The sequence below is a fragment of the Mixophyes fleayi genome, chromosome 10, assembly GCF_038048845.1.
Source record: "Mixophyes fleayi isolate aMixFle1 chromosome 10, aMixFle1.hap1, whole genome shotgun sequence".
NCBI lineage: Eukaryota > Metazoa > Chordata > Amphibia > Anura > Limnodynastidae > Mixophyes > Mixophyes fleayi.
The window spans coordinates 35,668,895-35,729,842 of NC_134411.1; the positions used below are offsets into that span (position 1 = coordinate 35,668,895).

General features: G+C 43.5%; 2 protein-coding genes across 3 annotated transcripts; one reads left to right on the plus strand and one right to left on the minus strand.

Annotated features, from left to right (window-relative positions):
• Positions 1 to 25,873: 25,873 nt before the first annotated feature.
• Positions 25,874 to 52,495, minus strand: LOC142103983 (uncharacterized). Of its 2 annotated transcripts, XM_075188404.1 has the most exons (8): positions 52,290 to 52,495; positions 50,103 to 50,462; positions 46,346 to 46,678; positions 43,156 to 43,260; positions 41,543 to 41,971; positions 38,796 to 39,152; positions 31,155 to 31,458; positions 26,099 to 26,190 (listed from the first exon to the last, which is right to left on the minus strand). In XM_075188404.1, the coding sequence occupies exons 1-8, from the start codon at positions 52,375 to 52,377 to the stop codon at positions 26,184 to 26,186; spliced, it is 1,983 nt and encodes a 660-aa protein (XP_075044505.1). In that variant the 5' UTR covers positions 52,378 to 52,495; the 3' UTR covers positions 26,099 to 26,183. The 2 variants fall into 2 exon arrangements, with proteins under 2 accessions (XP_075044506.1, XP_075044505.1); XM_075188405.1 differs by lacking the exon at positions 31,155 to 31,458 and having other exon boundaries at positions 25,874 to 26,190.
• A 6,070-nt stretch (positions 52,496 to 58,565) lies between these two features.
• NDUFB7 (NADH:ubiquinone oxidoreductase subunit B7) lies at positions 58,566 to 60,633 on the plus strand. Its single transcript, XM_075187499.1, has 3 exons — positions 58,566 to 58,710; positions 60,059 to 60,227; positions 60,397 to 60,633. Exons 1-3 carry the CDS (start codon positions 58,614 to 58,616, stop codon positions 60,479 to 60,481), a joined length of 351 nt encoding a protein of 116 aa, XP_075043600.1. The 5' UTR covers positions 58,566 to 58,613; the 3' UTR covers positions 60,482 to 60,633.
• Positions 60,634 to 60,948: the final 315 nt, after the last annotated feature.

A 60,948-nucleotide genomic window follows, 5' to 3' on the forward strand; every position in this document is an offset into this window, starting at 1 on the left:
TGAACTGAGAACATAAATCACAGGAAGCAATAAACTCTTTGACGTCTCTCCTCATTGAAGGCCACCAGTAACTACGAGAGAGAATCTCAAAGGTCTTGTGTTCACCGGCGTGTCCAGAAAAACGAGAGGCATGGAACCACGAAAGGATTTTCCTCCTCAGAGTAGGAGGCACAAGGGTCTTCCCAAATGGTAGCATTTTGGTGGATGAAGCAGCCAGAGAAATACATTTGGGGTCTAGAATAGCATGGTTGGGAACCTCTTCTACATCAGAGGACGTCACAAAAGCTCGAGATAGAGCGTCAGCTTTCTTGTTCTTAGCGGCTGGTTTGAAGGTTATAATTAATTCAAAACGGGAAAAGAAAAGAGACCATCTTGCTTGACGAGGGTTCAAGCATTGAGCAGATTGCAAATATGACAAGTTCTTATGATCCGTGAAGATCGTCACCGGATGGCGAGCTCCTTCCAACAAGTATCTCCATTCCTCTAATGCAGCTTTGATGGCCAGCAACTCCTTGTCCCCGATAGTATAATTTTTCTCTGCGGGCAGAAGACCCCGAGAGTAGAAGGCACAAGGATGTAATTTTTGTTGCTCCGAGCGTTGGGAGAGAATAGCTCCTAAGCCCACATTAGAGGCATCTACTTCTAGGAAGAAGGGGAGTGTCACATCAGGCTGTCGCAGAATGGGAGCAGACGAGAAGGCCTCTTTGAGGATTTGAAAGCCTTGGAGAGCCTCAGATGACCATTGCTTAGTATTAGCCCCTTTCCGAGTTAGGGCCACAATGGGAGATGCAATGGATGAAAAGTCTTGAATGAAGCGTCTATAGTAATTGGCAAAACCTAAGAAACGCTGGATGGCACGAAGAGTAGTTGGCTGAGGCCAATGTAGTACAGCATTTACTTTGTCTGGATCCATCTTCAGGCCAACTCCGGAAACTATATACCCCAAGAATGGAATCTGGGGTAACTCGAATGAACATTTCTCCAATTTACAGAACAACGAGTTTTTCCGTAGTCTGGAGAGGACCTCTGCCACATGTTGGTGATGAGAAGGCAGGTCCTGTGAGAAGATCAATATGTCGTCTAGGTAGACAACGACACATACATATAATAAGTCCCGAAAGATCTCATTGATGAAACCCTGGAAAACAGCGGGGGCATTACACAGCCCGAAGGGCATTACTAAATATTCGTAATGCCCATCTCTGGTGTTAAACGCGGTCTTCCATTCGTCACCGGAACGGATTCTAATTAAATTGTAAGCACCACGAAGATCCAACTTAGTAAATATCCGAGCTCCCTTGATGCGATCAAATAGCTCAGTGATCAGCGGAATGGGATACCGATTCTTGATAGTAATGGCGTTGAGTCCACGAAAATCTATACAAGGGCGTAATGATCCATCCTTCTTTTTGACGAAGAAGAACCCAGCTCCAGCGGGAGAGGTGGAAGGTCGAATGAACCCACGCTGGAGATTCTCCTGTATGTACTCAGATGTGGCTTGAGTTTCAGGTAACGAGAGAGGATAGACCCGACCCCTGGGAGGAGTCTTGCCAGGTAGAAGGTCGATCGGACAATCCCAAGAACGATGAGGAGGAAGACGTTCAGACTGAGCTTTATCAAACACATCGGCAAATGAAGCATACTGAGGAGGGAGTCCCGGGGAGGAAGATGAGATGGAAGATCGCTGTACTTTAAGAGGAATAACTTGAGAGAGACAACGATGGTGACATTCAGACCCCCAAGACGTAACTTGAGGGGTGCGCCAGTCAATCTGGGGAGAGTGACACTGAAGCCATGGAAGGCCTAAGACAATCGGACTTGTCGTAACTGGAAGAATTAAAAACGAAATTTCTTCATGGTGTAGTACACCAATCTGAAGGGTTACTGGAGACGTACTCTGGGTGATGAGACCATTGATGAGGCGTGATCCATCTATAGCCGTCACAGTAATGGGTGTTTTTAAAGTGATCACTGGTAGGGACCATTGATTCACTAGTGATTTAGAAATGAAATTTCCTGCTGCTCCGGAATCAATCAATGCCTGTGACTCAAAGGATTTGGTAGCAAAGGAAATCGTAACATCAAAAGCGCAGACTTTAGATTTCATAGACAATGGAGAGGACTCCAGGGACCCTAACTTCACCTCTCCAGAACTAGTTAGGGCCTGGCATTTCCCGATCTCTTAGGGCAAGAGCTGAGCATATGCGTGGAATCAGCACAATAGATACAGAGTCTATTCTTTACTCTTCGTTTCCTTTCCTCTGAAGATAATTTGGAACGTCCTATCTCCATGGGAATCACAGAGGATGGAGCTGGACGAAATTGAGGGTTTAAACGAAGAGGTGCTTTGACAGCTGTTGTTTTCTCAGACTCTCTTTCACGAAATCTCATATCTACACGATGGCAAAGAGAGATCAAATCTTCTAGTGACGAAGGAAGCTCTTGGGTAGTCAGTGCATCTTTAATTTTATCGGAGAGCCCCTGCCAGAAGGCGGCAACTAATGCTTCAGTGTTCCACTGAAGTTCAGAGGCTAAGATCCTAAATTGAATGACATACTGTCCTACTGTATGGGAGCCTTGTCGCAAACGAAGAATGCTGGAAGCAGCGGAGGTCACACGACCTGGTTCATCGAACACACTTCGGAACGTGGAAATGAATTTGGCACTATCTTGTAGAATTGGATCGTTTCTTTCCCACAGGGGGGAGGCCCAAGCCAGGGCTTGTCCCGAAAACAATGAGATAAGATAGGCCACTCTGGAACGATGGGTAGAAAAATTTTGAGGTTGGAGTTCAAAATGGACTGAACATTGGTTAAGGAAACCTCTACAAGTTTTGGGGTCCCCGTCATATTTTGACGGAGTAGGCAGGTGAAGCGTAGGAGCTGTAGACACCTGGGATGGCACTGGGGAAACGAAGGAAAGCACAGGAGCTTCAATATTAGCTGTAACAGTCTGTCCAGATGTTCCTTGGGAGGTTAATGATTGGTAACATTGAAGTAACAGCTGTTGGCGAGCATCCTGTTGCTCCACACGGCTGACCAGATGCTGCAGCATCTCTTTAGCGGTAGGTTCCGTATCTGGGTCTGTCATGGCCTGATCTTACTGTCACGGGCACTAGGAGTCTTTACCCAGGGATCACCAGGTGATAGGCTTACCAGAGCAGTATAGGTGGTAATATGGTACTCTGGTAGCAGGGTGATCACGGAACAGGAAATAGCAGATGATGAGATGCTCAGGAAAGTCTATGACTAGCAGCACTGGCAATATGGAGGTAGTAATACACGAGGAACTGTATGGACAAAGGACACGTGAAGGTAGTCAGTGGTCTGCGGTAGCAAGTTGTACCACTGCTATAGTGAGGAGGAATGTCCAACAGAAACGAGGAGGTGATGAGAGTCAGCGGTCTGCGGATAGCAAGTTGTACCGCTGTCTGAGTGAAGGAATGGAATCCAAGTGGAGGTATCCGGGGAGTCAGTGGTCTGCGTTAGCAAGTTGTACCACTGCTATGTGAGAGGATACTGGAGCAGGTGAAACTGGAAACAGGGGTCAGTGGTCTGCCACTAGCAAGTTGTACCACTGAATATATATGTGAGGAGGTGCACGGGGAGAGACTGCAACACAATATATACACGGGCACCTTGACTTTGATCCACAGTAATATGCACAATATAAATGTATAAATGACTGAACAACACTGCCAATATAGAAAGTCTCTTGAAGTAATCCAGCATGAGATAACACAGTCAATGATGGCAATAGACTCAGCGGATAGTACACTCCAGAGGAGAACCAACACAGTCCAGCAAGGTATGCAATACACAGCACAGTCAATGGGAAGTATGCATACCGTGGTTCAGGAGAAGGCAGTCAGACAGAAGTGCAGAGATACCTGAACGGCAGGAGGCCGGCAGGATGCAAAGTCCCTGGATGGGTGAAGCGGTGGTCTAGCAGGTGCAGCGCACAGGTAGGTAGACCAGCAGGGAACCCAGGAAGGCGTGGAGAGCGGATCAGCAGTAGATGGATGCGTAGCGCTGAGAAGTAACAGCAGCGGGTCTCTGCGGGAACACGGAGGTAGCCAATAGCAACCAGCAGGTGCAGTAACGATGGGACACCAGAGCAGAGTTGAACTGGAACAGTTGATCACGGAGAGTAGCGGGTAGCAATAGTGGCAGCAGACTCAAGGAAACACGGGAGAGTTGACAAGGGCTGAAGACTGAAGCGCACAGAGGCGGCGGATAGGAATCAGCTAAACAGTCACGATGAAACACAGACGGGTTGCAGGTTGAAGACTGTAGTGCACGGAGGCAGCGGATAGGAATCAGCTAGCAGTCACGATGATGAAACACAGACGAGTTGCAGGTTGAAGCCTGTAGTGCACGGAGGCAGCGGATAGGAATCAGCTGGCAGTCACAATCATGAACAGGTGAGTGGATGTGAATGAAAGACTGTAGTGCACGGAGGCAGCGGATAGGCATCAGCTAACAGTCCCAATGATACAAGGTAGAGTTGAAGTGGTTAGAAGACTGTAGTGCACGGAGGCAGCGGATAGGAATCAGCTCACAGTCACGATGATACAGTAGATGGTAGAAGTGGTATGGGAACCACAGTAGTAGAAGTGGTTTGGAAACCACAGAGGTAGAAGTGGTTTGGAAACCACAGGAATCAGCTGGGCTGAATAAACGAGGAAACACAGGAACACCTTCAGAGACTCATGGGGAATGAGACTCCAAGATCAGGCAATGTGGTGATGACCACAGGTGCTTAATATAGGGAGGTTGCCTGATCTGCCAATTAAGTTAAAGGAACATACACTGGAGGTATAGAAAGGGCTGCGCATGCGCAGTCCCTCAGGATGGAGGACGGCCACGGTTCCTAAATGTCCGGGAAGAAGCACTCACAGTCCGGTGAGTGACAACCACATCGAGCAAGGCCTACAGGGACCACATCTAGCACGGCCTACAGGGACCACATCGAGCAAGGCCTACAGGGACCACATCGAGAAAGACACACAGGGTGGACCCTGGAACTGGAATTGACCTACAGTTGAGGCCTATTAACTTGAAAAAAGTTCCTACAAGGTAAAATATCTATTACATCTTGAACACATCACTCAGCTAAGCTGAGATACCACAAGGTTTAGCCCCATTACATGTTGTAAGCTCTTAGAGAGCATCTCCATCTATATTAAGTATGTTTCATGTATACTTCTGGCTAGAATTATTCTCTGAAAGTTGTGGAAGAAAACCTGTTATACACAATAATTGAGAGCTGCCCTGTATTAATTTTTTATGATATATGATATTCTTTCCTTGTTAGGGGTAACATGCAATGCATCTTTCCACAATCAGAAAGAAACAACGTTATACCTCTATCTAACATTCAATAAAAATTCCGAAAGGGAAGGAGGAGACTCCTCCAGAATTAACTCAGATTTTTCATAGAAAAAAATTTATGATTCCAAGACCCACAAATTCTCCAGAACGTAGAATTGACTTCTAAGGAGCACTCGTCACATCTTGCCACAAAGTGACATAGTTTGTTAACTACCAGAGGTAATAGTTCTCAACTCATCCTTCCAAATACTCAAAACAAGGATTTATGAACATATGAGGAACGTACGATTAGGAATTCCAACGCACAGAGTTTCCGCACATTTTGAGTCCACAATAGGGATTTTAATGCCTTAAATTTTATGGGAATTCACAAAGTTATACAGTCATGGAGGGGAGGGATTTTGAGAAATTAATGTCACAGGAGGAAATGAAATAGATATTTAATCTACAGACCCTCATGTCCGATTGTATGGAACATTGATTTTGCAATGACTTCTTTTTTAGAGTAGTATCTTTTAGAATTTATTTATTGTAAGAAAGTGTTTATTATATTGTATGTATAAAATGTTTTTGGAGGTGAAATTAATCCCAACTTATGTTAGTTTTAAATATGCTGTTATATGGACTCCAAGGACATGCTTTTAAAACCATCCATTGTTTGATTAATGCTAGAGATGGTACTTATTACTCTTCAATACATGATATTTATACAAAGATCGGAGCCTACAAAATTACTGATACTCGTGTTTTTCCAATTGCTTGATCAGATAATGCCCCTATAAGGGTTGATTGATGAGTTATCTCTAATTTCACCCTTACCTCTCCGTCAAAATGAATCCCTTTTGCATGTTGCAGAGGTCAAACTGCATCTCACTCAGCTCATTGTGAGTCAGATACAGGGCAGAGCTAGCATGATTATTTGGGATGCCGGTAAGCCTGTAATAAGGGGATGTATTATCCAAGTAGCCTCCTATATTAAGCTACAAGTCCTGAACAAACAACTCCAGCAATTAGATAATCTACGTAAAACCAGCTCCCTCTACAGGACTTCGGCAGGTTCAGGAAGGTGAGAAGAGACCTTGCCCAAAGGAATATACTACTATCTTCATCATCTAACAATTTATATAGCGCCACTAATTCCACAGCGCTGAAAAGAGGACTCACTCACATCAGTCCCTGCCCCATTGGAGCTTACAATCTAAATCTCCTAACCTACACACACAGACTGCGAGAGAGACTAAGGGCAATTTAATAGCAGTCAATTAACCTACTGGTATGTTTTTTGAGTGTGGGAGGAAACCGGAGCACCCGGAGGAAACCCACGCAAACACTATTATATATAAAAGTGGTACAATCATACATGATCCTGCAAACTTGTCAAGGAGAAGTTTGATCAAAATTTGTACAACTCAAACCCCTCCCCAACATTCAGTAAGGAAACTAATTTCTTCCTGTCGGAATGTCTGGACTAAGTCAATCCAGTACTGAATATCTATTGGGAGAGGGATCCCCAGAAAATGTAGCCCAGGCAATAGGAAAACAATAGTCAGAGAAACCCATAGACTGGGATGGTTTACCGGCTGTCCCCCTTATTTATGCTACTTATTTAACAATAAAACGAAGGCAAGCCCTTGTCATCTCAACCACTAGGAGCTAAAATCACCTTAATCCATAAAACTGGTACAGATACTAACCTACCCACCAGTTATAGCCCTACACCGATCAGCCACAACATTAAAACCACTGACAAGTGAAGTGAATAACACTGATTACCTTGTTACAATGGCAACTGTCAAGGGGTGGGATATATTAGGGAGCAAGTGAACAGTCAGTTTTTATAGTTGATGTGTTGGAAGCAGGAAAAATGGGCAGTGTAAGGATCTGAGCGACTTTGACAAAGGTAAAATTGTGATGTCTAGATGACTAGGTCAGAGCATCTCCAACATGACAGGTCTTGTGGGGTGTTCCCAGTATGCAGTGGTTAGTACCTACCAAAAGTGGTCCAAGGAAGATCAACCGGTTCACCAGTGACAGGATCATGGGCACCCAAGGCTCATTAATGCGCGTGGGGAGCAAAGGCTACCTTGTCTGGTCCAATCCCACAGAAGAGCTGCTGTAGAACAAATTGTTGATAAAGTTAATGCCGGCTATGGTAGAAAGGTGTCAGAACACACAGAGTATCGCAGTTTGCTGTGTATGGGGCTGCGCAGCCGCAGACCAGTCAGAGTGCCCATGCTGACCTCTGTCCACCACCAAAAGCACCTACAATGGGCACATGGGCGCCAGAAATGGACCATGGAGCAATAGAAGAAGGTGGTCTGCTCTCATGAATCACGTTTTCTTTTACATGGTCATCATATGGTTTGCAGGGCTTTGATGCCCAAAGTCTCCGGATTATTAGAATTAGAGGTATTATACACCTATAACAATATACAAATGTAGATACACAACCGGAGAGGAAACAGTGATGCCAATATCAAGTTCTTACGTTGTAATAATAAATAGTACAGTAAATGTGCTATTATCTTAATCTGTTGCTCAGTGGTCATTTATCATGTAAAAGAGAGTAGCACCAAATCCTCCTTATGACATCACCCACCTAGATTTGGGCAAGTGCATCTAGTTTTCTGCCAAATGGCATGGCTTTGGGGGGCAGCAGAAGTTTTAACTGTCCAATGGGAGGAGTGAGGCGGAGCTGTCAACGTTCCTTACTAGACGCAGAGGATGATTGCGGAGATCTCTCCAAAGTCCAGAAAGTAGGCTTACACCTTAAAATACGCTGGACGCGTAAATAGACGCACATAATGTCACAAAAGAGCATTTGCGCTGCAGGTTTACTCATTTGGTAAATGAGCCTTTTTGGATCTAATATTTTTTTCTGACTTTAAATCTAATATACATTTTCACTGACATTGGCGCCCTCTGCAGGTCATCTTTAAGATTTTCAGGACAACTGAGGCTTCATAAATTTACTGATATCCCACACATCGAATTTAAGTTGTGATGACTACCGATAATTATGTGTCATGTTGCGGTGCAAGCAGACCCCCAGGGACTGTGGGGATAGTCAGTAAAAAAAATAATAATAAGTAATAACAAGTAACTCAAATAATAAACAAAAACAAACTGCAGGAAAAAAAAAACTGTCTGCCCCCACCCAGCCTAGTAGCACAGTCTTGCACTAAATAAGTTTATGAGACTCTGGAATAACCCATCACACACATGGGGAATAGTCCAAAACATTAGCAACCATTTCCCATATACCTGTTTTGATTGGTGGCACAGGCAAACCGAGGGGGAGTTTCCTAGTGCCTGGAAACCCCCCTTCAAGCCTGGGGCACTGTATAATTGAGGAGCCTGGAGCCTGCTCCCGCTTCACACGGCTCTGCTTGAAAAGGGGGAGCTGCGTGCACCTAACAGTAGTGCAGGCAGCATTGCCCATGTATATTATGGGGATGGGAAGAGTTGGAGAGCAGCCAAGCACTGTCTAATATTATAGCCACGCCCCCATGCATGCTGGTCACACCCACTGGTGGCGTGGTGTGGAAACCCGCCTCTACAAATCCTGCGTTTGCCCCTGGGTGGAGAGTTCTAACCAATCAGATACTGTACAGTACATGAGAGACACCTGATCACCTGGCTACTTCTGCCTCGATTTATTTAGCCCTAGTAGACAGGAAGGAGATCCTTCTTAGTTTTTTAAGTAGTGGCTGTGGATAAAGCACTGTTGGTACTATGGATTATATTACAGGGATTTTTTTTGTTTATTGAAATGTAAAACCAAGGCGTTTGGGATGTAGGTTAGGTGCACTTCTTAAATTACCCCAAAAGTGTTTCCTGGATAGAGACCATTTATAATAAAGAACGACCCAACTGACTTTTCTATTGGTTAGATACGCTCTCCATTAGAATGTATCTCCTGTCCAGAGGAAACCATTTGAACTGCTTAGAGAATATCTTCTGTTCCTGACACCTCTGGCGCCAATAGCTTTCCAGTACCCAGTGATACCAGGCAAGTGGTGCATAGGGGGCGGAATCTCATCATCATCATCATTTATTTATATAGCGCCACTAATTCCGCAGCGCTGTACAGAGAACTCACTCACATCAGTCCCTGCCCCATTGGGGCTTACAGTCTAAATTCCCTAACACACACACACACACACACACACACACAGACTAGGGTCATTTTGTTAGCGGTCAATTAACCTAACAGTATGTTTTTGGAGTGTGGGAGGAAACCGGAGCACCCGGAGGAAACCCACGCACACACGGGGAGAGCATACAAACTCTCTATCTTTACTCATTATCTTGCATCTGAAGACTCAGGCAGGAGTAAGGCTGCTAGCCCATTAAAAAATATTTTTTACTGCCATTTTCTATACATTTACTGACAGACTACAGTTTTTACCATTTATTAAAGTTCTGAAGTGTATTAAAAAGTTAAACTAGTAGCATTGAGATGAAAGGGTGTACAGGGACTGAATACAAGGTCAGACCCCACACCATTTGTAACGCGCAGGCTATGGGCTATATTTACTAAACTGCGGATTTGAAAAAAGTGGAGATGTTGCCAATAGCAACCAATCAGATTCTAGCTATCATTTTTGTAGAATGTACTAAATAAATGAAAGCTAGAATGTGATTGGTTGCTATAGGCAACATCCCCACTTTTTCACACCTGCAGTTTAGTAAATATACCCCTATGTGTCAGAAGCTGTCATAATCTTTAAAATGTTCCTCTGACAATCAAAACTCTGGACAAGTTTATACACAGCCGTCAGTAAGAAAGAAGTCAAAAGTAAGTTCGAGAAATGTAGGTATCACTAAAAATCAAACCCCTTTCTGACACATCAGTGATTTCCAGGTCACTTAGGACGTTCATCCAATTACTTCTGTTCTGGACAAATTTTGATACAGCCTAGCAAAGTGTCAGTAATAAATGTTTGGCTTTATTGAATAGGCCTTGTGGGTTCTACATCCAATCCTGTGCATATTACAGATGAATCCTCCTAGCTTATAAAATCTCCATAAAATGACTTATTGTCACATAGTTTTTCTTTCTGAATACTTTTATTTTGAAGTTAATAATTAATGCAGGTTCCAGTGTTCTCTCCGATTATTTATTCAATGTTCGCCGTAGCGTTACAGGATTTCAAATGTGTTATTGTTATTATTGTAAACATGCAACTTGTTTTTCTCGTGTTTTCCGCCACTTCTTCTTTTTTGAAGCTATTATGAGACTCACATGAGATGAGCAGCTCTGTCTCCGATGGGTAAACGTCGTCACGATCTACGGAGAATCCATTATCTATAGCGGTAATTTTATGCATTTCAGGAGGATTTGTATTTTGCATTTGAATTCAGCTCCCTCCGTTCCACTTACCCTTTGAATGATGGCAAATAATCAGATACTGTGGTTACTATAGTGATATATGCATCCTGTTTTGCAGTCTATTCTCCTGAGGACTAGATATTACCAGCAACTTCCCCACTCTTCACATCTCATCCCACCATCTCTGCGCTCAGAACAACATGGCAAATCATTTTTTTTTTTTGCAATTTGAAGCCACTTTTCTTGCAGTTTATCCTGTTGCTATGGTTGTATAAATGCTGCTTGTCTTTCCAGCAGTCCTGTCCTCAACGAGGAAGGTTGACGAAAAGCTTAAGACGTGACGGAATCACGGCCTTCTGCTTCTGAAACTTTCAAGTAGACCTGTCACCAATAAAGGTTGGGGGCATAACTATTATTTATTGAATATATAGGACCTTGGGCATTAAAAAGTGTCCTCTTGGATGTTTTCTATTATGTGCACAGTGAAATAAAGGATATCTTCAGCCAAAACTGAAAACGCAGCGCAGTTCGATAAGTTATACACTTACTAGAAGTGGATAGGAAGGGGTTAGAGAGCAGCCAAGCATTGGCTAAAAGGATAGGATGAATGTTATGCCCACTTTGACAGCGTGGTAATCCCCTCTAGATCTTGGATTTGCCTTATAAGTAGTATAATTAGGGAAGGATATTACAACAGGATTTCACGCTCTCTTGGCACTTTCACTTGGCTGCTGCCGCCTATGTAAAACTGTTGTTTGCCAGGTATTGGATCAGCGAAGAATATGAGCAGAATAAAGGTTGTCCAATCAGGTCAATGCAATATTCACTTAGTCCTCAACACATTAACAAATGTATGGTCTGGTACCTACAGAAAAGGCTTATCTAGAGGTCCTGGAAGATTCTCTTGTTCCGACCATCTCTGATAACACTTCTAGAAAGGGATCCAAGCAGCCATAATATAGGGTGCAAATTTGGGTAGGAGACCCAGATGTCAAACTCTCATCATTCAGAGATATGTCAGGGAGAGGGGCCTGGACCTCCATAAAACACAAAATATATTGCAGCTCACCACATACAGTCAGCTTTACCATTCCAATGACCATACTAGACTTTGGGTAGATTCTGAAGCTGGTCTACTGGCCATGTACACTGGTCTAGATTTACACCAAGGAAAGACCCACACCTTCACAATTGCCCCCAACAACTCCTTTTTGGGGCAGCACGGTGGCTCAGTGGTTAGCACTTCTGCCTCACAGTGCTGGGGGTCATGAGTTCAATTCCCGACCATGGCCTTATCTGTGTGGAGTTTGTATGATCTCCTCGTGTTTGCGTGGGTTTCCTCCGGGTGCTCCGGTTTCCTCCCACACTCCAAAAACACCATCCTCTGCCAGTTCTAAGAAGAAGCTGAGGGTGGTTATGAAACAGTTTGGGAGCCTGATGATGAGTCAGTCAACCACTTTAAACCAAGAGGAGAAGAAGAGGAATTTAAGGCAGGAAGGTTCGAATGTACTGCTGGACCAGATCTACAGCTTGGCCAAGACCTTAGTCAAACACACACAGTCCTGTACGAGTCCAGCACTTGCTGAAGATTAATCACACATTAATCATAGCCATCCAAATACAGTCAGTGCTTAATAAACGAAGATTTATGAAAATCAATGAATAAATAAAACCGCTTTTCTGGAAGGATTATCCAGCTTTTCTAGACCTGAACACCCTGTATCTCTGTGCAAAAGACTGACAAAAATCTAGAAATTCATCATCATGACTTGTGGACCAGAAAAGTTCAGACGATGTGTTGTCTCTTTCCTAACATGATACGTCCAGTAAACTGGGACATTGTAATCCTGACGGAGATTATTTTAGTGAAGATCTTTACATCGTTGTTTTACAACGAGATGGGTCGATATCAACCGCAAGAATTTTGGTCCTTACGTTCTTTATGAATTACCACTGTTCTAGGTCTTGTGGTTGGCGCAGCAAATGAGGCACCTTCAAGTACAGAAATAAATGGTGTTGTAAGTCTAGGAGATAAAATATTAATACTTTTCTTGAAGAAAACTCATCTGGACCTGGGGAGGAGAATAACTTCATTGCACGAATGACAAGTACCGAGGGAGATTGATTAATTAGGAACAGATTGGAGTGAAAGTAGCAAACAAACATAATATAAAGCAGGTTAATGCAATAAATACCAAATATCGTCATAATGTAGGTGTGAATTGTAGGGTCTCACTACTGTCTTTTAGGGGTGAACTTTAAGAAAGGACACATCTAGTGTCAGAGACCATCATAAAGTTTATGTTACATCGTATTATCCCACTCGAGAGAGGGTTAGTTCTTTGGCTGTGAGTTTGGGGCCATTGATCGAAGTGGTGAAGAGATTGGTATGTTCTCGGGGTCAAACTTATTGATCATGATGGTGCCTTTTTCAGTAGTTTTAGCAAAGGGGTCTTGTTTCCATGAAAAACACTTGTACGTGTATCTATATCATTGGAGATTCTTAGTAACACCTCGGTGTTCCCTCCGTTTTTGAACTGTAACTGGTGTCGAAGTCAAATAATTGGATATGGTCATTTCAAATTAATATCTATCAATCTGATTGTCTATGTCTGAAATTATGCAAATAGCACACTACGGCGTGGAGGAGCCGTAATTAGCCACAACACGTGCGTACACTTATACACACATTTACACTTTCACATACACTTGTAATTAGTTCATGTTAAAAATAGTTGCAACACATAGTATTTATAATGAAATGTAGCAGAGTTTATAGTTAAATGTTATAATGTTATATACACTTTATTGAGATCTAAGGTTCAGGTTACAGGAAACACATATTGTTTGGTATCATTCTAATTCCCTATTTATTCGCAGACGTCCGGTTCTATTGGCTAAGATATCGCACCTTGCGTATGCGAGTTATGGATTATAGGGAATAAATGATCAGAATGGTATTGTGTGTGTAATGTAAATAGACCAGTTTGAACTAGCTTTCGGCGGGAAGATTAGTATGCATCTGTTGGAGAGCTGACCCCCACCCTTGGAGGGAATTGTTTGAACTGGCCAATGACCTGCATTACACTGGACCGTCCTGAAGTCTGAACCTATAGAAACATGCCAAATCATCTGTATTGTTTTCACTGTATCACTGACTGTATATAAGTAGGAGCTCTGGGCCCAGCAGACACTCTTCTCAACCACAGACTTCAGAACTGAATGACTGTATGCTGGATCCAGGGCGCCTGCGTATGTAATCGGCTGTACTTATATTATTGAAATGTTACTCTGCTGCTTTTTGCTATTAAATCGCATTGTGCTTTGGAGCCACATAACTGGAAGTGGACAATCGTCATTGGATAGCGACTAGACGTATATAAAACACTAGACAGAGATCATTAGAGCTGACTTCCATGTTTGCATATTTTGCTGAATAAGACTTCTTTGTAGTCAGCATTACAGAGCTTCTTCACAACAGTTGTTCAGGTGATGCGGATTATCAATGAAAGGCCATCAACAATTTGAGGCATAGTCAGTGGTTAAGCAGAGTAATGAAGGCAGAGAACCTGAGCGGAACCAGGTGTGACCAGGGCCGGATTAAGGGGATGGAGGCCCCTGGGCTAAGGGGGCCTCCATTCCCCCATGAGGGCCCCCCCTCCCCCTGCGATCTGAGCCGCTCCCCCGGTGATCCGAGCCGCCCCAAGCGACTTACTTACTTCCCCAGCATGCTGTACGCTCTTTACTGAGGAGATCTCGTGAGAGTGAGACTCATGAGATTTCCTCAGTAAGGAGACTACAGCGCGTCAGGGAAGGACCGTAGTGAAAGTGCTCAGCAGCATTGATCGTGCCGGGGGCGCCCCCGACCGATTAATAATGCTGCTGAGCACTTTCAAGGGCCCCCTGGATGCCCGAGGCCCCTGGGCTGTAGCCCAGTTAGCCCTATGGTTAATCCGGCCCTGGGTGTGAGACACGTTCCTTCTATAACCCCCTCAAGTTGTTTAAACTCAGAGGTCCTGAGTCACTAAGGAACGTATCTGACGGTTTTGACGATGTGTAACAGAACGCAGCCGCGTCCCAGTCAGCTTCAAGCGCAAATGACACTTAGTACAGCCTGCGATTCAGTGAAGTGAGCAAGGTGAGGAATGGGCGGACGCCCATAGGAAATGTACAGTAAGTGCGTTCACATCCAGCCACGCCCAAACCAGACGCAGGCGCACACAGAAGGACGCTGGTTTTCTGCTGTATCCCTCGCTCCAACTAGAGGGCTGGTTTAAGTTCCGATTACTAGTGATGACGGCTGTGTATACAGCTATAACATGTCTTTGTATCAGGAGCAACTGTAACAATGTATTTTATGTACAGTAGACATTAAGATCATCCTAATAAATATATTTCATGGGGAGGAAAAAAACCACAAAATGTTATTTATTTTTTTAATTAGAATTGACTATATTATTGACAGGTGAAATTAATTGCTTAAGATATATTTTTTTCTGTGCGTTCTTTTGTTATTTCATATTCCACATAGTATTGTACGTATCCTGCAGTGTCTGGTCTAGTACAGCAGAGTGACCCTACACCCGTAGTCATCACCACACGTATATTTAGATCCGTTGCTTGTTGACTTCGGGAGTGTGCAGAGCAGATTTCCTTTGTAGTTTATAACAAACGCACGATGTGCTTAGTATGTGTGCCTTAATGACTCCGGACCAGAGAGTCAAAATTGTCTTTAATGAGGGGCAATCATAATAACACAGGCAGCCGATGCTTAGATATAGCTTTGATGCTGGCACCTAGCACTATATCATACCTGTTATAAGATCAGGAACCTTTATCCACATGATCATACCAGACAACAGTGCCCAATAGGAGTTCAGTATAATATAGACCACACCCAAACACATTGATATATACGCAGACCACGCCCACTCCCCTGCTGGCAGTTGGGCACTGTAGCTGTACACATAGGAATCTGTATTGTACATAACTAGACCATACTTGCCAACTCTCCCGGAATGCTCGGGAGACTCCCGAACTCCCAGGAGAGCTGACAACTCTCCCGCACCTGCCCACTTCCCAGTGAAGTGGGCGGATTTGAAGCTTCCATGATGCGATTCTCAGGGAATTGCATCATTTTGGCTCGCCCCCCCGTGCTAAAATGATGCATTTGCGTCATTACATCACAGGTGGCGGGGCTCCGCGAATTGCGTCATTTTGGCCCCGCCCCCTCTTGCCCACCTCTACACCGAGACTCCTAGAGGCCAATTGTTAAAGGTTGGCAACTATGAACTAGACACCGAAGCAGACAAATGACACATTGTTACATTCTGCTTACACGCAGTACGTGACCTGTTCACTCTCACATAGCACACGTGACACGTATGAAAGGAAACTGCATGCAAGGAATTCCATAGGTCAAGTTGGTAACATATCCCATGTTCTCCATCTATTACACAGGAGGATTATATATTATATATTATATATATATATATATGGAATACAGGAGTGGGGACAATGACAATATCATCCAGAGCTCCGTTTCACATTCCCACCACCAGGTAAGACTGATAATAGGTAAATTCTTATATAGAGGTATATAATAGTAACAAAGTGGTGTTAGTAGACTATAATATGAGGTTGTCATTCAGGATAACATCTATACATACATATATGTAACATACAATCAGGGCCGGACTGGCCATCTGGCACTTCTGGCAAAAGCCAGAAGTACCCATTTTTTATAATAGGGCATCCAATATTCCAGGATCAAGACAGGAATGAACTGAGCTAAAGAAACCAGCTGCTACAAGTGGTCAAAGTGACCAAGACAGGTAGGAGAGAGCAGGACAGTCTGCCAACTGTGCTGAATCTGGTGGGGCAGTCCTGAATTTGGGTGAATGTCTCCCTTAGTCAGGATTTGGTCCGACTGCAAGGACAGTTGGGAGGTACGTCCCGCTTCACAACGTACTGCTTGTGAAGGCAAAGCTGTGTGCTTCTAACAGTAGTGCCTGTGTATTTGTCTAAAATGATAAATGTAATGTATTATTATAATGTATGTATCAATGCCCCATGTTGGCCACACCCACAACACAATGAGGCCACGCCCTGTTCACGGCGCGGTGGCACATGTTTTCTTTCTTGCTGGAACTAAGGTGGGCCTGTGTACCTTAAATGCCAGGGCTGATTTTTAGTACCAGTCTGACCCTGCATACAATATACACTTATTTATATTTCATTGTCCTATATTAATCTTTGCTTCTGGTCAATGTAAATCATAAGTACACTGAGAGTGGGGAATCCAGAACACTGTATATCTCTGGACACTTATATTTCTCTTATATAAACTCAATTAAACAGTGACCCGGCCTGATAATAGGACTGCTGAACAAATCCTAATATTACAGCATAGCCGACGTCAAGGTGTCACATAGATGGTTATGTCCCTTTAATTTCCCAGCTGGGATTTACTATTTCATTTTTAGTTACTTAGTTCAGTGTTTAACATGTTCATAAATCCCCGTTTATCTCTCCGATCAGATTTTCTGCAGCGGGAATGTCATGTGAGCCGCATTATTTACATGTAAAGGGGCTCATTCACAGGTCCTGAATTCATACTGTTCTTAAATAAACTTATTTAATGATGATATATAGCCGCTCCCTGTTTAGAGTTACAATTAGTCTGCTGATAGATGTCATTACGGTAGACACACATTGATATATAATATTATGCCTGCGCCTATCACTGTCATTGCTTTGTATTAGGAGAGATAACGAGGTATTTGCTGCCACACAGTGGTGATGCATTGTATTGCAGCTTACTAACAGGTCAGCTTTGAATCACAAATGGCAGAAAGTACTTTTCCTTGTGGTTTACATAACTCTGACTTTAAAGTCTGAACCTCTCTACAAATTATAACAAACAAACATAATATTTCTCTGTGCACCTTTCTCCACAACAAACCAAGTTACATAACTAGTAGTTTTCTGAATGTGCAAAAGTGTGTTGAGGTGTATCTGTGGGTGTTGAGATATTTTACTTTCCTCAGTCAGCAGAAATTACCTCCCGCAGCCTAAAGTCATTGGTTAAATGGCTGGGGAGATGGGTCAAAAAGCTGAAATAGCAAAACAGATCATGTCTGTGCAACCCTGTAGAGACTCCTTCTGTCCCTGCCATGTTCACTGGGGTTATATGTCCTTAAAGGTTCAGTCATTACATACCCACAGTGCTGTAAACAGAATATTTTTCCCAGGGACCCCTACCTCATACATTATTCAGTAAGTTGTCGGCACTGAAATATACGCAGGATCTCTGCCAATCACCTTCGGCGCTGTCCATAGCAGGAAAGATTCCGCAGCTGTAACTGAAAGCCATAGAGTGACGTAAGACTTGCTGTATACAACAATCTTTCTGTGGCTTGATAAAGACCAAGTAGCAATAAAATAAACACACTAATTATTTCTATGCTGCCCTAGTCATCTGCCTTGTTCTCCTATGTGGTAAATACAGCGCTGTCGGGATGCCCAGCATGAAAACCATAGACAGTAATTTAAAATGAAGCAAAGTGGTTTATTAGGCATGGAACATACACAAGTACTAGATGTTGGATGACAGGATTGCCAGATAGAGTTGAGGATTTCGGTAATCAGGCAGGTGAGATGAGCAGCAGGCAGAGAAGACTGAGGGCCTGATTCATTAAGGAAAGTAAAGCATAAAGAAAGAAGTAACTTTGCACCTTGGCAAAACCATGTTGCATCAGAGGGAGGAGGTAAATTTAAAATGTGGAGACAGATTTATAGTTTGGGATAGGACATGTCCTAGATCATCTTTAAATTTCAGTGTAAAAATAAAGCTATCAAGTATTTGTGTGCTACATGAAAAAACAGACAGTACTTAGATGGAAAATAAACTAATTTGCACCCCTTGTATTGTAACATGGTTTATCCGGGAGCAAATGTACTCCTTTTTTTTGCCTTACGTTCCTTTATGAATCAGGCCCTGAATCTCCTGGTTAAGCAGGGAGCCTTGGAGCAGGGACACAGGTGGTGTAACAGTCTGCAGGCAGGAGTACATGAAGCACTAGGTAAGCTGACAGCTAGGAGACTGGAACAGAGATGGTGTAGCAGTCTGCAGGCACAACAAAGGAGAGTCAGACAAGCCAAGGGTCAGAAGTCAGGTCCACAACAATGCCAAGAAGAAAGCAGGAGCAAAATCAAAGCAAAGCCAGGGACTGGGTTATAAGATTAGATGCAAACAGAAGGACAAGCAGGAGTCAGTCAGGCTCAATAAAGAGGAGTACACAGAACAACCAGCAGCAGCTAAGACAATAGATAAATTGACCAAGACTGCTAGGAGAGGCAGTCTTTTAAAGGCCAGAGACAGGTTAATAGCATCCAGGAGTAATGAGCTTAACTCCTGCAGGTAGAAGAACAGTCAGAGTACAACAGTGGCCCCTTTGGTGGTACAGAGGTACTGCAGGTGACAGGTTCATGTAATGGCAGAGTCCTAACATAGTCCCTTGCAGGCAGGAGCTGCGGAAGGCAAAGCAGCATCCCCATAGAGGGTAGATCGTGACAGGCACTTCCCATCACTAATTCTCTGCTTCTCCTGCCAGGCTGGACAAAGTACTTACTCTTCCTTTCACCCTTTTCATAGGTCATTCATCAAGTAAAATGTGAAGCAGTGATGGATTGGTCTTCTTTTGGTATCATATGTTTTGAAATGGCCACTGGGAGCTACACATTCTACACCCGAAAAAACATATAAAAGCTGTGGCTTTCCTTGGTCAATGACGAACCTTGTTACTCACCAGACTTCAATCCTGACCCAAACGATGTCCTAATAAGTGTGAAAAAATATAGACTTATAGCAGGTGAACAGAAAGGACAAGATAATAAAATTTCAGATGACAACGGCCAGTAAACTGCAGGAAAGAGACTGCCCCAACTTACATATAAATGTGTTGTATCCAAATATATACAAGTCTTGTGTTCAGTTCTGGAAACACCATTTGTAGAAGAACATCCACAGAGCAGAGGATGCCAAAATGATGCACAAAATCTACAGTACAAGAGTGATTGAGCGGTTTAGGGAGGGCAAAGAGAAAGAAACTGAAACATTTCAGCAAGACTTCCAGCCACAATCTATAAAACGCAGGACGCTCTACAATTGGCGGTGCTGGGAGAATAATAATAGGAAATGTTATTCTAATAGACCCTAATCTTCCAGCAGAAGTCAGAAGGATAAAGGAAGGTCAACGGACTTTGCACGTCTGACCTGAGAATAAATAAATCACCTATAGACTATATAGGAAGAATACATAGATCTGTTGGGGCTTATCTGCCATTAATGTCTGTGAATCCTTGTTTTTATAATCATGGGCATATCTGCTTTAAAACGGACAGCATTTGGCAGTGTGAGAATGCGAGAACAGCCATTCTTTCCTCCTATTGTTTGGTTGGAATTAGAAGCCGGTAACATACATCCCCCACTTGAAATGGAGCCAGTAAAGTGTATGAAGAAGACCGGATTACAAGCAGTGTTATTCACATCATCCCCCCCCTCCCAGACTGCAGTTCACATTCTGTTTAGCCTGCCCCCTACTGGCTGCAAGAGGAATTACAGTACTATTACAGGCTGAGACCCTTTACCATCCAACAGGATTTCAGAGCACCTTTCAGTTATTTAAAGATGAATGTAAAATTAATTATAAGGCCAATATCTCGCTCTCCTCTTTTATATATTGTCACGTGAGGATAGCATGTGATTATAGCATATAAAGCGTTAATGGTAAGAGTTGGATTTTCTCAAAGGTTTCCACCATTGTCTTTTACCAAAATATTCCTTTTCGCTACACATGTGCTCTGTATAGTTATATAATTAGAGTGTCAGCGTTACTCTGCATGTGTGCCAGTCGTCCGTTTCAAACAGGCACCTGTGTAATCCAAGCCATTCCCTTGCGTACTTGCGAGTATCTGTAACGCCACCGCCTGTCTGAGACAGCAGAGCGGCGCTAGAGGGCGGAGGGCTTCAGGAACCTCAATGGATCAGACGAACGCTGTACCGCAGATAGCTAAAACTCTGCATAATATCTGTATTTAATCTTAAAATATTGAACTCCACCCAATACTACATTTTAAGTTCTGGGTGGGTTTGAGAAACAATCTGAAGGTGAGGACAAGCTTGCGTGTGATCCTCTGCCACGTTCCGCTTTGTTCACGGAGGTGGGTGCTCGGATAACAAAGCATCAACGGAGGGTAACAAAGGGCTGATAGATCCCTAAATACCAAATTCTTACTGTTTTGATCCATCACCTCTTTTAAATAAACAAATATTCTGCAGTTTTCTACCTTCAGTTTGCATCTAAATTGCATAGTGCAAATATCGAGCTTTATAATAAAATCACTCGGCCAACAAAAACTTCCAAAAGCATTTAGTTATTATAACCCTCTGTACTGTGTAATGTTGCAGCATGAAGTATCACAGAGTATCTAGCGACTCTGATTAATTTATTGGGCTAATCATTAGCATACAGATATATAGCTTAGTGTGGTGATGCAGGATGTAGTTATTACTCTCTGTTATGACACATCCTGCGGTGGGTGAGTCATCTCATATCAGCTATACATATATTCTTGTGCATTAAATAATAACGCCGGTTTGTTTGTCTTCTCTTCATAGGAACCAGAATTGGACTTGAGTCACGACACCGCAATGGAAGAGCTGCTCTATGGAGACAAAGAAGACACCGCTCAATGGTGAATTTGATTTATATACTAATGCCTTAGAATCTGTCAATAGTGGCATTTAGGGGTTGATGTCAGTAGCATTGGGCATTTATCACTGTTCATTATTGGTCAGTAATTAGTCCAGTTGCAGGAGAGACGTAATCTACAGTCATACCACCCTGGCTATGCCCAAACCCGCCCGGTCTTGGTTATTCCGATGAGAATGAGACCCTCCAATATACTGAGTAACTAGGGATCCTCACTCAAAGGAGGGTAGTTACCAGGATCATCAGTCATATATATAAACAAGTTATGGACTCTTTTTGTGTCATTGATATTGTCAGGATGTTATATAAGTGACAGTTCCTTACATATCTAGATGTTTTTTATTTACAGCAATGTAAATATAGACTGCATGTATTTAGTAATGGCTAATATGTATGTCAAACTAAAATCATCAAACTTGTATACTATCCATATTAGTTATAATATGTGTTGAATCCTATAGAAGGTGTAAACTCTACAACTTCATATCTCAATTATCAGATTAATTTGAGTAAGGATCCCTATGAGTGTTAGACTTAATATTCACATAAATTGCTAGATAATTATATCATTCATTTGTGCCGAATTCCGATAACAGAGGATATGTAATGAATTATATGCATTAGCCTTTGCTATCAGCGTAAGAGCTGTACCACATGTAGTGAATTGTAATAGCCAATTAGGTAGTAGAATGGCAAATGGGATCGCTATATATAGGTACATACGATCTGCTAATTCATCTTCCCTTGAGAAAGTTCATCGGACGAAACGCGTTGGGTAACACTTACTATCCATCTAGTGGTCAAGAATGGAAACCGGAAGTGACGGATGCGCTCCACAGTGGAACGCCGTCCTCCTAGCACCAGTCAGCATGGTCCACAAAAAAAATCTCCAGAGTTAATATACTGGGCACCTGTTACCTTCTTTAAGTGGACATCAAAACTGCAAGTAACACGAGGGGGTAAATGTATCAAGCTGAGAGTTCGCCGGCGGGTTTGAAAAGTGGAGATGTTGCCTATAGCAACCAATCAGATTCTAGCTATCATTTTGTAGAATGTACTAAATAAATGATATCTAGAATCTGATTGGTTTTTCAAACCCGTTGTAAAACTCTCAGCTTGATACATTTACCCCCAGGTTTCTTTTAAACATTGCACAAATAAGGCGACATATATGTTTAGTGACCCTTACAACTAAATCGCATGAGCAACTTTAAGAAACATCCTTCTACATCCACTGGATCTGTAAGCTATGAATATTATCCATTCAATTATCAGTGACTTTGCTGTGATTGGACTTCTGCAGCTATCACACTATCAGCTACATACCATCTGCATAATATGAACATTATTCCTGAGCTGTGAATGTGGTCACAGGATTTATACAGGGTCTACACCGTTTGCCATTATCCGTAGCAGCTAGATCTATTTCAGAGTTGTATATGTAGGGTTGTGTTGTTGTTTTTCCAAATCATTTGGATATATATGGTGACCTTGAGTTGGAATAGATTATTTATTGTTTTATAAGAATGTATTTATGTATTTATGTATTTTAATTGGCCCAAATAAATTGTGCTTAATTAACATCAGATATTATTTCGACTGAGTCCACAAATCACAGTACAATCAGGGCCGGATTAACCCGAGGTTTAACTGGGCTATAGCCCAGGGGCCTCGGGCATCCAGGGGGCCCTTCAAAGTCCTCAGCAGCATTATTGATCGGTCCGGGGGCGGGGGCGCCCCCAGCCCAATCAATGCTGCTGAGCACTGTCAGTGCAGTCATCCGTCCCCGGCGCTGCTCAGTAATCTGCTTACTGAGGAGATCTCGCGAGAATTTGTGAACTCTTGCGAGATCACCTCAGTAAGAAGCTTACAGCGCGCCGCGGAAGGAGGACTGTAGTGACAGGTAAGTGCTTGTGGGGGGGCCTCACAGGGGGCGGCAGGTGGCTCACATTGGGGGCCTCACGGGGGAATGGAGGCCCCCTTAGCCCAGGGGCCTCCATTCCCTTAATCCGGCAATGAGTACAATACATATGTGAGACACAGGAATAGCAATTAAGGTACAAAAGCACAAATTGGAATAAATCAATAATTTTCATTTAGATCTAGATTAACACACAAGTCAACGAGCGCTTAACTTTTTAGCATCAAGACGACACCACTAAATTCTAAGGAGATCGGGCTCAGAGACCAACGTAGGATAAAACTTTCCAGCCAATATCACAGAACCACTTCAACATTTGTTTACATAATCATCGCTTCAGTATGTCAATGCCTATCTTCATCTGCTGTATCTACAATACCATCAGTTCTTCTGCTTTAGTGAGAGCAATACTACCATCTCCGTATGAGCAATACCATTGTCTCCTCCTACCCCTGTGTGAGCAATACTGCACTGAGGTGAGTGGTTACATCTATATAACCCTGTCCTTGGTGCTCCACCATATAATGTCCCATCGCCTTCACATATGTGTAACTGGTTTATATTTGTGGGCAGATGATTAAATGGGAGGTCGGCCACAGAGCTGACCTAACGTGCTGCCACCTCCAACTGCCGCCCGCATGCCAACAAATGATGATGTAAACGTTTCCATTTCCATGGCAGCAAGAGACTCAGCCAATAGAGAGGCCCATGGGGGCTGGAGGTGTATATATAACATAAGCAATCCATACATACATAGAGGATGCCGGACAATTATAAACCAGTTGGGCATACATCGTACCAGGTATTACGCCCATAAAAAGCATTCGGTGCTCAGATTTTTTGGGTTGGCAGATAAACTGTAAATTACAACCTCTCATTGGATGGTAGAATTTGGCTCTAAGTCCCCCCACCACCACCACCACACAGCAGAATGATTTGATCTTCGTCATCCCAGCTCCATTCAAAGACTTTGCAAAAAAAATAAAAATGCAAATTTACAAATACAGTGCAAATTAGAATTCAATAGATTGGGTATCAAATTGCTTCTATAAAACTATTAAACCGAATTATAATAGAAATATAAAACTATCCTGGCATTCAACAGCACTGGACTCTGTACCACAGAGAAAGCTCTATCCTACCCACTCTATGCTCATAGACACCCTCTGATAACAGGATAATCATCCACGTACATATTTCAACAAGATCTTTGCAGTTTATGTCTACTAACAGAGACAATTCTTTGAGATATGTTTTTGATCTTAGTTTTATTCAAATAAAGGAAACAAGGGATTCCTACGCAGCCCCCTAAATGCACAGTCCAAGCTATGGGCCTTATGGTCTATATGATAAATCTTGTCTGCTCTGCATACAGCGCCTGCAGCTAATTGGTGTATGTCACCTGCGCTTCCTCTTGCACTTATCTAATGCAGCGTTGGTGGATCCTGAGAGGCGTTATGCAGGCGGTAGGTTCCTGACTGAGTGCAGGATAGGCGCAAGAAGCCATCTCATAACGCGCCACCTGGAGAACTAGCACAGGGTACTGAAATCAACTTCCAAGCACTGCTTTCTATACACCCTACAACCTCCGGTATCAGTAATATGCCTATACTCCATAGCAAAACATGTCCATTATTCTGGTACACTTTATATAAGAAAGAACATTTTTATGCCCACAAAAATCAATATAATACCAACATTAAAATAACTGAAGACGGCCTCCATGCCTGGTTACTGTCATGACTTATTTTAGACATAAGGGAAGCTTGGCTGGACCGTATGTTCCGAGGAACATGAGAAAGTTGTAATTAATAATGGGGGTGGTCCAAACAGATTTGGCGCTACCACTAGTTGAACCTAGGCATTCACCTAGAGCGCCAAGGGTTAAGGGGCATCTAGAACCCTGGATGGGTGACGTAATTCATTTACTCATTCTGTGTTTTTATTTTCCCTGTGACGCCCCCCACACTGAGCTCCGACCACGCTCACGGACGGGCAGCAGCTTCTTACCTGTGAAGTTGGTACAGCTCCTCTATGTCAGTGATTAGCTGCCGATGGGCTATGATGTTGGCACACTACCAATCTGGTGAGGAAAATGCTGCCCCACTCCACTCAAGGTAAGAAAGGGTCACTGTAGGAGGGCGGGTGCCTAAGGGCACTTGTCCCAACCCTGGTCCAAACATCACAGAAAGTAGGTCTTGGAAAGGACACTTATCCACCTTTGGTGTTCCCATCTTGGCACACAATGGGCAGTGCAGAGTGTTTGCAGTGTCAGCTGCCAACTACAGTTACAGTAATTCCCACATGAATCTTAACTAAAAACTCAGCTATTCTACAATGACAGTACAGCATCTCCCCATAAAATAATACCAGTCAAGCATCGTTCCCACAGATAAATACAGACACTGCATTGTGCGGTATGTGGATAAACTGAACCTGTTTAAATAAAGAAGCAGAATAATAATATATAAATGTGAAGACAAATGACACAAGTACTTATTGTATGTTTATTACAAAAAATATTAAACTGTGGTAGAAAATAATTGAATCAAGAGGCTTCCGTGTATTCTGTATAAATGTCATCAACGTATCGGCACTGTCCAGTGTCCAAGTGGGTCTGTATCAGTAAGAGGTTCCTTGTTTGGATATCAGACTGATCATCAATGGCCGGAATGTATTTCTACAGGGATCACCAAAGCAGAGTGACTCTTTATGCCAAGACAGTTTGCCATCTCTGCTGTCATCTCATGAAGATACGTGTGGACTTCACCGTGGGAAAGATTTTCCAGAACTGACTCCATTGGCAATTTCCTTTTTTCTTAATCCCTTTAAAAATAATTATAGTCATTAAAATAACTAAAATGATAAAAAAAATATTTTCACATTACTGTAACATGTAATATACAATAACCATCAACAGACATAGATCACCATTGCACAGTGTGGCATGTCTATGGGTTATTCCTAGAAAGTCCTCATATCACCAATGGAAACTTTTTATTCTTTATTTTTGTGGTATATTTCTAGAAATCACAGTTGTTGTCAGCGCTTATCCTTATCACTGTATATCTGTGTGTATCTAGCAAAATGAAAACATAAGACATTGGTTCATATTTTGAGCCAAACATTTATGCCTGCATCCCAGTGTCAAGGTTACCTTATTGTATGCAGAAATAGTTCTAGAAATAACAAAAGTAAGCAAGGCAGGAGCACAAATACCAATTGTCACATTAACACATCCAGGATGTATTTATTGTTACTGTATCTCAAGAGGTAAAAGTAATGACCTTAGGCAAGTCTCCGGAACTGTCTGAACTATGTGGAATTTTACCAGGAGCACCAAGACTTTAGGAATGTATCTAGACGTCCTCTGGAAGCACAAATTAACCTGCGCAATAATTAATCTCATTATTTATATTACCCAATTCCAATATTCTATTGATTTTCCATAACAACAATATAAGTTTCATACAATTGATGTTGTGTCTGAGTTCCAGACAGCATTATGCAAATATGTGATATTTACATACTACTTATACATGATAGGTTAAGTTTAGATGTTATAGTACAAAAAAATAAATTATATACATTTGCTAGAGTATGACAACATTAGGAAAGAGCTGAACAGTGCATCTAACTTCCTAGCAGTGTTTAAGGTGGATATAAAACAACGGAGAGACCAGGGGAAAAATATCAAGATTTGCCCATACATTTCCCGGTATAGATAAATATCATGTTGGAAACAAACCAGACGTGTTTCAGAACTTGTTGTGGAGGACAGTTAGCTTGTTTCCAGTTCCAATCAAATGTTTAACTGTACTAGTTATGTGGGATATAAGTTTATCCGTCAGTTTATTCACGTGTTCTATAAGGTTGCCAAGAAGAAATACATAGAAGAGTCACATATTTAAATTATTTTAACTCCAAAGTTAGTAATTTAAATGGTAAACCATTATTCCTCACTTGGGATATGTTGAAATGTGTGTAAAAAAAAATAGACAATTCACAAGTTTATTTTAGAGATTTTAAAAAGACGATTCTTATTTTTTTTCCTTTATTTAGTTATATTATTTACTTTTTTTCTCAATGATGTTAAAACGACTCATAAAACACATTAATCGCAGCTCTGTTTCCACAAGCCACAAAGTAGATTGTTAATAATTATTATCTGTGAGGGGATCGGGGTAAAGTTCCGCAATATAACCCACTCTACAGTGGGCAAGACAGTAACTCAACTTCCATTGGTCTCCATGAGACAAAATGGCGGCCACTGGATGTGGCAGTTTAACGGCTGCAGTACATGTGACACACAGTGCGCAGGAATCAGTACAAATACACCCACCTCTTTATCGCTGATATATTCAGTACAGGAATACTGTATATAGCCAAGCTTATATTATAACTCGTGTCTGTTATTTTATTTGAAGGTGGATTTTGTCATTTAATATACCTGCAATAATATTGCTGCCCCTCAACTTAGTAACAAGGGTAGCAGTTAATCAGTCCTAATTATTGCTCTTTTAACTTTAAATATGATTCCCGATGTCATAGGGGACTTGGAATACTGAAATGTTCGGAAAATAATCCAAAATTAGCTTTTAAAAATATTATGTTGACGGAGCTGAGGTAAAATGCGATCTCACGGTTCAGATGTTTGGCCACGCCCCCTAATTAGCTTAATCCTAAGAGACAGTAAAGCTGGTCATACATTAGCCGCTCCCGCCGCTCGACTCAACTGTGGGGCGGCCGGGCCTCCGTCATTTTTGGCTATACACATACACCTCTAGGGTACCGTTAGTGTGATTGGACAACGATCACAGCAAATATAATCACCTGTTCATAAATCACAGTAGGCCTGATTCAGAGTGAGACGGATGCCCGTTTGCGCAGCATATCTTCGCGGACACAACTGCGGCTATTTAGATCTGCGACTTTTTGCCACTAACGATGCCTTAAACCTGAAGATACATGATGGGGATAGAAGGGGCGTTCTAGGGAAGGTAATGTACAGTAAGTGTTCGAGTGTTTGTGTACGGATTAATACTGGGGCGTAGTCGCAGATAGGGCTGAAGAAGGTTTTATTAGGCGTGTTAATGGGCAGGTGTAAGCAGGGCCGTTTTTCCCATTGGGCACGCTGGGCAGGTGCCCGGGGGCCCTGCAGCCCAGAGGGGACCTCCGGAGGCAGAAAAAAAAAAAAACCTGCAAAAAAAGAAGAAAATACTTACCCTGCTGTCAGCTGACGATCCGGCTCCCTCCCTGGTCTCCTCCTCCGTCGCGCTGGCAGTGCATGTCGGACGTGACGTCATCACGCCCGCCCGACATCCATTGCGGAGCGCGACAGAGGAGGAGACCAGGGAGGGAGCCGGATCGCCAGCTGACAGCACGGTAAGTGTTTTCTTCTTTTTTTGCAGGGTTTTTTTTTCTTCTGCCTCCGGAGGGCCCCCCTGGTCTGCAGGGCCCATATATATAATCATTTATTTTTATTTTTGTATATATAAGGGCCCCGGTGCACTGCTGTGCCCGGGGGCCCAAGAGCTTCTTAAGAGGGCCCTGGGTGTAAGTAGCGGATGATGGTGACGGACACCCGAACTAGCAAACCGCTTGTAATTAGAGGATTGCGAATGATTCGCAGACGCTTATTGAGACTTTAGTAGTCATTCGGTTATAGTTTGAGGATTTGCGAGCTTGATGTAGCAAAGATAAAAACATTATTTTTTGTACACAAGTCGGGAAGTTGTTCCTGCTGTATTAGGTTATTCAAGTTTAAATGATGCTTCACTGAAATTGCGTTTGTTACCTAAAAAAAAAGGTTTTTGTACATGTTCAAAAGTTAAACATAAGTGTCTGAGGGTGCGTCTGTTGTCCATCAGACGCATCTACTGCTCATCAGACCTGGACGTACCTTCCACTCTGTTTACGGCGTACGTACAGATACACCTACGTGGACCTTCTCAATCTCAAGCTATGCTTATACTCTGAATCAGCCGCAGTATGTCATCAAAATACCCAGATTTATTATTATTATGAACTACCCAGTACCACATGAGACAATGAACCAATAACCACATGATATCACTCTATCAGTAGGTATGAGTCCCATAACATTACATCTGGCTGGGTTGTCATTGATCCTGTTAACTGAAAGAGTCAAGAGTCCCGACATCTCTTTGCAATAATTCTTAATGCCCAAAAGACATATTTTATATGTAATTATGTATGAAAAGACCTACTGCAAGTTCATCTGAGAAATAGACTAATGTGAGCTGATCTCAAGAGCCGGTGATTGTGGACAATCTGGTGGAAGACACCATATGTCCTCATCCTTATTAGGTATATTGTCGTCATTTCCTCTTTGGATATAGACCAAGTATTAAGATTAGAGCGAGATAGGCTGAAAGGAATCGAAAACCCTTACACATTAAATAAAATACAGTAAAAGCCTTGTTGAAGCAGAAGGTATATCTACTATAACATAGAATTACACACCCCATAGAGACAGGTTAATTGCCCCCCCCCCTTTCCCATAGAGGCAGCTGGAGCAATACTCTGTAGCCAGGAAGAGAGTCTGGGTTCCGACACATTACCTCACCCACTCTATTGTGTTACAATGGTTGGTGATGTGGTTAGAGGTGGGTGGTCAGTTCAGAGAACCGACAGGCGGCCGTCCCAACGCATCATCCATCTGAATTAATTCTGTTTGTAGAACACTCGGAAATCATTAACTCAAAATGATAATATTCCTTGACCTGAAACTACTGCTACAACTGGATTAACGGGACTATTGTGAATAAGTAGACCTTGCCTCGGGATCGTACTTTCTATGGCACAGAATGTGGACTTATAGACTGGCCCAGTTTTGAGCTTCTTTTTGTATTTTTCTTTGTGAATAATATATATCACCCATCTATTCCCCATTATTGTCATCTCTTAACAGCGGAGGACGATCAATCTACTGTTGGCGCTATAAGTCATGCCTTGCCTTGGTGTATGGCTCTATGGTCCATATCTGATGTGTATCCCATGTGAACTGTTTTATTTCACAGCTCCACCTGCTGGTGCCTCAGTCTGGGGCCTGTTCCAGTGAGTTTCCAAAAAGAGTGAGCTGTGGAACAGCCAATCTGAGCTCTTGAACTTGCATTGCCACGGTCACCTTGTGGTGAGTTAATAACCATGGAGAGGAAGGGCTGGTGGGTGATATTACAATGAAGTCCTCTTTATCCTCTTGGCCTCTGTACAAGTGTACTACCTGCGCTCTGTGTAGTTCCGACACTGCTGAGAATGGTATTATCTATGAATTGGAGCATGGCCACACGTGGGGGGCATGACTAGTGCTTCTGAAGTGCTAGACTGCCCCTTACCCCCTCCCCTCAAAACACCAATTCATAGCCGCCCTCACCAGTGAACGGAATATACTTTCTGACTTTCCGATTTGCAGGTCAAGGTGCTCTCAATCAGCATGGCGGGACAGAGCCTCCAAATCAAGACTGTGTCACCTAAATCAGGCCAGTTAGGAGGTATTATATATGTCTAATATTATAATCTATGTGCACTGAGCAGCTGCTGAATGACTGAATTGTGCGGATCGAACGTATGGTTAACACAGATTGGGTCAGCAGTCTGAATGTAAGAATTGATTCAAGGCTGACTAACTAGATGTTCAGTACCAAAAAATGTTTGTATACTTAGGACTCCATAATGTCTTTATCCGGCTATGGACAGTGGACGAGCCGCTCTCCCGGTAATACATTTACACTCTACGGTATTACAATTATTTACTCTCAACTACTTACACGGGTTCTTTCAGTGTCCATTCAACACTTTGAGGTGTTGAACTCTGGTGATCAACTTCACACCTGAATGTTTTCCCAAAATCCTCCATTGTAATAGTGTGCACCACCCTGCTGATAACATAAAAGAGTCCATCTTCAGCTCTAAGGGCTTCTTCATTTGGTGACGACAAAACTTCATTCCCCTTGTACCACTTAACTTGTAAGTGTTGTGGATGGAATGAATGAATTCTACAGGTCAGCTCCATCTGGTCCCCAACAGCGTAGTATTTCTGTGTGCTCTGTATCCGATCCAACACGGGTTCAGCTATCCAAATCACAAGACACAAAAAATAATAATGATAAGAGAAAATTATAGTTATTGATAACATTATTACATTTTCAGTATCAACTGACCTATAACCTTATCATCTCTCCTGGAATATCCAGTGGTCTTCCGAATTATTGGGAACCCCCCTGGGGAAGCAGGCAATTCTGTCGGAAGCCCACTCCCCGGACTACAAAGTGGGCATGAATTTGTAATATTGATATTATTATTCTTTATAGGGCGCTACATGAAGTCTGCAGTGTCGTACAGAGGGCAAACAACAAGACAGGACTGTCACAGAGGTGGCTTTAGTACCTGCAAGTATTGGCACAACTACACAAGGAGGCGCGGAGTCTAACACGCCGCCGGTATTCACCAGGGACCCCCGCAAAGAAGTTTGGACTTCGCGGCGAGCGACGTGCAGGTCGCGGCCCTCCCAGGTAGCTACTTGCAAGGTAAAGGGCAAATCCGTAGTCGTACAGGCAGAGTCAGGAACCAAGCGGACAGATAAGGTACAGAATCAGGAGGCAGAGGATAGTCAGCAGGCCAAGGTCAAACCGAAGTAACAAGACAGGACACAGGGAGAATCCAAAGGCGAGGTCAGGAAGCCGGGTCAGTAACAGGAATCAACAGGCAGGATATAATAAAGATATCACAGGAACGCTGGAGGCTAGATAACTAGTTGCTCTGGCATCCTAGTGGTGTCAGAGCAGGATATATATAGGAAGTCCTTATCCCTCATTGGTGGGCAGAGATTCGGCGGTCCGACAGGCTGACCGCCGTCAGGAAGCTCAGCAGCGCGTCCCGTTGTTATGGCGATGGGCGCGCATGCGCACCGCGCTGCCGGAAGACGCGTCTCCGTTGCCTAGCAACGGGTTGCTCAGAGAGAGACAGACGTCCGTCCCGGCTTAGCGTGGAGGCGCGGGGACGGCGTCTGACAGTACCCCCCTCCTCACAATCGGAAAACACATCAGGTAAAGAGCGCCGTTTAAGGAAGGCGGATAATAATCCTGGGGCATGCAAATCTTCTTTAAAAACCCAAGACCTCTCTTCAGGTCCAAAGCCTTTCCAATGTACTAGGTACTGTAGACATCCTCGAAATTTACGTTCCTCCAGGACTTGACTAACCTCACATTCGTCCCCCATAGCGGTGGGAATAGCATGAGGAACCGGAGTGACATGGGAAAACTTGTTGAGTACCAGAGGTTTAAGGAGGGAGATATGAAAGGTGTTATGGATCTTCAACGCTGGAGGAAGTTGGAGTCTAACCGTAACTGGATTAATGATTTGCGTAACTGAGAAAGGTCCAATGAAGCGGGGTGCCAGTTTCATGGAGTGAACCCGTAGTCTCAGATTCCTAGTGGACAACCAGACCTTGTCCCCTACCTGGAGGACTGGTACGACTCTTCTATGATTATCAGCGGAAAATTTATAATGACGTCCTGATTTGAGAGGGTTCTGCTTAGTGGAAACCCATAGTTTAGCCATATCTTGAGTCATAGCGTGGGCGGCAGGAACTGTGGGAGGTGGGGAAGAAAATGAGGGAAGAATGGGATGGGTCCCATATACAGTGAAGAATGGAGAATATCCAGAAGAAGAATGATTATGGTTGTTGTGGGCAAATTCGGCCCAAGGCAGCAGAAGACTCCAATTGGATTGGTTGTGTGAAGAAAAGCAACGAAGAAACAATTCTAAATCTTGATTTACTCGCTCCGTCTGGCCGTTGGTCTGTGGGTGATACCCAGAGGAGAATTTAAGACTGATACCTAAATCCTTGCAGAAGGCTCTCCAGAAGCGAGAAATAAACTGAACGCCACGGTCAGAGATTATTTCCAGAGGACAACCGTGGAGGCGGAAGATCTCTTTAATAAAGATTTGTGCTAGTTTAGATGCAGTTGGAAGACCCTTTAGTGGAACGAAATGGGCCATCTTAGAAAATCTGTCCACAGTGACCCAGATGGTGTTGCAGCCGTTGCTCGGTGGTAAATCGGTGATGAAATCCATTGAGATGCTAGACCAAGGGTGATCAGGAATTGGAAGAGGTTGTAACAGTCCTGCAGGAGGTTGCCTAGGTACTTAATTCTGAGCACAAGTAGTGCATGAGGCTACAAACTCCCGGACGTCAGTACGGATAGTGGGCCACCAGTAATGTCGAGAGAGCAGCGAAAGAGTTTTCTCTGATCCGGCATGCCCAGGAAACTTAGAGGTATGTGCCCAACGGTGCGCCTTCAGGCGTAGGTGTGGTTCCAGGAAGGAGCAACCGACAGGAGGTGTCTGAGTGATCGCCACAATACAAGAAGGTTCTAAGACCGGTGGGGGTTCTACTGAGAGTGGAGTATCAGAGATATCGAAGGAACGGGACAGAGCATCAGCCTTGGAATTTAGAGAACCAGCACGGTAGGTGAGTCTTAGATTAAACCGGGCAAAAAATGCGGACCATCTGGCTTGACGGGGATTCAGGCATCGAGCCTCCCGAAGGTAGATGAGATTTTTGTGATCGGTAAGTACCGTGACCGGGTAGAGAGCACCCTCCAGAAGATGACGCCATTCTTCGAGTGCAGTCTTCACTGCTAATAACTCTTTATCTCCGATGCCGTAATTAGACTCAGAAGGGGTAAACTTCCTAGATAAGAAACCGCAGGGTAATAGCTTCCCAGAAATAGATTGTTGCGACAAAACTGCCCCGACACCAACAGAGGAAGCATCTACTTCGACTAGAAATGCTTTGTTCTGATCAGGTTGGGCAAGCACAGAAGCAGAAGAGAAAGCTTTCTTGAGGAGTTCAAAGGCGGTGATAGCTTCCGGAGACCAAACTTGAGGATTAGCTGTTTTTCTGGTCAAATAGGTAATGGGTGCAATGATGGAAGAAAAGTGAGGTATGAACTGCCGATAGTAATTGGCGAAGCCAATAAATCTCTGAATTGCCTTTAGTCCCAAAGGTCTAGGCCACTCGAGGATAGCAGATAACTTCACAGGATCCATCTGCAGACCGACCCCAGATACAATGTAACCCAGGAAAGGAATCTGTGATACCTCAAAAACACACTTCTCGAGTTTGCAATATAACTTATTTGTTCGTAAACGGGATAGGACCTCTCTTACATGACCACGATGGGTGACCAAATCTGAGGAGAAGATTAAAATGTCGTCTAGATAAGCTACTACAGAGACGTAGAGAAGGTCTTGAAAAATCTCGTTAATGAAAGACTGAAACACAGCAGGGGCGTTGCACAATCCAAAGGGCATCACTAGATATTCAAAGTGACCCTCTTTAGTGCAGAAGGCAGTCTTCCACTCGTCTCCAGAGCGTATACGAATGAGGTTATATGCTCCTCGCAGATCTAGTTTAGTAAAGATCTTTGATCCAGTGATCCTATCAAACAGTTCAGAGATGAGTGGCAACGGGTATCTGTTTTTAACAGTGATGGCATTCAATCGCCGGTAATCGATACAAGGCCGTAATGACCCGTCTTTTTTTTTAACAAAGAAGAATCCCGCGCCTGCAGGAGAGGTAGACTTCCTGATAAATCCACGCTGGAGATTCTCAGATATATAGCATAGCATATATACATAGCAGCATTCTCGGGAAGAGATAATGGATATATTCTGCCTTTGGGAAGCGGTTTATCAGGAAATAATTCAATGGAGCAATCCCAGGCCCGATGAGGAGGTAGAGTCTCGGCTGCGGCTTTGCAGAACACATCTCGGTAGGAGATATATGAAGATAGTAATTCAGTCTGAGGAGATGTCAAACGACAAGGAAGAGTGGACTGGCCAGGTTTTAGGCCGAACAGGCAGGACTTGAAACATTGTGGGCCCCAAGAGGTAACCATAGCACGATTCCAATCAAATTGGGGTGAGTGAAGCTTGAGCCAAGGTAATCCTAGAATGACAGTGTTGACAGAACGAGGAAGAACCAAAAACTCGATGAGTTCAGAATGTAGCACCCCTACCGTCAGCCGAATAGGAGAACAGATGTGGGAAACCGACCCGTTGGAGATGCGATTCCCATCCACCGCGGTGAGAAATAACGGCTGAAGCAATTTTAGTGTATTTAATTGGAGTTGCGATGCCAGAGTGGCAGAGATGAAGTTTCCGGCAGAGCCGAAATCCACAAAGGCTAAGGTCTCGAAGGGGTCGACAGATGTATCCAAGGAGATGGGCATGAGGCAATCTGTGCTAGCAGTAGTGTAGGGAGTAGTAAGTAGTAACTCCAACTCCTAAGTCGGCCTCCCTGCCACCGACTAGGAGGGGGCGTTTCCCGGTCTTTTAGTACAAGAGGATATGGTATGACCAGGATCCCCGCAATATAGGCACAGATTTTGTTTGAAACTTCGCTGACGTTCCTCAGCAGAAAGCCGAGATCGGCCAATCTGCATCGGTTCCTCCTGATGTACCGGATTTTGAAACATGGGAGCAAGGCGAGTAGTGGTCCGTCTGGAGGCGGAACGTTCCTGAGTACGTTCTCGGAAGCGTAGATCAATGCGGTTGCATAGGGTGATTAATGAATCCAGATCAGTAGGAAGCTCCCGAGATGTTAACTCATCCTTAACTCGATCTGACAGCCCTTGCCAGAATGCTGCTACTAAGGCTTCATTGTTCCAACTGAGTTCAGAGGACAAGGTGCGGAACTGTATGGCGTACTGACCGACTGTCAGGGATCCTTGGCGGAGGTTAAGGAGACTGGAGGCAGCTGAAGATATGCGACCGGGCTCATCGAAGACCTTACGGAAGGCCTCAATAAAGGTAGAGGCGTTAGAAAGCATTGAGTCATTTCGCTCCCACAAGGGGGAAGCCCAGGCGAGTGCCTGTCCGGACAATAGAGAAATGATGAAGGCCACTTTGATGCGTTCTGAGGGAAACGAAGCTGGATTACACTCGAAGTGTATAAGACACTGATTCAGAAATCCTCTGCATCTCTTAGGCTCTCCGTCAAACTTATCCGGGGGGGAAAGTCTCAAAACAGCAGTGGATGCCACAGCAGGAGAGGAGGAGGTCGCTGCAGCAGCCGAGGTAGTCACGGGAACATTCTGAGCTGCGGTCACAGAGGTCTGGAGGGTCTCGAGACGTGCAGCGACTCCTTGAATGCAATGAAGCAACTGCGCTTGCTCAGCCTCCTGTTTTTCAACTCTATGAGCCAGGTGGAGTAAAAGGTCTCGTGCAGAAGGTTCATTAGACGACTCGGTTGACATGGCCAGAGCAAACTGTCACAGAGGTGGCTTTAGTACCTGCAAGTATTGGCACAACTACACAAGGAGGCGCGGAGTCTAACACGCCGCCGGTATTTACCAGGGACCCCCGCAAAGAAGTTTGGACTTCGCGGCGAGCGATGTGCAGGACACGGCCCTCCCAGGTAGCTACTTGCGAGGTAAAGGGCAAATCCGTAGTCGTACAGGCAGAGTCAGGAACCAAGCGGGCAGATAAGGTACAGAATCAGGAGGCAGAGAATAGTCAGCAGGCCAAGGTCAAACCGAAGTAACAAGACAGGACACAGGGAGAATCCAAAGGCGAGGTCAGGAAGCCGGGTCAGTAACAGGAATCAACAGGCAGGATATAATAAAGATATCACAGGAACGCTGGAGGCTAGATAACTAGTTGCTCTGGCATCCTAGTGGTGTCAGAGCAGGATATATATATAGGAAGTCCTTATCCCTCATTGGTGGGCAGAGATTCGGCGGTCCGGCAGGCTGACCGCCGACAGGAAGCTCAGCAGCGTGTCCCGTTGTTATGTCGACGGGAGCGCATGCGCACCGCGCAGCCGGAAGACGCATCTCAGTTGCCTAGCAACGGGGCGCTCAGAGAGAGACAGATGTCCGTCCCGGCTTAGCGTGGAGGCGCGGGGACGGCGTCTGACAAGGACATAGTATAACAGCACAATACAGTAAGCAAATAACACTATAACTCTCAACACAGCTAGTGAGGTGCAAGGGGTATATTCAGGGTAGGCTGAAACCTGTGCCCATTATTTTGGGCGCAAATAACAGGTTAGAGCCTCTAAAAGTGGTGCAAAGACAATGATACAAAAAAACATCAACAATACCCATCCACCCCGGGGAGCACATTTGGAATTAGGAGCAAAGTAAAAAATAAGGAGCAAATTCATACCTTGGTAAAACCATGTTGCACTGCGTGGCGGGGATACGGGGGGGACGTAAAATGTGCCGACAGTTTTAGAGTTGGGGGGGTGTTTTCTCAACTCTAAATTGCAGTGTAAAAATAAAGCTGACCAGTATTTATGTGCTACTTGGAAAACCAGCTAACATGTTCCCTGCGTGCAAAAATGTGAAAATGCAAATACATTTGCACCCCTTGCAGTGCAACATGGCTTGTCCAGGACTGAAGTTGCGCCTTTTTTTTTTTTTGGTTTGGGTGCAACATCCCAATTCGTGAGCCATAAAATGGGTGTGGCTTAACAAAAAGAGAGTGGAGTTTACTCAGATTGGTCCATTTGTGGATGGAGTTTGGCGGAATGGGGTTGTGGTGTATTTTTTCCCAATTTCGTGATTCTAAATGTTGGGAGATATGCTCTAAATTAATCCTCCCAACTAACTGTCCTGATTTTGGCGGGACATCCTGCTAAGCGCCAACGGGGCGAGGCTTACCCAAAGTGGGTGGAATTTTAACTAAACCTGCCCATTTGTGGGTGGAGTTTGGGCAGAACGGGGGCAGGCTTAAGTTCATCATCATCATCATTTATTTATATAGCGCCACTAATTCCGCAGCGCTGTACAGAGAACTCACTCACATCAGTCCCTGCTCCATTGGGGCTTACAGTCTAAATTCCCTAACACACACACACACACACACACACACACACACACACACACACACACACACACACAGAGACTAGGGTCAATTTTGATAGCAGCCAATTAACCTACCAGTAAGTTTTTTTTTTTTTTTTTTTGGAGTGTGGGAAGAAACCAGAGCACCCGGAGGAAACCCACGCAAACACGGGGAGAACATACAAACTCCACACAGATAAGGCCATGGTCGGGAATTGGACTCATGACCCCAGTGCTGTAAGGCAGAAATGCTAACCACTACGCCACCGTGCTGCCCTAAGTTACGCCAAAACTCTGTCCACACATGCACAGACTGTAGTAAAGCTCCACCCACTATTGATTAAGCCCCACCCCTTTTGCAGCCCACTAATTGGGTTGTCCCGATCGGGGCAGTTGGGGGGTATATATTTATTATTATATATTTCCCAGTGGAGTTTACAACCTAATTTCTCTATCACAGACCCAGTGACCTGATTGGAATAAAATACAATATATATCCCCATTTACTGCAATGGTGCTACAGAAACAAATAATATGAAATAGCGCCCTTACCTGTGACGTACATGTCCATGTCAGACTGCGCAGTGTAATTTGTTGCACCATGTTTGGCTCTGCAGATGTATTTTACTCCATGATCATTTTTGACATCTACTGTAAATTTCAAATTTGAGCAGACGCTATAGTAACCCTGATATTTTTCTCCCCTTTCTGATTCAACTGTATGTTGTTTACTAAAGGTTTCCTCAGAATCATGGATCACAAATGGTGGTTTGTGCTTCATCAAATCCTCCTTTACCCAGGTAACGTGTAACTTCTCAGGGTAAAATTTCGTCATGCGACAAGTAAGTGTCACAGAGTCATCGTGTCTTTGATATTGTGGCGCCATAATGGCGGATAAAACGGGAGGTGCTAGACGACAAGACAGAATGTATCGTTATTTCATGATCGTGCAGAGAATACATACAACTGACAATTTAATAAATTTGAAAAACCTACGGATGGCCTTGCCCCATGGAATGTCCTACTCTCAGGTGTAAGTCCTACTGGCGTGACAATTAACCCACTTCCAGGTTAGGCCTGTCCGATAAGGTTACCACCTGTTACCATGACACGATCCCCGATGGATGATTGCGGCATTGTAGGGAAAATTTAAAAGTTATCTAATATCCCAGAAGATTAATCACCTGGGGCCTGATTCATCAAGGCATGCATAGTGTAACCACCTGCGTTTGGTAGTAAACGCACATATTGTCGCTTTGTGCGCACCCAAATCCATCAAGGCACGGATCTCAAGATACGTGCGCTGTTGAATACGGGGGTAAGTCTACTACACAAGACACTACAGGATTCATAAATACCTATGTGGATTATAAATTCGCCAAAGAGCGCACATAAATATAAATATATATATACATATATATTAAAGGCATTACGGATCAAACAGAAAAAAAAAATGTTTTTGTTAAAAACATTTTTTTACTCCTGAAAAACATTTATTAAGATGTTGCCAAAGTCTACTGAACATAAGTTAACTTATTACAGTTGCTCCTGATTGTAGACACATGTTATAGCATACAAGGCTGTCATCACTACTGACCGGGACTTAGACTGGCCCTGTAGCTGGAGCAAGAGAAATGGTAGAAAAACAAGGAACTTTAAGATGCTTAGAGCTTGATTTGGACGTGGCTGCGTGCATTTTAGTTTAACACGCCCCTAGTGTATATTGACTACGGTAAAACGCCCATTCCCCTTCCCGTTCACTCCCTGAAGTCGTAGGCTGAAGTAAGATTCCTTTGTGTTCGAAGACTGAGCGGACAGGGCTGCGTTTATGGATGTATCTCCCGGTTCTGGGTATACGATACACTCAAAATCAGCAGACACGTGCCTCGATGAATCAGGCCCCTGGGTCTATTGTTTGCTTTGCAAAATCAAAACCCTTCACAGATGACAAACACTAGCTCCTGACTGCAGGAATTCCCATCACATAATGAAAAAATGACAGCCGCTAGGTCTATTTATTAAGTCCCAGGTTATTAATAGATCTAGCGCCTGTCTTTTATTTACTATGCAACAGGAGTTCCTACAGTCAGGAGCTAGTGTTTGTTATCTGTGAGGGTTTTTTATTTTGCCAAACATGTTCTGGGGGATTATTTGGGAGAACAGAAGAGGTTTATTTGCCAACCTGGGATTACTTTTATTAGGTGTTTTTTTTATGGACAACAACAGACTATTAGGTATTTTATTAGGTATTTTATTAAGTTTACAAGATTGGAATTCTTAAAGATGAAGAAAGAACCTGGTTGTTGGTGAGTATTACTGAGTTTTTTTAAAATTATTTTAAATAAATGTATTGGTCAAATGAGGTGTGTGGCTTATTTAAATGTTGTGTTAGTGCAATACAAGTCGCAGTGGGTCCATGGTGGCAGGGCATCCTGGCACTTGTGGTTCCCCAAGTGCCAGCATGCCATGGCAGCCATGTAGCACTACAAGCACCAGCATGCCCAAACTGTTAATGGCAGCCTAGGACCTGTAGTGCACCAACACAAAATGGTGTCTTTAATATCAAAATATATTTGATTACCCACACACACCCACCGCCCAGGGGTGTGCGAAGGGCATTAGTGCTTTCAGCACGGAGCTAGGTGCCCCTAGGGGAAAAATGCCCACATTTTTTTTTGCGGACCCCAACTCCCTAGGGAATCCAGCCCACAGTGCCTAGTGCTGGTTCTAGTAAAATCTGAGGGACCCCATGCATTTTGTCCCGCCAATTTTGCTAGTATCAGCACTAGGCTGGCAGCACTAGGGTTACTTTGATTAAGGGGGAGGTGGGGCATGCACGCTCTCTTTTTTATGTGTACCCCTATGTGTGCCGGCTGCTGTATTTTTCATGTGTTTTGGGAGAGCTGCAGTTTTAAGATTTTTAACCTTTATTAGTGTTTGCACTTGTGTTTTATAACCGTTTTGTGCCAGCGGGTCCGGTGCCTGTATAGCCCCCAGGTCTGCCCGTATTGCTTGTTTAAGGACGACATTTACACTGTGCCCATTTTGGCGTGGACAGTATAAGGGTCAGCATCAAAAATATGACCACCGGTTCATACACCCAACTTTCTTAAAAGCTTGTTTGAATATCCAATTTGCAGCCTGTGCTGATATGGATGGATTAGGTATATTTTCTGCAATTAACAAGTGCATAAATAAGTATAGATTGTATTATTTGTCACCATCTGTAACAGCGGTGTGTGTCTGCATGAAGCTGGTGTTATAACGTAGGAGATCTTTATTACAAAGCTCAGTCTTACCTCCGTTCACCTTTAGTCGCAGTTCTTTAGATATGGGCTTTTTCAGAGCAGGATGGTTCACCTCTAATATAAATAACGCATCATTATCTGTAAGTCTGGGAGTTATCTCTATAACACACTGACAACTGAACGACGACATGACAATGAACAGTTTCTTCGAAGTCACAACAGGTTTCATGGCCACCATCAATGGTTTATTATTAGTAGAACCACTTTCCAGCAAAGGTAATTCTTCATCTCCGGCCTTATTACTCGATATTTTTGAGTCTTTAGAATTCCAGACATATATCTCCACCTTGTCATTACCTCTCTTGAGATATAAACATATGTCAAGAGCATTTGGTCTGAAATTGGACACGTCACACGTCAGAGCCGTCCTCTTCATATGAGTCAATTCAGGTTCAGTGATCTCCGAAACCTCAGGTGGTTCTGTCAAAATCAGAAATCATTTAGTTCATTGCAATTTCTAAGTATCATTTTATTTTGCACTATTATCTGGCATCAAGGTCAATTCCGGGCCGATATCTCAACGCAGCATTAAGCGATTTTTGGTAGGTAGGGAGATCCTGGTCTAAATATAGTATTTTCGGGGAAAAAAAGCCATGTTAATCCTGGAGATAAAGTTCTGGGGCCTGATTAATTAAGGACCTTAACTTGAGAAACTTCTTATTTCAGTCTCCTGGACAAAACCATGTTACAATGCAAGGAGTGCAAATTAGTATTCTGTTTTGCACATAAGTTAAATACTGACTGTTTTTTCATGTAGCACACAAATACTTGATAGCTTATTTGTACACTGAAATTTATATTTGTGTGCTACATGAAAAAACAGACAGTATTTAACTTATGTGCAAAACAGAATACTAATTTGCACCCCTTGCATTGTAACATGGTTTTGTCCAGGAGACTGAAATAAGAAGTTTCTCAAGTTAAGGTCCTTAATGAATCAGGCCACTGGTCTGACACAGAAGTACATACAAAGTGCCTGAACCCTCTCCCAACGCAACTAACAAATTAGATGCGTGTTTAAAAGGAATATGGATTCAAATCAAAGCGGATCTCAAGATTCATTTCAATTTGAATCCAGGTGGAAGTGCGCTCTGCCTGAGCAGTACTTACCATACGTAGACACACAGAACAGACTGCAGTATATGCATAAGTGTATGTACAATAAATCAGAAGACATCATTTTCATTTCGTGTCATTTGTGTGCAGATATGAACTTACGTATACACTCAAACTTATAATTACTTACATCATTTTATTTCATACACCAATCGGGGCTTTAGTACGCATGCGCCAGACCCCGCAGTAGCAGCAGATCCACCACTCAAAGCCCATGCAAAGTAGCAGAAGGAATAATGGTGATAAATAGCAGCTTGGACAATATTATCACTACTAATTCATTAGTGCGAAGCTCCATCACGGCCTAAACATTACACATGGTGGGATGGATGAAAGGAGAGCTCGGATATGAAGGAGATAAGCGATTAATAAGATTCATTGTGGCCGTCCCTCTATAAAATCACTTTTTCACACTCCTGGAGCCTTTGCCACAATCTTTACACATTTTAAACAATGTTTCCATTGCACAGACAAAATATAGTCCTTACCTTTCTTATAATGCATGTAGGCGAAAATAATGCATACACCAGTTATCATCAGGATGACAATTGCCAGACATGCCCCAAGTACAGCAGCGTAACTGCTCTGTTGCTCTATGAGATAAAAGGGAAAATGTTGGCTGTTCAGTAACAAAAATATCTGCGTTCCATAAAAGCACATTAATAATTACCCACCTACTGCACAGCCTGGAGAAGTATGAAACGCACAGGCCGAGCTGAACAACGCGAGCTGGATGGCAGTCTGATAGGACGAGGTGACGCAGTCTGCGTATTCAGCTCCATAGAAAGTCAGTAAGACTATAGGCTGCATTCAGCGGTAGCTGCAGCTCATTGGACAGACAGCCATCCAATCAGCTTCACTGTACACTTCTCCAATCAACAGGGCCTGATCAACCACTAGGCTGACCAGGCTGCAGCCTGTGGCGCTGGGTCCCGGGGGGCGCGGCGCTGCGGGTATTTATTTATTTTTTTCATTCTTTCTTTTTTTTTTTCTTCATTAATTTTTTTTTTCGGGGTGGTGGAGGGGGGAGGGGGGCGCCGTGGGGGGTCGCCGCGGGGGGGAAGGTGTGGAGGGCTCGACGATCAAAAGCATTGGTGGTCAGTGGTTAGCAACACACAGCCAATCGCCAGGCTGCCTGTTGTTGTACTGCAGACAGTAAGCAGGACGTCTTCACTTCCTATCTGCTGATCTGAGGAGAGGAGCGACGCTGGCACAACTACAGGTAAGTGAAGGGGGGAACTGCCCTGCATATCTATAGGGAGGGGGGGAACTGCCCTGCATATCTATAGGGAGGGGGGGAACTGCCCTGCATATCTATAGGGAGGGGGGAACTGCCCTGCATATCTATAGGGAGGGGGGGGGGGAACTGCCCTGCATATCTATAGGGAGGGGGGGGAACTGCCCTGCATATCTATAGGGAGGGGGGGAACTGCCCTGCATATCTATAAGGAGGGGGGGAACTGCCCTGCATATCTATAGGGAGGGGGAACTTCCCTGCATATCTATAGGAAGGGGGGGGGTAACTACCCTGCATATCTATAGGGAGGGGGGGAACTACCCTGCATATCTATAGGGAGGGGGGGAACTACACTGCATATCTATAGGGAGGGGGGGAACTACACTGCATATCTATAGGGAGGGGGGGGGGAAACCCTGCATATCTATAGGGAGGGGGGGGACTACCCTGCATATCTATAGGGAGGGAGAGGGGGGACTGTCATGCATATGTATAGGGAGGGAGAGGGGGACTGTCATACCAATCTATAGGGTGGGAGGGGGGGGGGCTGCCATGAAAATCTATAGGGAGGGAGAGAGGTTGATATATATGAAGGAGGGCAGAGGAGGGGGGCTGATATATGTGACTGGGGGAGTTTTGATGTGACGGGGGGGGGGGGATAGCTACAGAGTGGAGGTAAGGAAAATGGCTGCAGCAGGGGTTAAGGAAAATGGCTGTGGGGGGGGGGTTGTGGTTAAGGAAAATGGCTGCAGGGGGTATTTAAAAATTAGAGCAGCTTTGGGGGGCAGAATCTCATGATTGTGTGGTGGTCACATGGGTGGTCTCAGCAATCACTAGAATACTAAATATTAGTGAGATGGGGCTGGTAGAGGTTTGTATTTGATTGACAACAAATATTCAGATATTGCTTATATATGCCTGTCCAATGGGGTACTTTTAGCTGGCCATAATGGAGTGTTTTGTTTTAACTAAAGGGCCTAATCATTCAGGGTTTGCATTTTAATACATTTTTGCATTTTCCAAACAGGACGCCAACTTTCCAGAAGCCAGCGAGAGGATAACAAAGTTGCAAGAGAGAAGAGCAAGAACAGGTAAGAGACAATGGCACAATCTGTCTAAATTTGAATGCTGGAGAATACACCTGAACTATCATATTCAGGAGTGTTCCTATACACCTATATATTCGGAGGAGGGGGGGGCGCTGCGGCCGTATTAGCCTAGGGCGGCCAGAACCCTTAATCAGGCCCTGCCAACCAACCAGTGACAACACCAGCAGTGATGTGTGACTATACTACTCTGTGATACCATATATTGTGCTGTGATTCACATTGGTACATACTACTGAGGAGGAAAGGGATCTAGGAGTCACTAGTTCAGGTGACATACATAAAAGCAGGTAAGTAATGTAACAAAGCAATGAGGAAGGCAAGTCAGATGCTTGGTTGTATAGGGAGAGGAATCAGTAGCAGAAAGAAAGAAGTAATAATACCACTGTATAGGCCATTGGTACGGCCTCATCTAGAATACTGTGTTCAGTTCTGGAGGCCGTATCTCCAGAAGGATATAAATACATTAGAGACTGTACAGAGAAGGGCAACTAACATGGTGCATGGCCTACAGCACAAAACTTACCTGGAAAGACTAAAAGATCTTAATATGTATAGTTTGGAGCAGAGAAGGGAACGGGGGTACATGATAGAGACTTTCATATATATCCAGGGTTATAACAAGGTGCAGGAGGGAAACATTCTACAAAGGAAGAGAAGTATTAGAACACGAGGACATGTACTGACACTGGGGGGAAGAGAAGTACTAGAACACGAGGACATGTACTGACACTGGGGGGAAGAGAAGTATTAGATCACGAGGACATGTACTGACACTGGGGGGAAGAGAAGTATTAGAACACGAGGACATGTACTGACACTGGGGGGAAGAGAAGTATTAGAACACGAGGACATGTACTGACACTGGGGGGAAGAGAAGTATTAGAACACGAGGACATGTACTGACACTGGGGGGGAAGTAGGTTCAGAGGAAATGTGAGAAAAACTACTTCACAGAAAGGGTAGTGGATAAGTGGAATAGCCTCCATCAGAGGAGGTAGAGGGTAATACAGTAGAGCAATTTAAACATGCTTGGGATAGATATAAGGAGATCCTTACAAAGAGTGAAGGCTCAAATAGGGTTGGAGGTTACCATAGGTTATAAAATGGTCAGACTATATGGTTCTTATCTGCTGTCAAATTCTATGTTTCTATACTACACTGTGATACCATATGGACGTCTAATATCTTTATATTTCTTTGCTACCTTCTGATACCACTAATCACTATGGGGTATAATATCTTTCCCAGTTGTTTTCACACCACTCGCACATTCACAACCAGGAATCTGGCCAATACTGCTGTACACTCCAGAGATTTATATAGATATTATACCTTTTTGCACCGTTAGCGTGAAATTTAGAGCAAGTTCGGTCCTCAGTGATCTGTGGTTCACAATACAAGAATATATATCTCCGTCCTCATTCATGTTCCTAAGTTTCACAGACAGAACATTGGTCACGTTGAAGGTTCCGTCTATGTTGGGAACTGGGACAGTGTTACAGGTGTCTCTGTCCAGCGCAGTTCGGTTATAGGACACTTTACTGTACTTCACCCAAAGGACTTTCACAGTCACTGGATAAAAATAGCTGACATAGCATGTAACAGACCTCTCAGTTTTAGGAGTCATCTCTACTTTGGGGTCACTCACGGCACAAGTCGGTTTAGCTGGAGAAAAAGAAGAAAATTTGTAAAATGATAATATGCTTTTTTATTTCACTAACATTTATCTTAATAAGTCACATAAAAACTTAATAATGCCTCTCACAATGGAGTCTCCCAACATTTCAAATGGTCACAGAAGGACACACACACTTAGGGGTATATTTACTAAACTGCGGGTTTGAAAAAGTGGAGATGTTGCCTATAGCAACCAATGAGATTCTAGTTATCATTTATTTAGTACATTCTACAAAACGACAGTTATACCCTGATTGGTTGCCATTGGCAACATTTCCACTTTTTCAAACCCACAGTTTAGTAAATATACCCCTTAGTGTAAAATATTGCCAGCATTCTTACCTGACAACTACTGACAACTTTTGGCCATGCCCAGACACAACCACACCCACACTTTCCAGAGACCAACCCTCAGTTTGCTAAGCCCTGCCCTTACAGACGCCACAAATCAATTATATAAAATCAAGGCTTTTGAAGGTAGATGTGTAACTGATTTTGTTCTAAACTGTTCCATTAGTAGATAGTTCCTCAACACGTCTTCTTTCTTTACAGATTCCCTAAAAGCTGCAGGTCCATCATTCTCCAGATTTTCCCACCAATCGTTCTACCTTCTACAGATTAAATAGTAACCTGTGTCATGATTGTTTTTTCTAAAAATTCCCTTCAAGAGGTTACCAATCGCATGCCTGCTTAAAAAATGTTTATTAAAGAAAGCTATTAACCATGTAGTATCTGTTCGTAGAGTGCAATCTGTCTCCTTGTTTTGGAGAAGCTTCTATACACAATTGGACATTTCTCTTCTACCTCCCATCCCCAATCTAATGGAAAGACGAAGAGAAACAAGACCTATGAATTTAAAGGTCTGGTGGAGTTTGCACGCAACAGTCATGTTGTCAAATCCACGAGCAAAGCTTTGTTATCCATTGTGACCTAAACTTCTTCTACCATTTTCTATACCCTCTATGGTGTCATCTGTTGATACTACCGTCTTTGATCTCAACACTATCTGGAAAAAAAAAAGCCAAGATGTTCTTCTAAAAAAAGAATGCACCTCCTCTATATCCTGGAGAAAAGGGGTTGAAGAGCGAAATATCCACTGCGCAGCACTAAATCAGCTTATAGGGGCCTTTGCGGTAGAGTGGAGGTTTACATAGACCAGCAGTGGAGTTGGGTTGATCAAGGATGTTCCTTGCAGAGCAGGTTCCTAACATTGCAGATCAGAGCTGAAACGAGATTTGCTCTTCTGGATCGGGGTTATTGATATAAGGAAAAGGGGTGGAGGAGTTGAATTTTTAGGGGTGTTTCTTGCTGGACAGAGGGGTGTATGAACATTTCCACTCAACCAAAGAATGTGTATTTAGAATCAGCTCCTCTAAATCACTTCTAATCAATTCATGACAAGAATTTAAAATGAACTGAATTCAAGAACTTCAAGGAGAGAATTCAATAGTTGTGAAGAAGGCTTCAGGGCGCCCAAGAACATCCAGCAAGCGCTAGGACCGTCTTCTAAAGTTGATTCAGCAGCGGGATAGGACACCACCAGTGCAGAGCTTGCTCAGGAATGGCAGCAGACAGTTGTGAGTGCACCTGCACGCACAGTGAGGTGAAGACTTTTGGAGGATGGCCTGGTGTCAAGAAGGCCAGCAAAGAAGTCACTTGTCTCCAGGAAAAACATCAAGGACAGACTGATATTCTGCAAAAGGTACAGGGATTGCACTGCTGAGGACTGGGGTAATGTCATTTTCTCTGATGAATCCCCTTTCAGGACGAAAGGTGAGCGCTACCATCAGTCCTGTGTTATGCCAACAGTAAAGCATCCTGAGACCATTCATGTGTGGGGTTGCTTCTCAGCCAAGGGACTGGGATCATTCACCATTTTGCCTAAGAACACAGCCATGAATAAAGAATGGTATCGAAACATCCTCCAAAAGCAACTTCTCAAAACCATCCAAGAACAGTTTGGTGATGAACAATGCCTTTTTCAGCATGATGGAGCACCTTGCCATAAGGCAAAAGTGATAACTAAGTGGCTTGAGATCAAAACATCAAAATTTTGGGTCCATGGCCAGGACACTCCCCAGACCTTAATCCCACTGACAACTTGTGGTCAATCCTCAAGAGACAGGTGGACAAACAAAAACCCACAAATTTTGACAAACTCCAAGCATTGATTAGACAAGAATGGGCGGCCATCAGTCAGTATGTGGCCCAGAAGTTGATTGACAGCATGCCAGGGCGAATTGCAGAGGTCTTCAAAGAGAAGGGTCAACACTGTAAATATTGACCCTTTGCATAAACTTAATATAATGGTCCATAAAAGCCTTTGACACTTATGAAATGCTTGTAATTTTACTTCAGTATATTCAGCAACATCTGACAAAAAGGTCTACAAACACTGAAGCAGCAGACTGTGTGAAAACCAATACTTGTGTCATTCTCAAAACTTTTGGCCATGACTGTATTTAACACTATGAGTAATTCAAGTTTAAGCCCTGAAAACATCATAGCATATACTCCAAGATAAAGGAAGCGTTATTCGCAAACAGAACATAAATACTGAGGATATTTAGCCACATTCTGCAGATCCTAAGCCGAGCACCAGCTGCTGACATTGACGTGTCTTACCTGGGAAGCTGCCGCCTACTGCCTTGCCATATTCATCATCATCATCACCATTTATTTATATAGCGCCACTGATTCCGCAGCGCTGTACAGAGAACTCACATCAGTCCCTGCCCCATTGGGGCTTATAGTCTAAATTCCCTAACACACACACACAGGCAGACAGACAGACAGATACACAGACTAGGGTTAATTTGTTAGCAGCCAATTAACCTACTAGTATGTTTTTGGAGTGTGGGAGGAAACTGGAGCACCCGGAGGAAACCCACGCAAACAGGGGGAGAATTGAACTCATGACCCCAGTGCTGTGAGGCAGAAGTGCTAACCACTTAGCCACCATGTTACCCATATTGGTGGGCTAGGAGTGTAGCACTGGGCTAAGCTGGGGAGGGGCAGCACCTAACTTGCTCTTTGCTGCAAACACATGTTCTAGCATCCATACGTGACCTTCATCACTATCAGTCGGCACTTACACCAACCTGTAGCTGGTGCAAGTGATACGGCTTAAAATCACGTACCTGAGAGATGCCCAAAGCTTGAATCAGACGCTGCTGTGTGCGCTCCAGCTTGGCCCTTACTGTACACTGACTACCTGCATACGCCCAGTCCCCTCCCATAAAATCTTAGGCTGTTGGAAGTGTCCTTTACGCTCGCAATGTTGTTGCTTTCACTGGTGTATTGTACTTTTCTGGGCATGCACAGTGCAATTATACGCAAAATGCGGCAAATATTGGCATTTACATTCTTTAATGAATCAGGTCCGCTGTGGTCCTGTAAATGTAGCCCTTACCTGACACTTGCACCATGGAGGTAGCCACTTTTTTATCAGGAGTGGCAATAACAATGCATTTATATTTCCCTTCATCGCTGAGCTGAAGACGTTCTATAAACAGACTGGCGTCTCCTTTTCTCAGGTCACTATCTTCTATTTTTGATCCTGGTCTGTTTGGGTGATGTTGGAGGTCAGAATAACGATACACAGATGTTTCTGTTCCATTTATTAATGTTAGAGTCCAGGTCACACTGACAGTTATCAAATCCAGGTCTGTAGCAGGATCGCCGTTTAGACGACAGGGAATGGTCACGTCTTCACCCACGAGTGCATTAATAGTGTTCACTTGTGGCTCATTATTGGTGTCTGGTAGAGCATCTAAAATATGAGACACAAGAAATTATACACTTATCATGTACATTCTGTTACTTGGTGGTGATTAGGCCGATAGTTCCTTATAACCTTATATTCCTGCAATTATTTCCATGCCATGTATAAACTTATTACATCAGTGTGATCACACACACACATACAGAAAAATGCACACACACATACACACACACATTTAAGCCTGCAAGTCGCAATGTCGGGGGTCACTCACATCTGTGCTTCCGACATCACTGAAATGCAGTTAAAATCGATATATTTTGCCTAATGTTCTCTTGGCAGCTGTCTGACCACCTTATAAAGTATTGTTTAGTTGAGGTTTCAAACCAGCCTCCTTCTCCCATTTCAGTCTACTTAGTAATAAGACGTGAACATGATGATTATTGCATTTTAGTGCACATGAAGGTTCCCGCCTTCCCTCCACCCTTATACTGTAAAAGTAAATCTCGTTTCTGGACTTCCCCTCTAAACGGGTACCTACTGCGTACTTTGGGAGAAATGCCTCTATTACCCCCAGCTCTTCCCCTCTGCCTGTGCAGACTTCTCCCCCTCCACAAACTCCACCATCTTGCTGCTTAAACACATGAGCTTCGGCATAAAATTTAAACGCAGTTGCGCAAATTGAGTTGCGTGACGGATCCATGGCTGTTTTTTCACTTAGCAGCAGATATTTTACAAATTACTTTTAGTTGTTTACAGCAGCATCAAGGAAATAAAGGTGCTAATGACATTCACCAAACTATCTCCTAGGTAGAAGTTATATCACATTGTCTTGTCAGACTGGTTCTAAAGGTTGGAAATTTTCAATGAATTCTCAGACATCTGAACTAAAATCAAGCAGAACAGGTCTGACAGCGTTGGAGCCGCTTCGGACATAGTTAAGTTGTTTTTGCTTAAATGTCTAAAATGTATAGAATTCCTAACACTTTTCTGTGCAAACAATAATGTTGATATATGAATTTAGAGCAGCAATCCCACATAGAAGAGTTTTTTTCTCTTCTTTAAATAGCAAGTAAAGGACGTTCTTAGCTGTCCTCCTACAAACAGGGGCGGATCCAGAAGTTAATTGTACCGGGGGAGATTTAGGGGGGGCGATTTAGCCCCGCCCCCTTTTTGACACCTAAGGCTGCTGACGGCTGCACACTATGTGCAGATCCGTTCGGCAGAGAGAGTTAGGGAGAGAGTCCTGCCCGGCTGCTCTGATTGTGTCAATCAGAGCAGTTTGGCAGGACTCTCTCCCTAACTCTCTCTGCTAAACGGATCTGCACATAGTGTGCAGCCGCCGGCAGCAAGCCCCTGCTAGGGGGGGGCGATCGCCCCGATCGTTTTGATAGAAGAATACTTCTCGCTAAATTTGATAAATTCCCAATCCTGCATTTTATTAAAAGTTTTCCTCTCTTAGCCAATCCTTATTCTCCCTTCCTTGTCGCCCATTAATAAAACTAATTCCCTCCCATATCCCATTCTTCCTGCCCCTGTAATACACTGCTTCCCAATATGTTACATTCACCCTCCTTTCTTACATTCAGCCCCCCCCCTCCCCCCTGTTTAGTCGACATCCACTGAATACCCCAGCCTATAACCATGCTAGCTCCATTGTATACATGTTTGGTATATGACACAATACAGTACAGTGAGCTGGTTATTTGTAAATAACGAATATTAATTATAAATATGTGACAGTGTTTTGTTTTTGTTTCTGAAAAGGAGTCATTGGGAGGTAACATTTTAGATTAAGGTAACGTATCTCCTGTTTACAACGTTTGCACTATCTCTTCTTCTGTCATCTAGCTACAGCAATATAACATGAGACTGTACCTGCTCCTGGGTGGAAGGTGAGGAGGAAACAGACGATAGTCCCAAATCCCAGGCTCAGCTCTTTTCTTGGCTTCCTGCTGGATCCCATCCTGATCTCATAACTGCCCTAAGCCCCCTTTTATTTAACTCTTACATGAATCCACTGTGTCCCCACCCTAATCACAGAGACTCGAAGCTGCTCATCTACCTCCGTCCAACACACTAATACTTTTACTTTCACTTTTTAAGTTACAACCTTAAGGAGGAGTAGATTTCTAGAGACTCGAGCAAAGGTTACACCAGTCATTATGATATCTAACTTGACAGAGGACAGAGTCCTGATGGTTTATAAACGATGAGGGATATAGGCCGACTAACCGGCGTCTCACGCAGAGAGCTATTAAAGAAAGACACTGGGACAAGTATTTGGCATTTTAATTTTGGTCACAGCTTTATTAAACATTTCCAAACTTGGCAAACAAGCGGCGTGCAAGGCTAATAAAATTTACCACCTTTTCCAGTTCCATCTGGAAAAATAGGGTGTGTTCTGCCACCCATGTAGGCACATCTACAGCTCAGGGATAAATAGCCTGAGATGCTCCTGTAGAATCCTCTGAGTTATGAATAATTAATATCGTCACTGTAAGTTATTGGGTACAAAATGTAGAAACAAAAGCACATATCTAAGTCGAATGTTCAGTCTAGATCTATACGACAATGTTCAAACTACGAACCATCTCACCCAGATGTGGGAGACAGAGTAGATGTCATATACGAAGGACGAAATGACCGCTCTCCAGCGCAGATAGAGTTTTGTATCTGCTGTGAATAGACAGATGTTCCTGCCTTACTGCTCTGCAATAGATCCCATTTTTATAAAGTGTCTTTCTGATAGAGATATGATTGCTGACCTTAAACGGGGTGAATATTTAATATAGTCACTGTTAGTAGAAATAGAGTTTTGTTAATGCTGACCACCTTAAATGTCTTAAATTAGGGCAGCACGGTGGCTCAGTGGTTAGCACCTCTGCCTCACAGCGCTGGGGGTCATGAGTTCAATTCCCGACCATGGCCTTATCTGTGTGGAGTTTGTATGTTCTCCCTGTGTTTGCGTGGGTTTTCTCCGGGTGCTCCAGTTTCCTCCCACACTTCAAAAACATACTGGTAGGTTAATTGGCTGCTATCAAATTTACCCTAGTCTCTGTCTGTCTGTGTGTTAGAGAATTTAGACTGTAAGCTCCAATGGGGCAGGGACTAATGTGAATGAGTTCTCTGTACAGAGCTGTGGAATTAGTGGCGTCTTTTAGTTATATGGTAAACTAGCAGAATACCCGGCGTTGCCCGGGATTTAAAGAATTTTAAGACACAACTGTGTTACAAAGTGTTTCTCTGAGTTTGAAGAGACCAGTTACTGGATGAAGCGGCATTAAACCATTCCCAATATTTAAGAGATGATCAGCAAACTGACCGTCCATTGTGTTGCCATGCAGAGAAACTCTCATATTTGTGGTTAGTCGCAAAGTGCGAACATGCCTGCAAAGATGTGATGATTTAAGGCATGCATTAATTTCCTCCGCCATTGTTCCTTTTGGAATGACCGGCAATGTTTGTCGAAAATCTCCAGCCAATACAACAGTGACTCCACCCATTAGTAAATCATTGCCTCTTAAAAATTGAAGTGTTTGATTGAGGGCCTGTAAAGCATTTTTGTGTGACATGGTGCATTCATCCCATACAATGAACTGACATTGCTGCAGAATCTGAGTTTTTTCTGTTCGTTTAGTGATATTGCAGACATGAGTTTCACTTCGGGCCAGATTAAGCGGTAACTTGAAAGCTGAATGTGCTGTTCTTCCACCAGGGAGCAAAGTTGCAGCAATTCCAGAAGAGGCCACAGCAATAGCTATATTGGAATGTACTCGAATTTTAGCAAGTAACAACTTGATGAGAAACGTCTTACCTGTTCCTCCGGGTGCATCCAGAAAAAATATATTTCCCCTTTTTTTTGGAACTTCTTCCAAGACATTGTTCCAGACATTCCAGAGTTATGGTCGTTTTAGATGATTTTTAGTTGTTAATCCCCTCGCCACCCCCACCCTTAGGAGTGCTAGGGGTGTCTTGCCCCCACAATATTTGTTGTCAGACTGTAAGTCATATGTGAACCAGGTTTGGTGTAAATTGTTCCAGACATTCCAGAGTTATGGTCGTTTTCGAAGATTTTTAAGTGTTACCCCCCTTGCCACCCCCACCCCGTAATGAATTTCAATTTTAAAATTTTTTAGTTGCCTCCGTCATGTTTTAATACACTCGTATGCAAAATTTCATGATCTTCGCTTGAAAAATGTGGATTTGTATAGAAAGACAGACAGAAGGACAAATTTTCTCTTTTATATATTAGATCTCACTCAGCGACTGCTCGAGCTATCTGTAAAAGATCATATGTGCAGTCTTTTAGTTATATGATATGGTTACCCTCTATTTGTTTGTTTTAGAATTGTATTACTTTGTAGTGTGTGATTATTTGGGGTTAATTCATGAAAGTGGTCACATGGTTATTTGAACCTACGTAAACAGCAGTCTAAGGCTGTTTAAGCCTGTGAGGTTGTTAGCTAGTGAGCATTCTTCTAAGTGAGGATTTTTACAAGTGTAATAACTAATTTAGTTAGTAGAGTCAGAGATATACAAGAGATGAACAGGAGGGGAACCTTCTACCTGCAAACACTACTACATGAGGACAACATTCCACAATCAGCCTAAGCTCTGATTTCCTCCACCACCTGCATTGTTAGCTGCCTGGACACTCCCTGCTGATCTGTCTCTCACACTTATTTTTGGCTGCTGCAGTTTTAATAGGACTTGTTGATTCTACTTATGCTTCTTGTATTCCCAGCTTAAAAACCACACTGTTGCCCCACTTAGCTTGTTTTTTTTTACTGGCTCCCTCTTGTCCTGTGGACTTACATAACCAGCTTAGTACACCTTGTATTATGCGTTATGTTATACTATTGCCATAGGCAAACGGAGGGGAGGGGGGTTTCTAGTGCCTGTAAACCCCCCCCCCCCCCAAGCCTGGGGCACTGTATGTTTGAGGTGGCTGGACCCTGCCCCCGCTTCACACGATTCTGCTTGAAAAGGGAGAGCTGTGTGCACCTAACAGTAGTGCACGCAGCATTGCCCATGTATATTATGGGGATAGGAAGAGTTGGAGAGCAGCCAAGCACTGTCTAATATTATAGCCACGCCCCCTGGTGGTGTGGTGTGGAAACCTTCCTCTACAAATCCTGCGTTTGCCCCTGATTGCCTTACAATCATGTCACTGTCTAATCTAACTGTTATTCTTAACACAACCATCTGGTATCTCTGCTTACCTTGCTGCTTCCTATTACATGGCTCATACTTTACATCTTTTCCTCCTCTTTTCTCTCCTACTACCGCTGCTCTCTCTCGTTTCACTCACCTTTCTTGCTCTCACAATTTCCTCACTCCACTTGTAAGCCCTTACCCTCCTTGATTTCTGGATTACTTTCAACTGTCTATTCCACACCTTCTCTAGCTTTATCATGATTTACTCCTCTCTCACTTCTGTCCTCTCCCTCTATCACCCTGCTTCCCTTGTCCAACCTTTCCTTATTCTTCCTCCTCCACACTCCCCCCTCTCCCCTCTCCCTTCCCACCCCCCTCCCAATTTCACTCCTCTCTTCTCTTCTGTTCCTCTGTGCCCCTGATCTGATTCACTGCCCCCTCCACCATCTTTACCTCTCTCCTCCCTTTCCCCACTCACACCCTTTCCCTCTTGCCCCCTTCGCTGCTCTTCTCTCAGCGTCAGTCTGCTCCTACCTACCTCCTCCCTCTCTTTCCCCCAGGAAATCTATTCCCTCATGTCACTCCTACCTTCTGCCTCTCCCATTCATAAACCCCCTTATCTGCCCCATCTACATCTCCACTCCTCCCCCACCTCTTGCTCCCCTGCCCCTCGTCTCCTGTCTGCTGACAAATCCCCTCTTATTTCTGCTTCTCGTCCAATTCCAACTCTCTCTCCCTGTCATTCCCCTCGCTCCATATCATACTCACCCTTGCAGTCGAGCAAACCAAACAATCACATCCACATCTCTCCTCTTCCCTCTCTTCCACTATCCTGTGGTCTCTGGAATGCCAGATCAGTCTGTAACAAATTGAACTTTATCCATGATCTCTTTATCTCTAGATCCTTCAACCTGCTTGCCATCACTGAAACCTGGCTATCCCCCGAGGACACTACCTCTCCTGCTGCTCTCTCTTTTGGGGGCTTGTCCTTCTCCCACACACCCAGACCTGGGGAACGGCAAGGTGGTGGCGTTGGCATACTTCTCTCCTCCTGCTGCTCTTTTCGGGTTCTTCCCCATGAACCTTCCCTCTCTTTTTCCTCATTTGAGGTTCGCTCTATCTGCCTATTTCACCCACTCCACCTCCGTGTTGCTGTTATGTATTGTCCTCCCGGTCCTGTCTCCCAATTTCTTGATCACTTTGCCACCTGGCTCCCTCACTTTCTCTCCTCTGACCATCCCTCCCTAATTTTGGGGGACTTTAATATCCCTATAGACAATCCCTCAGACCCTGCGGCCTCCAAACTTCTCTCCCTCTGCCCGCCTCATTTCTCTCTCCCGCCGATGTATCTCTGCGGTCTCCCTCCTACAGTCACTACATTGGCTCCTCATACCTTACAGAATTAAATTTAATCTCCTCACCCTCAACTTTAAAGCTCTTAATCATTCCTCCCCTCCCTACATCTCCAATCTCATCTCTACCTACACTCCTAGCCGCCCCCTCCGCTCTGCCTGTGACCGCCGCCTCACTGCTTCACTGATCCCCTCTTCTCACTCTCGTCTTCAGGACTTTGCCCGGGCTGCTCCCCAGCTGTGGAACGGATCTTCCACGTTCCATCAGGTTAGCATCTACTTTCAAAGGCTTCAAGCCCTTAAGACTCATTTCTTTATTCAAGTCTATCAGTCCTCCTTACTTCCTTGTCCTGGCTCTCTCCCCAGTTAGTACCACCCTATTTGTGTCTCCCCCTTCCCTTTAGGATGTAAGCTCTCAGGAGCAGGTCCCTCTTTCCTTGTGTGCTCCTTCTACTATTCCATCACCCCCTGTACCTCTTGGCTGCTTCCCTAGCCCTGTTTTCTTAAGCTTCGGCCTTCTTCTCAGTGATTTCTTCCATTTCTTTCACTCATTGTCCCAGAAATAATTTGATTTGCATTACCCTGTTACCTGTGTCTGTGTGTATATATATTTTTGTTAATTTTTTGTTCTTTCTGTATCATGTTGTGTCATGGGTCACTGTTTTCTGTATATGTCATGTACAGCGCTGCGGACTCTTTGTGGCGCCTTATAAATTAAAGATAATAATAATAATAGGTCTAGATTTCAGTTTCTATTGCAGAAAGAGTTGAGCAGAGATGTGGAGAGTAATTTAGACAAAAGATTTTATTTTGGAGAATGAGATTATTGTAATTCAAGAAGGTAAATTTTAACAAAACAAAACAGTAGGATAGTCTCTAAAATGATGATAGTTGAAAACAATCTTGGAAAAATCTGTTCACCTTAATGACAGTGAGTCTATATAAAATAAATATTATTATTTTTTAAATGCAAAATATTAGATACAATATCGGACAGTAACATAAGTTACAATTTTGGCATCAACCGATACAATATCCTCATTCCAAAACTATGGTTTGTAATATTTTTTTTTTTGTTAAAAATCAGCATTTCATTAAACCTTTATTTTCACTCTGAGATACTTTTCGGCATTCACAGTTTGATATTTTTTTAAAGCCAAAAATGTCATTTATTTTTATATTCAAATTTATTTTCTACCAACTTTTACGTATAAATGCATAATTCTGACATCCATGGTAGGTTTACATTAGTAATACAAATTTACAATTTACAACTAATAGTTTTACAACTGTGTTCTATATTTTATTGTGGGAGAATATTACACGTTTTTTTGCCAACTTTTGAGAATATCCTTCATTGTCACTGTCTGTAGACAATAGTCCTCCAAATCACACGTTGCGCTACAGCATCTGTAAGAGACACCGTCTGGTAAATGTCCGGTCTGCAACCTGTTCAGTACTCTATGGTTAATTCACTAGCTGGAGTTTGTAGGACTATATGTCAGTTAAGTGTGTCTGCAGTTACCTAGCGCTAAGACGTAGCAGTCGCCATATTTCCGTAGACAAAGAATCATAGATTTCTACGGGGAAGGCTTCGCCAAAATGGCTCCTATAAAAGTGACGGATGTGGGTTTGATTGGAGTTTTGTGTCATATTAGTCAGCGGAGGTGACCCCTGGTGGCAGCGAAGGATGGGCGCTCATCTGGTGCGGCGGTACCTGGGGGATGGCGAACCCGACCCGAAGACCCTACCGGCCAGCCCGGTGGGCCCACAGTTCGAGGAAAGGGGTACATGGTGCACCCAGCCACCCCATATTAATGTACAGAGCCCCCTCCTTATCGAGCAGGGACCACCGTAGTGTCAGTGTCCCCCTCCTCCATTATCCATGTACATTAAATATAGTTGACCTCCATGGGTTGGGGAACTAAAAGTCCCAGCATGTCAGCCATGACCAAGTACGGCATGCTGGGTCTTGTAGTTCTACAGCAGCTATTGAGACACTGGTGGTCAGCCATATTATCATCTCTTGCTCCTGTTATTTTCTACTTATTACCCTATAGAATAGGCTGGTGGGGCATGCTGAGCCTTGTAGTTCCACAGGTCAGGTAGGTCTACCCTATAATCTGACCCAAATCCTTCTATCGGTTGTGGCCTTGTTCTTCTATTTTGTCTGATTAAAGCTATTTTATTAAAGTTTGTTAGTATGTTAAGTGTTTCTCTTTGGACATTGGGAGGTATACTGTAGTGCCAATCACTATTATCCCAGATGCAGGTTCAATTATGTTGTAAAATATAAAATAATAATAAATTGATATTTCAAATATTCCTTTTACAGGTGCAATGAAAGTATTTAGAGGCTTAATTAGACTCGGGGGTATATTTTCTACACAGTGGTTCCCCCACTGATTTTCCACGGTTTGTCATAATTTTCTTAAAACGACAATTTTATTGAAGACCAGTCCCAATGGGCTGTCTTTAATAAAAATTGCCATTTTAACAAATGTCAGGAAATAGCCAAGAATCACCGGTTTGTTGAAACCGCCGCTTAGTAAATATGGAGTGTCTGGGCTATGTAGTGACTTTTGTATCATGAGACCTGCCATATCTATGAAAGATGATGACTATTAATTGCATCACTTGTATCATATACATTGTTGTTGGTTTCTATAACAAAATGACATCTATATCTGTTTTACTGGCTAAATCTGTATCATGTTCTTCAAACATCCCCCCAAATCTGTCATTTTTATTTTGATATCAGGTATAATGCACAATGTTCCAGACACTTGTCCTTGAAGACTTGCAATATAATATTTCTTGCCTGTGACACAATGAGACAGTCACTTGTCCAAGGTCACAGCTGTATGCGGCTATGTGTCCAATCAAACTAACAAAACAAACTAATTATGTCTGTCCAGTTCAAGTCCATGGTCTATTTCTGTTAAGTGTTGTGTTGGTATTTCATGCACCTAGGTACTAGGTATATAATAATAACAGAGAGGTGGAGTAGTTTATGTATTTGGATAGCCGTGGTATTGTTTCCCTTTGAGGTAAGAAGTAAACGCGTAGTGCAATCCTATAGCTCTTCTCCTCTCAATATAGGGGTTATATAACTCCTGCTGTTCTGTCATTCAGTGATGGTCGCTACCCAGGAACAGATGAACCTTGCTCAGCTGCATGTGAGGCAGAGAGACTACTGCGCTCATCATCTCATGAAATTCATGAAGTGTAAGAGAGACATGTGGCCGAATATCTTCGCCTGTAAGCACGAGCGCCACGAATGGGACTACTGTGAGCACGAAGAGTGAGTATAGGTTTGAGTTACTCTTGTTTTGTGCATATATCAGGGGGTCTTTATGGAGACTGCAGTGTAAATAAACTAAAAGCCAAGTAGGGAGGGGTGAAGAGGAGACTACTGCGACAGTTCATTGATAACACGTCTCCTCTGTCTTTTTTCTCTTTCTATCTTCTAGTTACGTGCTGCGAATGAAGCAATATGAGCGGGAGCGTCGCCTGTTAATGAGGAAGACGCAGAAACAGACAACAGAAGCCGCATAATATCCACAATCTTGTACTTTATAAAGGGAGGATTAATTATAAACGCTTTAAAATAAAGATTTCTGCTGTGATCAGTCTGTTATCCTCATGTCATTGTGATCAGTCTGTGGTGTTCCATCCAAGAATGTATTAAAATCAACCTGATACTTGTACACAGTCAAAGCATTTGTTTGTTCTGCCCATGTAGCGTTCATGAGAATGTAGCCTATCCAGTCACTAGGAGGCAGTCCCCTGAATAATAGTCACGCCATCATCATCATCAATTTATATAGCACCACTAATTCTGCAGCGCTGAACTCACATCAGTACCTGCCCCATTGGAGCTTACAGTCTAAATTCCCTAATATAGACAGACACACACACACACAGAGAGGGGGAGAGACTAGGGTCAATTTTGATAGCAGCCAATTAACCTACCAGTATGTTTTTGGAGTGTGGGAGGAAACCGGAGCACCCGGAGGAAACCC

Coding starts and splice junctions, on each gene's coding strand:
- LOC142103983 (XM_075188404.1), bottom strand. CDS start 52,377: ATGGGATCCAGCAGGAAGCCAAGAAAAGAGCTGAGCCTGGGATTTGGG. Junction 50,463..52,289: donor CACCTTCCACCCAGGAGCAG/GTACAGTCTCAT, acceptor CTCATATTTTAG/ATGCTCTACCAGACACCAAT. Junction 39,153..41,542: donor GCGACTAAAGGTGAACGGAG/GTAAGACTGAGC, acceptor CTTGTCGTCTAG/CACCTCCCGTTTTATCCGCC.
- NDUFB7 (XM_075187499.1), top strand. CDS start 58,614: ATGGGCGCTCATCTGGTGCGGCGGTACCTGGGGGATGGCGAACCCGAC. Junction 58,711..60,058: donor CCCACAGTTCGAGGAAAGGG/GTACATGGTGCA, acceptor TCTGTCATTCAG/TGATGGTCGCTACCCAGGAA. Junction 60,228..60,396: donor GACTACTGTGAGCACGAAGA/GTGAGTATAGGT, acceptor TCTATCTTCTAG/TTACGTGCTGCGAATGAAGC.